At 37.3% G+C, this 70,744-nt stretch overlaps 2 protein-coding genes across 4 annotated transcripts; both read right to left on the bottom strand.

The window, feature by feature from the left end:
- Positions 1 to 39,682: 39,682 nt before the first annotated feature.
- On the bottom strand, positions 39,683 to 47,115 carry LOC112189458 (asparagine--tRNA ligase, chloroplastic/mitochondrial). 3 transcript variants are annotated; one of them, XM_024328799.2, is made up of 15 exons: positions 46,659 to 47,115; positions 46,502 to 46,570; positions 46,175 to 46,285; positions 45,471 to 45,575; positions 45,115 to 45,252; positions 44,165 to 44,245; positions 43,624 to 43,701; positions 43,449 to 43,517; positions 43,273 to 43,347; positions 43,052 to 43,135; positions 42,793 to 42,879; positions 41,990 to 42,085; positions 41,788 to 41,862; positions 40,873 to 40,999; positions 39,683 to 40,192 (listed from the first exon to the last, which is right to left on the bottom strand). In XM_024328799.2, exons 1-15 carry the CDS (start codon positions 47,040 to 47,042, stop codon positions 40,077 to 40,079), a joined length of 1,695 nt encoding a protein of 564 aa, XP_024184567.1. In that variant the 5' UTR covers positions 47,043 to 47,115; the 3' UTR covers positions 39,683 to 40,076. The 3 variants fall into 3 exon arrangements, with proteins under 3 accessions (XP_024184567.1, XP_040371025.1, XP_024184569.1); XM_040515091.1 differs by lacking the exon at positions 43,624 to 43,701; XM_024328801.2 differs by lacking the exons at positions 39,683 to 40,192; positions 40,873 to 40,999 and having other exon boundaries at positions 41,786 to 41,910.
- Positions 47,116 to 57,333: 10,218 nt separating this feature from the next.
- LOC112188550 lies at positions 57,334 to 59,429 on the bottom strand. The gene is made up of 3 exons (XM_024327688.2): positions 59,151 to 59,429; positions 58,216 to 58,444; positions 57,334 to 57,906 (listed from the first exon to the last, which is right to left on the bottom strand). Exons 1-3 carry the CDS (start codon positions 59,307 to 59,309, stop codon positions 57,485 to 57,487), a joined length of 810 nt encoding a protein of 269 aa, XP_024183456.1. The 5' UTR covers positions 59,310 to 59,429; the 3' UTR covers positions 57,334 to 57,484.
- Between the last annotated feature and the right edge of the window lie 11,315 nt (positions 59,430 to 70,744).

Here is a 70,744-nt window from a genome sequence, read left to right as displayed (position 1 = left end):
GATGAGGCCATGTATAGAAATTAATTATCTTTACTTAATTGTTTTAGGTAAATTATAAAGTTATATAGGTAATATAATGAATTTCAAAAAAAAAAATTGAATGTTATATTAATAGGAAAGGTAAAAAATTGAATGTTATATTAATAGGAAAGGTAAGAAGAGTTCTCTCTTTGTCTTTATTTGTCTTTTCATATGAGTTGACAAAATCTATTGATAATTAAAAAAAGATGGAGGTCCAAAGATCAAATTTAGAGGTCCAACTAGAACCTCCATTATCAATTGATTCAATATCATTATAGCAAAAAAGACAGGATCTATTAATAATTTCATAAGTGTAGATTTGATCTCTAATGCACAATCTACTATAAATAAGTTGTCAACTAAAAATCTTAATCTCGGGAGAAATAGATATGTTCCATATTTTCTCTATCAACTTAGATCTTGAGTGAGCTAAAGATTTTTTATCTAAAAAATAAATAAATAAAAGCTGACTTAATTCAGAACTTACCATTGCCTGAAGGGTTCCAAACAAATTCATCCACTCTGTTCCGGAAAGGAAGAGGAATTGCCATTATTTTTTTAACTACCTCAACTAGGTGAACATTCAATAGTTCCTCATGATTAGAGTTTTTTTTTTTTTGGAAATGATCATTTACCCAATTTTGGAGTTAATTAACCTCACTTGCCCAAACACTCTAAGAGATTATTTGGTTCACGGAAATGAGGGCTTGTGAAAGGAAATGTATTCCTTTCCTATATTTGGTGTGCACAAGGAAATGAACAACTTTCCTATGAGAAGAGAAAATATGGGGGAAAATGAATACTCTTATCCTCCAAATGATTCATTTTCCTTCACACTTTCCCAGCATTAAATGTGCATTAATTACATGATCAAAATATATTTATATCATTGTTAAAAATTATTATTGACAATTTTATTTGAAAAGTTTATGATTTATATTTTAATATATAGGGATATAAATGGAATTTTAGTATAATTTAGTTCCCTTTCCTTACACAAACCAAACATTAAAATGGAAACAAACATATTTTAACCCGTTACTTTCCCAATGTTTCCAAACAGCGGAAAGGAAAGCTAGTAGGAAATCTGTTTTCCTTTCCCATGAGATTTCCTAAGGAATTGATTTCCTTTCAGTAAATGATAGGAGCATTTTAATGTGATATTTTAATAGTTAATTCCTCACATTTTGCTTAGTTAATTCCTTAACGAATCGATTTTTAACTTAATTTCTATTTTTAGGTACATTGGAGTAGATGAAGAAGAAATGAGTGTTACGTCCATAATTACCTAGAAATGATGGAGAAGAATGAAAATGCACTAAAAAGTCAACCTTGAATATTTTCTTACTCCGGCTAGGAGAATCAGAGCCAAGCAAGGAAGAAGGAGCGGCCACCTGACCAAATGAATTTGAAATGAGCTGAAACTCTCCAGATCCATTCTAGACACCCAAAGGATCATTTCTTATGAAGAGTGCCAGAGAAAAATATGAGTGGAAGGCCTTCAAACAATCAGCCCAATTTTCTACAGAAGCAAAACCGGAAAACTGGACCTGTAAGAGGTCCAGCAGCATTTCCGGCCCAACCACATGGAATAAAGCTCTGAAAATTTGTGAGGATGATATACACTCATAGTGGAACATTTTTTATGAAGAAGTCGAAGGCTCATTCTGAAGTTTTGATGGAGAAATAATTGAAGGAATAAAGGGGAAGAAACTGATCTGAAAACAGCTCAACACCACATATTCATGTTTCCCACCCATATGAAGAAAGCATTTCTTTTTCCTTGGATACAATTTTTCTACCCTAAAAGATCATCATCACTTCCACATTTCTTCACCTTCATGCTTTGCTTTCATCATTACCTCATCTTTTACATATTTTACAAACCACTCTCATACTCCACTTTCATTATTTTTCTTCATCTCATCATTTCACTCTTCTTTTTCTTCCCTATTTAAACACCTTCTCCTCTCACTCTCAAACACATTCCTTCATCCATTCCATCTTCTTTGTCTCTCCATTTCCTTTCCATTTTCCTAAACATATTCCTTCATCCATTTCATCTCCTTGTCTCACCATTTCCTCTCCATTTTCCTTAGTTAAGACCAATTCCTTCATCCATTCCATCTTCTTTGTCTCTCCATTTTCTTTCCATTTTCCTAAACATATTCCTTCATCCATTTCATCTCCTTGTCTCACCATTTCCTCTCCATTTTCCTTAGTTAAGACCAATTCCTTCATCCATTCCATCTTCTTTGTCTCACCATTTCCTTTCCATTTTCCCACAAATTCCTTCATCCATTTCATCTCCTTGTCTCACCATTTCCTTTCCATTTTCCCAAACATTCCTTCATCCATTCCATCTCCTTGTCTCACCATTTCCTCTCCATTTTCCTTAGTCACCAATTCCTTCATCCATTTCATCTTCTTTGTCTCTCCATTTCCTTTCCATTTTCCTTCTCCATTCTCTAGTTGCAAAGTTCTGCGTTTTCAAGCAAGGAGAGGAAGAAGAAAAAGGAGCCGTGAAGATCATATCCTCCATCATCCACCTTGAAGGCTTGCTTCCAAGATTCAAGATCCAACCATCTAGCTCTCCATCTCCATCTCCACTCACGGTGTAATTCGTTCCTTTTCCTTGTAACCTTTTTGGTTTCCTTGTTTGATTTCGTATGAACTTGTTTCTAGTTAACAATAATGTTTAGGGCAAAGTTTGAGCCCAATTTCTATGTTTAAATAAAGTTTTCGAATTCTATAATTGTGATTCTACGTTGCTTATGTGAGTTTGTTCGATTAAATTTGCTTTACAGAAAACTTTTATATGTTTATCTTATTTGGGTCGACACTTATAGGATTTGCATATAATTGGTGCTAGGTTTAAGAACATGAAATCGACTTTTCGTTTTGTGTAAACTTGAATCAAAGTAGTAAAGGTTTTGTGCAAAGACCGAATTTAATTAAAGAGGATTGCAATTAGGTGGACTTTTCCATACTAAGTTGTACACTTGAGTTGATAGCCTTTCTCTATGTGTAATGCGTTAAACATGACATGATTGACTAGCTTTCTAGGGTTTGATTGCATGTTTGATAGGATTAATCTAGGTGCTTTCGCTTAGGTTAATTAGCATTGAAAAGTAAAAAATGGGAATTCATTTGCTTTCGAATGTTTCACATGATCAACTCCTCTCTCATGACTTGGAAGAACAATTATAGGGTTTGAATCGAATTTGATTACATGGAATTGATTTTGATCTTTGTTCCTTGCGTTCCACCCTTGTATATATGTTTTTACATTTTCTTTATTTTATTTATTTTAATTTTAATTTTAAGAATCCTAATCCCCCCCTTATTTGTGTTTACTTGTATATATTTATTCTTTATTTTATTTTTGTAAATAATACTTTTCTTTATTTGTTTCACAATTACAAGTGTACCCTCAATCCCCGGATAGAACGATCCCTATTTGCTTATACTACTAACGATATTTTCAGGGTTAAATTATGCGCTTCCCAAAAGCGACATCAATTTTTGGCGCCGTTGCCGGGGATTGAAAAATCACTTGCTAAATTGTGTCATTTATTGTATATATTTGTTGTATATAAATTGTTTAAAACTTAGTTTAAATTTTTATTTATATTATTGAACACGAATTTTAATTGTAGGTTGTAAATTGAGAGGAATAGGTGAAGTCTCTTTTGTTAATATTGGCCTAAACCCCTTATTGGTACCTAGCTCAGGTCCCTTAAGGTTGAGGGCGGCCTTTATTAACACTTGTTGAACTGTCTTCACACTTATGAACTTTTTCATCTTAGTAAGAAAGCCTCTGTGAAATGGTGTCTAGGAAGGGGACAACGTTCATGACGGGTTTTTGAATCCAGAAGTGCTTGCAAATGGGCCTAAACCACTATGTGGGAGTAGCTCATGCCAAAATGGATTTTTCCTCTCGTGTTCGTCCTCCCCCACCTGGCCATTTCAGTAAGGTTGCCCAAACGATTTGAAAGGGAGTTTGTGTCTAGGCGACTATACTTGGGCCGCACGTCCACTTGATTTACCGCTTGGAATTTGATTCGATATCAATAATGTTTATAATAAAAGAAATACTTGTGAATACTCTATACGTGTAAATTATTTTGTTGTTTCACACTTTAAACTTGTAAAAATACTTTTCACGTTTTATACTCACTTGAGTACTTAACTTGTGTCTTATGTACAATATACTTGTTAATTATACTTGTAGTTTGTAATTAATAGTTATACTTTTTTTTATTTTGTATTTCTTTGTTAATTATAGTTACTAACTTTATTTAATGTAGGTACCGTCTGGCTGCAAGACGTAAAATACAAGCGCTACTTGGGAGGCAACCCAATTCAGAATATAATCAGATTTGCTTTCTCTTTCCCTATTTCTTTTTATTTTTCAATTTTTCTCTATTGTTTTTATTTTAGGATTTGTTTTCGTAAATGTCTTCTATCTATGCTTACTTATTTCATTGCATGCTTTTAATTGATTACATTGAAGATAATGCAATATTTAAGTGTGGGGGAAGGGATTTATATTTTTGTCTTTCATTTTGAGTCCAATATATATTTATATTTGTCTTTTATTTTTGAGTCCTTTATATAAAAAAAAAAATATAAAAAAAAAACTGCATTCATTCAGTCTTATTAAATTCAACTATTTACAAAAAAAAAAAAAAAAAAAAATTCATACACTATACTAAGCCATGTCTGCATCTCCGTAGGAGTTGAGGCTGAGCTCAAGGGAAATGCGAGAGTCACCGCCATAGCCGCTACCTCCCTCGGAAGTAGTCTTCATGTTGCCAAAGATGTCCTCACCATGCATGGGGAACAGTGGAAGGGTTTCAATCTCCTGGTGATATTCTCCTCGTTGTTCCATGATCGATCCATCAACACCATAGCCGACACGTGAGCCAAAGTTTAGATCAATGGATCTACCATCATCAGTAGAACTAGTGGATCCAAAATTGAGATTGAGAGATCCACCAACCGGAACGTTCCGAAATTCCTTCAACTTCTGCCTCTCACGAGCCTTGAGGTTCTGGAACCAAAAGAAGACGTTCTTGTCCTCGATCTGCCCATACTGTTTCAGATGAAGGCAGATCTCTTGAATCTGCTCTGGAGTTGGGTACTTAAAACCCTTATCATAGTAAAGGCCCTTGAGGATTCTTAGTTGAGGCGGTGTGGGAGCCCACCGGTTACTACTCCCGGCTGCTTGGATGCTTCCTCCCTCCTCGGTTGGTTGCTGGGCTTGTAATTCCATTTGTTGCTGGGTTTGTAACTCCATTAGTTGCAGAGTTCGTGGTTCCATGTTGATGAAGAAAGGATTTGAGTTTCGAAAGAAAGGCTGAAGGGTTGAGAGAGAAAGGCTGGAACTCGGAAGAATTTTCTTTTGGAGTGAACAGTCGCTCAGAATGCACCTATTTATAGAACGAGTGAGCATATCTCCACCGTTGGATGGACGATCTCTGAAATTAAATCTACGCGTTGGATTAAAGTCACCCGAAAACACGGAAAAGCTGTTGACGCGTGGAGGACACGAGGAGCTGTGACAGACAAGTTATAGCCGAAAGCATGCCATAAATCCAGGAAAAGAAAGGACACGTGGGGGAACCAAACGAATCTCGAGGAGCTGTGACAGACAAGCTACAGCCGAAAGCAGGTCTAATTGCCATAAATCCAGGAAAAGAAAGGAATATTTACGCGTGGGGGAGTTTTTCATGTGCATACGTGTTTCTTGGGCCGTGAACTGTCATAACTCTTCTCCTTCCCGGAGAAGCTTTGTTAAAATCGTGTGCCTGTTGAGATTTCTACCCTATTTTGTACTTTACATATACATCCTTTTTTGTCTCCTCCAGATTTTACTAAGGTTTGTCTAAGCGTGCAGTTTCAAATTCCTTCTACTTCCTCATGGCTCGAACCAAGGTAACCCCTCGCAGGGGCGTCAATCAACGCCGTGTTCTCTCTTTGGAGGAAGAAGGTCGTCAAGCGGCCACTAGAGCTGGACTTACTCGTCCATGGGACCATCGTCCTATCCGTGAGCGTACCCGCAGTCCCCCTCCTCTGCCTCGTCGCTCTCCCGGACTGCATCCCGGAGAGTCTTCTTCCTCACCAGCTGCTCGTGCTCCTCGGCCTATGGCCACCCTGGAAAGCTTGTCGGATTCGATTGATGATTTGCGTTCCTCTCTCCGCGATGGTATTATGGTGACAGATTGGAGAGTCAATTGCATGATCGATTACATCTCTGAGATGAACTGCTCTTTGATCCGCTGTCACACTGCAATAAACAAGCTTGCTCAGGAAGTCAATAACTTGCAGAGTTATCCTCCTGGGTTTCCTCGCAAGGACGCTACTGCATCACAACATGAGGACCCGCCTCCGAAGGCTGAAACCAGCAAGAGGGCTGCCACTCGCCCGCATACCGCTCCTCCAAAGGAGTAAATGGAGGTACAAGTCTAGGCTGAAAGACTTTAAACATTAAGCGCTGCATGGGAGGCAACCCATTTCAACCGTATCTGTGGAGGAGACTTCAAACGCAGATTTGCTTTCTTGAACTCTTCCTTCTATTTTATTTTCATGAATTTTAAGTTGTTTTAAGTTTCGTTGTGTTAACTTTCTCTTCTATGCTTGATTTATGCTTTGCATGATTTATATTTGTTTATACATTGAGGACAATGCATGAATTAAGTATGGGGGAAGAATTATTGCTTTATTGTGTTTTTAGTAGTTAGTATATAAAAAAAAAAAAATTGAAAAATAGTTGATGTTGGATTGTGTTTTTATTGTGTTTTTAGTTGATGTTGTGATACACTAAGGTATATTGGATTAAACATCGTCTTGAAAAAGGGTAGCTGTTTCAGTCCCATTGCACATCGAGACTCCCTGTTCCCGTACCTAAGTGTTGAAATTAAATGAATTTAAAAAAAAAAAAATTTGTTGGTTTTAGAGTGTTTTTGTTTGTTTGAGTCTTAGGATGCTCCTACCGTCTAGGATGAACATGTCTCCGAATTCATGGCTGAAGGTTTTTACAATCAAAATAGGACTTAATTGAATTTTGTGGTTAATCGACATTGTGATGCTTGTATGAAGATTTGAGATAGGATTGTAACTTGGTTCATTAAGCATGCTAGGATTAAGTCTGATTCATTTGACCCAAGTGAGCTGTTGAGCTAAAATACTTTCTTTTTGAGTGCATACTGATAATTCTAGAATTTCGTGGCTGTATTTGCAAAACCTCATCTTTCTTTGAAAATCCAATGATCATGTGCCATAGATTTTAATGGACTAGAGAGTACTAGAACTCGGCTGTTGTGACTGTCAAAACTTGTATGCCATAATATGCACTGATCCTGGATAGGATAGAAGGCATTAGGGTAACCACCAAAGCCAAACAAGCATGTGTCCCCAATTGTGCCCGTCGTGGGACTCCTTAGAATGAACCCCTTTGAGCCTACGTTGAAAACCTTTGTTTCATCACCCTCACTACCCTACCATGAGCTCAGTACAGGATATCTCTACCCTTGTCTTAAGGACTTAGTAGAGCATGACATAGTATGTAGGGGTGACGATGAAAGACAAGTATGGGGTGGGAAAAATCCAAGAAAAAAAAAATTTTGCCTTGAAAAAAAAAAAAAAAAGAAAGAAAGAAAGAAAAGCGGCAAAAGAGAAGAAAAATTGAAAAGAAAACTCTTGGGAAAATGTTGAAGTGTGGTTTTGGACTTGCAAATTTGTAGAAGGCTCAAAGTTGAAAATTATGCCTTTGTCCATTCCCATGTTGGTTAGAGTGAAGGTTTGGCACAAAACAATGATATTTGGTCTACAAAAATGATGACATAAGGTGGTCCTTATATGCTCTGCTAGGTCCTTAGGATTTTTTGTATCCTTAATCTTCATTTCAAAAACCCTAGCTTAGCCCCATTACAACCTGTTTTAAGTGCTGACTTGATCCTTGAGATGGGCAGTCTTTGGTTAGTGGAGTCAGTTACGCAGTCGAGCTTATGGTTTTGGTCCATTTGTGCACTCAGTCATTTCATGAGGTCTTTAAAAATTCTTCACAAAATGTGTTTATTGATGAAATATGCAAGCTGTTTGTTGCCTTACAATTTGTTCTCTTGCATATACTTGAGTGTGAAGCTTTTAAGCATAGCCATTTCATCTTTCCCTTTTACTCTATACTAAGCCATGTCTGCATCTCCGTAGGACTTTGCTTCAAGGACAACAGAACCATACCAAGGACATTGCAGAGCTCAAGAAGCAAATGGTACAAGTGGTGGACTTCATGACCAAGTTTGATGAGAGTGGTAGGCTTCCAAGCAATACAATTCCAAACCCAAAGGGAGGCTTTGAAGGTTCCACCAACTGAGGACAAGAGGAAACCACGTCTAGGCTGAGAAGACGTTAAAACTAAGCGCTACTTGGGAGGCAACCCATGCAAATCAGATTTGCTTTCTTTATCCTTATTTTTTATTTTCGTTTTTACTTATTTGTACTTAGTATTATTTTCGTAAATTTCATCCCTATATGCTTAAGTGTTTCATTGCATGCTTATTCTTGAATACATTGAGGACAATGCAATATTTAAGTGTGGGGGAAGGGATTTACACTTTTATCTTGAGTCATATATATTGAAAATACAAAAAAATCGAAAAATGTCAAAATTTTAAAAAAAAATTTGGTTACTTTTGTTTTTGTTTTTGAGTCTTAGGATGCTCCTAACGTCTAGGATGAACATGTCTCCGAATTCATGGCTGAAGGTTTTCACAATCAAAATAGAACTTAATTGAATTCTGTGGTTAATCGACATTGTGATGTTTGTATGAAGATTTGAGATAGGATTGTAACTTGGTTCATTAAGCATGCTAGGATTAAGTCTGATTCATTTGACCCAAGTGAGCTGTTGAGCTAAAATACTTTCTTTTTGAGTGCTTACTGATAATTTCAGAATTTCATGGCTATATTTGCAAAACCTCATCTTTCTTTGAAAATCCAATGATCATGTGCCATAGATTTTAATGGACTAGAGAGTACTAGAACTCGGCTGTTGTGACTGTCAAAACTTGTATGCCATAATATGCACTGATCCTGGATAGGATAGAAGGCATTAGGGTAACCACCAAAGCCAAACAAGCATGTGTCCCCAATTGTGCCCGTCGTGGGACTCCTTAGAATGAACCCCTTTGAGCCTACGTTGAAAACCTTTGTTTCATCACCCTCACTACCCTACCATGAGCTTAGTACAGGATATCTCTACCCTTGTCTTAAGGACTTAGTAGAGCATGACATAGTATGTAGGGGTGACGATGAAAGACAAGTGTGGGGTGGGGAAAATCCAAAAAAAAAAAAAATTTTGCCTTGAAAAAAAAAAAGAAAGAAAGAAAGAAAGAAAAGCGGCAAAAGAGAAGAAAAATTGAAAAGAAAACTCTTGGGAAAATGTTGAAGTGTGGTTTTGGACTTGCAAATTTGTAGAAGGCTCAAAATTGAAAATTATGCCTTTGTCCATTCCCATGTTGGTTAGAGTGAAGGTTTGGCCCAAAACAATGATTTTGGTCTACAAAAATGATGACATAAGGTGATCCTTATATGCTCTGCTAGGTCCTTAGGATTTTTTGTATCCTTAATCTTCATTTCGAAAACCCTAGCTTAGCCCCATTACAACCTGTTTTAAGTGCTGACTTGATCCTTGAGATGGGCAGTCTTTGGTTAGTGGAGTCAGTTACGCAGTCGAGCTTATGGTTTAGGTCCATTTGTGCACTTAGTCATTTCATGAGGTCTTTAAAAATTCTTCACAAAATGTGTTTATTGATGAAATATGCAAGCTGTTTGTTGCCTTACAATTTGTTCTCTTGCATATACTTGAGTGTGAAGCTTTTAAGCATAGCCATTTCTGAGAGAAAAATCGAGAGTATGCCCTGTGAGTTTGGATTGGACTTGTTCGAAACATGCTATCATTCACTGTATAACTTCAGTTCTCCATATCTTGCTTAGTCATATGAATGTCACAGGTTTATTAACCATGAAATTATCTTTGTGATTTTGATTAAGTGTTTAACGTGAAAGCCATGAGTTTGGAGTCTCTGAGACAACAGTTAGGAGCAATAGAGTCATTTACTTGCTTTTTGTCAAGTCTTTGTTCTGTTTTGGATTTTTTTGTTTTGTTTTGCTAAGGGACTAGCAAAAGCTAAGTGTGGGGGAATTTGATAGGAGCATTTTAATGCGGTATTTTAATAGTTAATTTCTCACATTTTGCTTAGTTAATTCCTTAACTGAATCGATTTTTAATTCAATTTCTATTTTTAGGTACATTGGAGTAAATGAAGGTGAAATGAGCGTTAGGTCCATAATTACCTGGAAATGATGGAGAAAAATGGAAATGTATTAAAAGATCAATTTTACACATATTCCTACTCCGGCTAGGAGAAATCAGAGCCAAGCAAGGAAGAAGGAGCGGCCACCTGACCAAATGAACTCGAAATGAGCTGAAACTCTCCAGATCCATTCTAGACACCCAAATGATCATTTCTTATGAAGAGTATCAGAGAAAAATATGAGTGGAAGGCCTTCAAACAATCAGCCCAATTTTCTACAGAAGCAAAACCGGAAAACTGGACCTGTAAGAGGTCCAGCAGCATTTCCGGCCCAACCACATGGAATAAAGCTCTGAAAATTTGTGAGGATGATCTACACTCATAGTGGAACATTTTTTATGAAGAAGTCGAAGGCTCATTCTGAAGTTTTGATGGAGAAATAATTGAAGGAATAAAGGGGAAGAAACTGACCTGAAAACAGCTCAACACCACATATTCATGTTTCCCACCCATATGAAGAAAGCATTTCTTTTTCCTTGGATACAATTTTTCTACCCTAAAAGATCATCATCACTTCCACATTTCTTCACCTTCATGCTTTGCTTTCATCATTACCTCATCTTTTACATATTTTACAAACCACTCTCATACTCCACTTTCATTATTTTTCTTCATCTCATCATTTCACTCTTCTTTTTCTTCCCTATTTAAACACCTTCTCCTCTCACTCTCAATCACCAATTCCTTCATCCATTCCATCTTCTTTGTCTCTCCATTTCCTTTCCATTTTCTCTCTACATTCCTTCATCCATTCCATCTCCTTGTCTCTCCATTTCCTCTCCATATTTCTTTTCCATTCTCTAGTTTTCTTGTTCTTCATTTTCAAGCCAAGAGAAAGAGAAGCCATGCAATACATCAATTTCCCAACCGCCATCCACCCTTGTGTCGTCCCTAGAAGATTGCTTGCTTTCAAGGATCTTCAAGTTCTTCGTCTCAAGGCTTTATCATTCATCTTTCAAAGTGTATTATATCCTTTCTCTTGTTTTCTTTGTTTGATTTTGTAAAACTATGAATTCTAGTTAACAAATAATGTTAAGGGCAAAGTTTAAAGCCCGTTTATATGTTTTGAGATAAAGTTGTGATTTCTATATGTTGATTTTTATGTTGCTTATGTGGGTTTGTTTAATTAAATTTGCATGATAGAAAACTTTTGTATTTTAATCTTATGTGGTTGCAAACACTTAGGGTTTTGATATAATTGGTGCTAGGTTTAAGAACATGAAATCGACTTTTCGTTTTGTGTAAACTTGAATCAAAGTAGTAAAGGTTTTGTGCAAAGACCGAATTTAATTAAAGAGGATTGCAATTAGGTGGACTTTTCCATACTAAGTTGTACACTTGAGTTGATAGCCTTTCTCTATGTCTAATGCGTTGAACATGTCATGATTGACTAGCTTTCTAGGGCTTGATTGCATGTTTGATAGGATTAATCTAGGTGCTTTCGCTTAGGTTAATTAGCATTGAAAAGTAAAATATGGGAAATCATTTGCTTTCGAATGTTTCACATGATCAACTCCTCTCTCATGACATTTAAAATCAACTATATGAATTGTAATTGGATTTCTTGCATATGGATGTGGTTTTGATCCACCCTTGTATATATGTTTTTACGTTTTCTTTATTTTATTTATTTTAATTTTAATTTTAAGAATCCTAATCCCCCCCTTATTTGTGTTTACTTGTATATATTTATTCTTTATTTTATTTTTGTGAATAATACTTTATTATTTTAATTCTTTATTTGTTTATACAATTGTATATATTTATATTCTTTATTTTATTTCTGTAAATAATACTTTTCTTTATTTGTTTCACAATGACAGGTGTACCCTCAATCCCCGGAATAGAACGATCCCTATTTGCTTATACTACTAACGATATTTCAGGGTTAAATTGTGCGCTTCCCAAAAGCGACATCAATTTTTGTATATAGGGAAAGATGAAATGGCTATGCTCCTATCATTATAGTATAGCGAAAGATGATAGGAGCATTTTAATGTGATATTTTAATAGTTAATTCCTCACATTTTGCTTAGTTAATTCCTTAACTGAATCGATTTTAATTCAATTTCTATTTTTAGGTACATTGGAGTAAATGAAGGTGAAATGAGTGTTAGGTCCATAATTACCTAGAAATGATGGAGAAGAATGAAAATGCACTAAAAAGTCAACCTTGAATATTTTCTTACTCCGGCTAGGAGAATCAGAGCCAAGCAAGGAAGAAGGAGCGGCCGCCTGACCAAATGAACTTCAAATGAGCTGAAACCTTCCAGATCCATTCTAGACACCCAAAGGATCATTTCTTATGAAGAGTGCCAGAGAAAAATATGAGTGGAAGGCCTTCAAACAATCAGCCCAATTTTCTACAGAAGCAAAACCGGAAAACTGGACCTGTAAGAGGTCCAGCAGCATTTCCGGCCCAACCACATGGATTGAAGCTCTGAAAATTTGTCAGGATGATCTACACTCATAGTGGAACATTTCATATGAAGAAGTCAAAGGCATATAATGAAGTCTTGTTGGAGAAATAATTGAAGGAATAAAGGGGAAGAAACTGACCTGAAAACAGCTCAACACCACATATTCATGTTTCCCACCCACATGAAGAAAGCTAGATGCTTTTCTCTTTTTCCTTGGATATATTTTTTCTACAATCTCTTTAATAGATCATCATCACTTCCATGTTGCTGCACCTTCATGCTTTGCTTTCATTTCATCATTTCTCTTTCTTTTCCATATTTTACAAATCACTTTCATACTCCACTTTCATTATTTTTCTTCCACTCATCATTTCACTCTTCTTTTTCTTCCCTATATAAACACCTTCTCCTCTCATTCTAAAACCAATTCCTTCATCCATTCCATCTTCTTTGTCTCTCCATTTCCTCTCCATATTTCTTTTCCATTCTCTAGTTTTCTTGTTCTTCATTTTCAAGCCAAGAGAAAGAGAAGCCATGCAATACATCAATTTCCCAACCGCCATCCACCCTTGTGTCGTCCCTAGAAGATTGCTTGCTTTCAAGGATCTTCAAGTTCTTCGTCTCAAGGCTTTATCATTCATCTTTCAAGGTGTATTATATCCTTTCTCTTGTTTTCTTTGTTTGATTTTGTAAAACTATGAATTCTAGTTAACAAATAATGTTAAGGGCAAAGTTTAAAGCCCGTTTATATGTTTTGAGATAAAGTTGTGATTTCTATATGTTGATTTTTATGTTGCTTATGTGGGTTTGTTTAATTAAATTTGCATGATAGAAAACTTTTGTATTTTAATCTTATGTGGTTGCAAACACTTAGGGTTTTGATATAATTGGTGCTAGGTTTAAGAACATGAAATCGACTTTTCGTTTTGTGTAAACTTGAATCAAAGTAGTAAAGGTTTTGTGCAAAGACCGAATTTAATTAAAGAGGATTGCAATTGGGTGGTCTTTTCCATACTAAGTTGTACACTTGAGTTGATAGCCTTTCTCTATGTCTAATGCGTTGAACATGTCATGATTGACTAGCTTTCTAGGGCTTGATTGCATGTTTGATAGGATTAATCTAGGGTCGACACTTATTACACTTATTAAGAACATGTTCAATGCTAGGTTTACCACTATAAAGAATAGAAATATATACAAGTAACAAAATAAAAGGGGGGGGGTTTAAGAATTATAGAATTGAAAATTAAGATAAATAAAATAAAGAAAATGTAAAAACATATATACAAGGGTGGAACGCAAGGAACAAAGATCAAAATCAATTCCATGTAATCAAATTCGATTCAAACCATATAATTGTTCTTCCAAGTCATGAGAGAGGAGTTGATCATGTGAAACATTCGAAAGCAAATGATTTCCCATATTTTACTTTTCAATGCTAATTAACCTAAGCGAAAGCACCTAGATTAATCCTATCAAACATGCAATCAAACCCTAGAAAGCTAGTCAATCATGTCATGTTTAACGCATTACACATAGAGAAAGGCTATCAACTCAAGTGTACAACTTAGTATGAATAAGTTCACCTAATTGCAATCCTCTTCAATTGAATTCGATTTTTGTCCAAAACCTTTACTACTTTGATTCAAGTTTACACAAAACGAAAAGTCGATTTCATGTTCTTAAACCTAGCACCAATTACATGCAAATCCTATAAGTGTCGACCCAAATAAGATAAACATATAAAAGTTTTCTATCAACCAAATTCAATCGAACAAACTCACATAAGCAACTTAGAATCACAATTATGGAATTCGAAAACTTTATTTAAACATAGAAATTGGGCTTAAACTTTGCCCTAAACATTATTGTTAAGTAGAAACAAGTTCATACGAAATCAAACAAGGAAACCAAAAGATTATTACAAGGAAAAAGATAGAATTACACCGTGAGTGGAGATGGAGATGGAGAGCTAGATGGTTGGATCTTGAATCTTGGAAGCAAGCCTTCAAGGTGGATGATGGAGGATATGATCTTCACGGCTCCTTCTTCTTCTTCCTCTCCTTGCTTGAAAACGCAGAACTTTGCAACTAGAGAATGTGTGGGAAAATGGAAAGGAAATGGAGAGACAAAGAAGATGAAATGGATGAAGGAATGTAGAGAGAAAATGGAAAGGAAATGGAGAGACAAAGAAGATGGAATGGATGAAGGAATTGGTGATTGAGAGTGAGAGGAGAAGGTGTTTAAATAGGGAAGAAAAAGAAGAGTGAAATGATGAGATGAAGAAAAATAATGAAAGTGGAGTATGAGAGTGGTTTGTAAAATATGTAAAAGATGAGGTAATGATGAAAGCAAAGCATGAAGGTGAAGAAATGTGGAAGTGATGATGATCTTTTAGGGTAGAAAAATTGTATCCAAGGAAAAAGAAATGCTTTCTTCATATGGGTGGGAAACATGAATATGTGGTGTTGAGCTGTTTTCAGGTCAGTTTCTTCCCCTTTATTCCTTCAATTATTTCTCCATCAAAACTTCAGAATGAGCCTTCGACTTCTTCATAAAAAATGTTCCACTATGAGTGTAGATCATCCTCACAAATTTTCAGAGCTTTATTCCATGTGGTTGGGCCGGAAATGCTGCTGGACCTCTTACAGGTCCAGTTTTCCGGTTTTGCTTCTGTAGAAAATTGGGCTGATTGTTTGAAGGCCTTCCACTCATATTTTCTCTGATACTCTTCATAAGAAATGATCATTTGGGTGTCTAGAATGGATCTGGAGAGTTTCAGCTCATTTCGAGTTCATTTGGTCAGGTGGCCGCTCCTTCTTCCTTGCTTGGCTCTGATTTCTCCTAGCCGGAGTAGGAATATGTGTAAAATTGATCTTTTAATACATTTCCATTTTTCTCCATCATTTCCAGGTAATTATGGACCTAACGCTCATTTCACCTTCATTTACTCCAATGTACCTAAAAATAGAAATTGAATTAAAAATCGATTCAGTTAAGGAATTAACTAAGCAAAATGTGAGAAATTAACTATTAAAATACCGCATTAAAATGCTCCTATCAAATTCCCCCACACTTAGCTTTTGCTAGTCCCTTAGCAAAACAAAACAAAAAAAATCCAAAACAGAACAAAGACTTGACAAAAAGCAAGTAAATGACTCTATTGCTCCTAACTGTTGTCTCAGAGACTCCAAACTCATGGCTTTCACGTTAAACACTTAATCAAAATCACAAAGATAATTTCATGGTTAATAAACCTGTGACATTCATATGACTAAGCAAGATATGGAGAACTGAAGTTATACAGTGAATGATAGCATGTTTCGAACAAGTCCAATCCAAACTCACAGGGCATACTCTCGATTTTTCTCTCAGAAATGGCTATGCTTAAAAGCTTCACACTCAAGTATATGCAAGAGAACAAATTGTAAGGCAACAAACAGCTTGCATATTTCATCAATAAACACATTTTGTGAAGAATTTTTAAAGACCTCATGAAATGACTAAGTGCACAAATGGACCTAAACCATAAGCTCGACTGCGTAACTGACTCCACTAACCAAAGACTGCCCATCTCAAGGATCAAGTCAGCACTTAAAACAGGTTGTAATGGGGCTAAGCTAGGGTTTTCGAAATGAAGATTAAGGATACAAAAATCCTAAGGACCTAGCAGAGCATATAAGGATCACCTTATGTCATCATTTTTGTAGACCAAAATCATTGTTTTGGGCCAAACCTTCACTCTAACCAACATGGGAATGGACAAAGGCATAATTTTCAATTTTGAGCCTTCTACAAATTTGCAAGTCCAAAACCACACTTCAACATTTTCCCAAGAGTTTTCTTTTCAATTTTTCTTCTCTTTTGCCGCTTTTCTTTCTTTCTTTCTTTCTTTTTTTTTTTCAAGGCAAAATTTTTTTTTTTTTGGATTTTCCCCACCCCACACTTGTCTTTCATCGTCACCCCTACATACTATGTCATGCTCTACTAAGTCCTTAAGACAAGGGTAGAGATATCCTGTACTAAGCTCATGGTAGGGTAGTGAGGGTGATGAAACAAAGGTTTTCAACGTAGGCTCAAAGGGGTTCATTCTAAGGAGTCCCACGACGGGCACAATTGGGGACACATGCTTGTTTGGCTTTGGTGGTTACCCTAATGCCTTCTATCCTATCCAGGATCAGTGCATATTATGGCATACAAGTTTTGACAGTCACAACAGCCGAGTTCTAGTACTCTCTAGTCCATTAAAATCTATGGCACATGATCATTGGATTTTCAAAGAAAGATGAGGTTTTGCAAATATAGCCATGAAATTCTGAAATTATCAGTAAGCACTCAAAAGAAAGTATTTTAGCTCAACAGCTCACTTGGGTCAAATGAATCAGACTTAATCCTAGCATGCTTAATGAACCAAGTTACAATCCTATCTCAAATCTTCATACAAACATCACAATGTCGATTAACCACAGAATTCAATTAAGTTCTATTTTGATTGTGAAAACCTTCAGCCATGAATTCGGAGACATGTTCATCCTAGACGTTAGGAGCATCCTAAGACTCAAAAACAAAAACAAAAGTAACCAAATTTTTTTTTAAAATTTTGACATTTTTCGATTTTTTTTGTATTTTTCAATATATATGACTCAAGATAAAAGTGTAAATCCCTTCCCCCACACTTAAATATTGCATTGTCCTCAATGTATTCAAGAATAAGCATGCAATGAAACACTTAAGCATATAGGGATGAAATTTACGAAAATAATACTAAGTACAAATAAGTAAAAACGAAAAATAAAAAATAAGGATAAAGAAAGCAAATCTGATTTGCATGGGTTGCCTCCCAAGTAGCGCTTAGTTTTAACGTCTTCTCAGCCTAGACGTGGTTTCCTCTTGTCCTCAGTTGGTGGAACCTTCAAAGCCTCCCTTTGGGTTTGGAATTGTATTGCTTGGAAGCCTACCACTCTCATCAAACTTGGTCATGAAGTCCACCACTTGTACCATTTGCTTCTTGAGCTCTGCAATGTCCTTGGTATGGTTCTGTTGTCCTTGAAGCAAAGTCCTACGGAGATGCAGACATGGCTTAGTATAGAGTAAAAGGGAAAGATGAAATGGCTATGCTTAAAAGCTTCACACTCAAGTATATGCAAGAGAACAAATTGTAAGGCAACAAACAGCTTGCATATTTCATCAATAAACACATTTTGTGAAGAATTTTTAAAGACCTCATGAAATGACTGAGTGCACAAATGGACCAAAACCATAAGCTCGACTGCGTAACTGACTCCACTAACCAAAGACTGCCCATCTCAAGGATCAAGTCAGCACTTAAAACAGGTTGTAATGGGGCTAAGCTAGGGTTTTTGAAATGAAGATTAAGGATACAAAAAAATCCTAAGGACCTAGCAGAGCATATAAGGACCACCTTATGTCATCATTTTTGTAGACCAAATATCATTGTTTTGTGCCAAACCTTCACTCTAACCAACATGGGAATGGACAAAGGCATAATTTTCAACTTTGAGCCTTCTACAAATTTGCAAGTCCAAAACCACACTTCAACATTTTCCCAAGAGTTTTCTTTTCAATTTTTCTTCTCTTTTGCCGCTTTTCTTTCTTTCTTTCTTTTTTTTTTTTTTTTCAAGGCAAAATTTTTTTTTTCTTGGATTTTTCCCACCCCATACTTGTCTTTCATCGTCACCCCTACATACTATGTCATGCTCTACTAAGTCCTTAAGACAAGGGTAGAGATATCCTGTACTGAGCTCATGGTAGGGTAGTGAGGGTGATGAAACAAAGGTTTTCAACGTAGGCTCAAAGGGGTTCATTCTAAGGAGTCCCACGACGGGCACAATTGGGGACACATGCTTGTTTGGCTTTGGTGGTTACCCTAATGCCTTCTATCCTATCCAGGATCAGTGCATATTATGGCATACAAGTTTTGACAGTCACAACAGCCGAGTTCTAGTACTCTCTAGTCCATTAAAATCTATGGCACATGATCATTGGATTTTCAAAGAAAGATGAGGTTTTGCAAATACAGCCACGAAATTCTAGAATTATCAGTATGCACTCAAAAAGAAAGTATTTTAGCTCAACAGCTCACTTGGGTCAAATGAATCAGACTTAATCCTAGCATGCTTAATGAACCAAGTTACAATCCTATCTCAAATCTTCATACAAGCATCACAATGTCGATTAACCACAAAATTCAATTAAGTCCTATTTTGATTGTAAAAACCTTCAGCCATGAATTCGGAGACATGTTCATCCTAGACGGTAGGAGCATCCTAAGACTCAAACAAACAAAAACACTCTAAAACCAACAAATTTTTTTTTTTTAAATTCATTTAATTTCAACACTTAGGTACGGGAACAGGGAGTCTCGATGTGCAATGGGACTGAAACAGCTACCCTTTTTCAAGACTATGTTTAATCCAATATACCTTAGTGTATCACAACATCAACTAAAAACACAATAAAAACACAATCCAACATCAACTATTTTTCAATTTTTTTTTTTTTATATACTAACTACTAAAAACACAATAAAGCAATAATTCTTCCCCCATACTTAATTCATGCATTGTCCTCAATGTATAAACAAATATAAATCATGCAAAGCATAAATCAAGCATAGAAGAGAAAGTTAACACAACGAAACTTAAAACAACTTAAAATTCATGAAAATAAAATAGAAGGAAGAGTTCAAGAAAGCAAATCTGCGTTTGAAGTCTCCTCCACAGATACAGTTGAAATGGGTTGCCTCCCATGCAGCGCTTAATGTTTAAAGTCTTTCAGCCTAGACTTGTACCTCCATTTACTCCTTTGGAGGAGCGGTATGCGGGCGAGTGGCAGCCCTCTTGCTGGTTTCAGCCTTCGGAGGCGGGTCCTCATGTTGTGATGCAGTAGCGTCCTTGCGAGGAAACCCAGGAGGATAACTCTGCAAGTTATTGACTTCCTGAGCAAGCTTGTTTATTGCAGTGTGACAGCGGATCAAAGAGCAGTTCATCTCAGAGATGTAATCGATCATGCAATTGACTCTCCAATCTGTCACCATAATACCATCGCGGAGAGAGGAACGCAAATCATCAATCGAATCCGACAAGCTTTCCAGGGTGGCCATAGGCCGAGGAGCACGAGCAGCTGGTGAGGAAGAAGACTCTCCGGGATGCAGTCTGGGAGAGCGACGAGGCAGAGGAGGGGGACTGCGGGTACGCTCACGGATAGGACGATGGTCCCATGGACGAGTAAGTCCAGCTCTAGTGGCCGCTTGACGACCTTCTTCCTCCAAAGAGAGAACACGGCGTTGATTGACGCCCCTGCGAGGGGTTACCTTGGTTCGAGCCATGAGGAAGTAGAAGGAATTTGAAACTGCACGCTTAGACAAACCTTAGTAAAATCTGGAGGAGACAAAAAAGGATGTATATGTAAAGTACAAAATAGGGTAGAAATCTCAACAGGCACACGATTTTAACAAAGCTTCTCCGGGAAGGAGAAGAGTTATGACAGTTCACGGCCCAAGAAACACGTATGCACATGAAAAACTCCCCCACGCGTAAATATTCCTTTCTTTTCCTGGATTTATGGCAATTAGACCTGCTTTCGGCTGTAGCTTGTCTGTCACAGCTCCTCGAGATTCGTTTGGTTCCCCCACGTGTCCTTTCTTTTCCTGGATTTATGGCATGCTTTCGGCTATAACTTGTCTGTCACAGCTCCTCGTGTCCTCCACGCGTCAACAGCTTTTCCGTGTTTTCGGGTGACTTTAATCCAACGCGTAGATTTAATTTCAGAGATCGTCCATCCAACGGTGGAGATATGCTCACTCGTTCTATAAATAGGTGCATTCTGAGCGACTGTTCACTCCAAAAGAAAATTCTTCCGAGTTCCAGCCTTTCTCTCTCAACCCTTCAGCCTTTCTTTCGAAACTCAAATCCTTTCTTCATCAACATGGAACCACGAACTCTGCAACTAATGGAGTTACAAACCCAGCAACAAATGGAATTACAAGCCCAGCAACCAACCGAGGAGGGAGGAAGCATCCAAGCAGCCGGGAGTAGTAACCGGTGGGCTCCCACACCGCCTCAACTAAGAATCCTCAAGGGCCTTTACTATGATAAGGGTTTTAAGTACCCAACTCCAGAGCAGATTCAAGAGATCTGCCTTCATCTGAAACAGTATGGGCAGATCGAGGACAAGAACGTCTTCTTTTGGTTCCAGAACCTCAAGGCTCGTGAGAGGCAGAAGTTGAAGGAATTTCGGAACGTTCCGGTTGGTGGATCTCTCAATCTCAATTTTGGATCCACTAGTTCTACTGATGATGGTAGATCCATTGATCTAAACTTTGGCTCACGTGTCGGCTATGGTGTTGATGGATCGATCATGGAACAACGAGGAGAATATCACCAGGAGATTGAAACCCTTCCACTGTTCCCCATGCATGGTGAGGACATCTTTGGCAACATGAAGACTACTTCCGAGGGAGGTAGCGGCTATGGCGGTGACTCTCGCATTTCCCTTGAGCTCAGCCTCAACTCCTACGGAGATGCAGACATGGCTTAGTATAGTGTATGAATTTTTTTTTTTTTTTTTTTTTTTGTAAATAGTTGAATTTAATAAGACTGAATGAATGCAGTTTTTTTTTTTATATTTTTTTTTTTATATAAAGGACTCAAAAATAAAAGACAAATATAAATATATATTGGACTCAAAATGAAAGACAAAAATATAAATCCCTTCCCCCACACTTAAATATTGCATTATCTTCAATGTAATCAATTAAAAGCATGCAATGAAATAAGTAAGCATAGATAGAAGACATTTACGAAAACAAATCCTAAAATAAAAACAATAGAGAAAAATTGAAAAATAAAAAGAAATAGGGAAAGAGAAAGCAAATCTGATTATATTCTGAATTGGGTTGCCTCCCAAGTAGCGCTTGTATTTTACGTCTTGCAGCCAGACGGTACCTACATTAAATAAAGTTAGTAACTATAATTAACAAAGAAATACAAAATAAAAAAAGTATAACTATTAATTACAAACTACAAGTATAATTAACAAGTATATTGTACATAAGACACAAGTTAAGTACTCAAGTGAGTATAAAACGTGAAAAGTATTTTTACAAGTTTAAAGTGTGAAACAACAAAATAATTTACACGTATAGAGTATTCACAAGTATTTCTTTTATTATAAACATTATTGATATCGAATCAAATTCCAAGCGGTAAATCAAGTGGACGTGCGGCCCAAGTATAGTCGCCTAGACACAAACTCCCTTTCAAATCGTTTGGGCAACCTTACTGAAATGGCCAGGTGGGGGAGGACGAACACGAGAGGAAAAATCCATTTTGGCATGAGCTACTCCCACATAGTGGTTTAGGCCCATTTGCAAGCACTTCTGGATTCAAAAACCCGTCATGAACGTTGTCCCCTTCCTAGACACCATTTCACAGAGGCTTTCTTACTAAGATGAAAAAGTTCATAAGTGTGAAGACAGTTCAACAAGTGTTAATAAAGGCCGCCCTCAACCTTAAGGGACCTGAGCTAGGTACCAATAAGGGGTTTAGGCCAATATTAACAAAAGAGACTTCACCTATTCCTCTCAATTTACAACCTACAATTAAAATTCGTGTTCAATAATATAAATAAAAATTTAAACTAAGTTTTAAACAATTTATATACAACAAATATATACAATAAATGACACAATTTAGCAAGTGATTTTTCAATCCCCGGCAACGGCGCCAAAAATTGATGTCGCTTTTGGGAAGCGCATAATTTAACCCTGAAAATATCGTTAGTAGTATAAGCAAATAGGGATCGTTCTATCCGGGGATTGAGGGTACACTTGTAATTGTGAAACAAATAAAGAAAAGTATTATTTACAAAAATAAAATAAAGAATAAATATATACAAGTAAACACAAATAAGGGGGGGATTAGGATTCTTAAAATTAAAATTAAAATAAATAAAATAAAGAAAATGTAAAAACATATATACAAGGGTGGAACGCAAGGAACAAAGATCAAAATCAATTCCATGTAATCAAATTCGATTCAAACCCTATAATTGTTCTTCCAAGTCATGAGAGAGGAGTTGATCATGTGAAACATTCGAAAGCAAATGAATTCCCATTTTTTACTTTTCAATGCTAATTAACCTAAGCGAAAGCACCTAGATTAATCCTATCAAACATGCAATCAAACCCTAGAAAGCTAGTCAATCATGTCATGTTTAACGCATTACACATAGAGAAAGGCTATCAACTCAAGTGTACAACTTAGTATGGAAAAGTCCACCTAATTGCAATCCTCTTTAATTAAATTCGGTCTTTGCACAAAACCTTTACTACTTTGATTCAAGTTTACACAAAACGAAAAGTCGATTTCATGTTCTTAAACCTAGCACCAATTATATGCAAATCCTATAAGTGTCGACCCAAATAAGATAAACATATAAAAGTTTTCTGTAAAGCAAATTTAATCGAACAAACTCACATAAGCAACGTAGAATCACAATTATAGAATTCGAAAACTTTATTTAAACATAGAAATTGGGCTCAAACTTTGCCCTAAACATTATTGTTAACTAGAAACAAGTTCATACGAAATCAAACAAGGAAACCAAAAAGGTTACAAGGAAAAGGAACGAATTACACCGTGAGTGGAGATGGAGATGGAGAGCTAGATGGTTGGATCTTGAATCTTGGAAGCAAGCCTTCAAGGTGGATGATGGAGGATATGATCTTCACGGCTCCTTTTTCTTCTTCCTCTCCTTGCTTGAAAACGCAGAACTTTGCAACTAGAGAATGGAGAAGGAAAATGGAAAGGAAATGGAGAGACAAAGAAGATGAAATGGATGAAGGAATTGGTGACTAAGGAAAATGGAGAGGAAATGGTGAGACAAGGAGATGGAATGGATGAAGGAATGTTTGGGAAAATGGAAAGGAAATGGTGAGACAAGGAGATGAAATGGATGAAGGAATTTGTGGGAAAATGGAAAGGAAATGGTGAGACAAAGAAGATGGAATGGATGAAGGAATTGGTCTTAACTAAGGAAAATGGAGAGGAAATGGTGAGACAATGAGATGAAATGGATGAAGGAATATGTTTAGGAAAATGGAAAGAAAATGGAGAGACAAAGAAGATGGAATGGATGAAGGAATTGGTCTTAACTAAGGAAAATGGAGAGGAAATGGTGAGACAAGGAGATGAAATGGATGAAGGAATATGTTTAGGAAAATGGAAAGGAAATGGAGAGACAAAGAAGATGGAATGGATGAAGGAATGTGTTTGAGAGTGAGAGGAGAAGGTGTTTAAATAGGGAAGAAAAAGAAGAGTGAAATGATGAGATGAAGAAAAATAATGAAAGTGGAGTATGAGAGTGGTTTGTAAAATATGTAAAAGATGAGGTAATGATGAAAGCAAAGCATGAAGGTGAAGAAATGTGGAAGTGATGATGATCTTTTAGGGTAGAAAAATTGTATCCAAGGAAAAAGAAATGCTTTCTTCATATGGGTGGGAAACATGAATATGTGGTGTTGAGCTGTTTTCAGATCAGTTTCTTCCCCTTTATTCCTTCAATTATTTCTCCATCAAAACTTCAGAATGAGCCTTCGACTTCTTCATAAAAAATGTTCCACTATGAGTGTATATCATCCTCACAAATTTTCAGAGCTTTATTCCATGTGGTTGGGCCGGAAATGCTGCTGGACCTCTTACAGGTCCAGTTTTCCGGTTTTGCTTCTGTAGAAAATTGGGCTGATTGTTTGAAGGCCTTCCACTCATATTTTTCTCTGGCACTCTTCATAAGAAATGATCCTTTGGGTGTCTAGAATGGATCTGGAGAGTTTCAGCTCATTTCAAATTCATTTGGTCAGGTGGCCGCTCCTTCTTCCTTGCTTGGCTCTGATTCTCCTAGCCGGAGTAAGAAAATATTCAAGGTTGACTTTTTAGTGCATTTTCATTCTTCTCCATCATTTCTAGGTAATTATGGACGTAACACTCATTTCTTCTTCATCTACTCCAATGTACCTAAAAATAGAAATTAAGTTAAAAATCGATTCGTTAAGGAATTAACTAAGCAAAATGTGAGGAATTAACTATTAAAATATCACATTAAAATGCTCCTATCAAATTCCCCCACACTTAGCTTTTGCTAGTCCCTTAGCAAAACAAAACAAAAAAAATCCAAAACAGAACAAAGACTTGACAAAAGGCAAGTAAATGACTCTATTGCTCCTAACTGTTGTCTCAGAGACTCCAAACTCATGGCTTTCACGTTAAACACTTAATCAAAATCACAAAGATAATTCCATGGTTAATAAACCTGTGACATTCATATGACTAAGCAAGATATGGAGAACTTAAGTTATACAGTGAATGATAGCATGTTTCGAACAAGTCCAATCCAAACTCACAGGGCATACTCTCGATTTTTCTCTCAGAAATGGCTATGCTTAAAAGCTTCACACTCAAGTATATGCAAGAGAACAAATTGTAAGGCAACAAACAGCTTGCATATTTCATCAATAAACACATTTTGTGAAGAATTTTTAAAGACCTCATGAAATGACTAAGTGCACAAATGGACCTAAACCATAAGCTCGACTGCGTAACTGACTCCACTAACCAAAGACTGCCCATCTCAAGGATCAAGTCAGCACTTAAAACAGGTTGTAATGGGGCTAAGCTAGGGTTTTCGAAATGAAGATGAAGGATACAAAAAAAATCCTAAGGACCTAGCAGAGCATATAAGGACCACCTTATGTCATCATTTTTGTAGACCAAATATCATTGTTTTGGGCCAAACCTTCACTCTAACCAACATGGGAATGGACAAAGGCATAATTTTCAACTTTGAGCCTTCTACAAATTTGCAAGTCCAAAACCACACTTCAACATTTTCCCAAGAGTTTTCTTTTCAATTTTTCTTCTCTTTTGCCGCTTTTTTTTTTTTTCAAGGCAAAATTTTTTCTTTTTTCTTTTTTCTTCTTGGATTTTCCCCACCCCACACTTGTCTTTCATCGTCACCCCTACATACTATGTCATGCTCTACTAAGTCCTTAAGATAAGGGTAGAGATATCCTGTACTAAGCTCATGGTAGGGTAGTGAGGGTGATGAAACAAAGGTTTTCAACGTAGGCTCAAAGGGGTTCATTCTAAGGAGTCCCACGACGGGCACAATTGGGGACACATGCTTGTTTGGCTTTGGTGGTTACCCTAATGCCTTCTATCCTATCCAGGATCAGTGCATATTATGGCATACAAGTTTTGACAGTCACAACAGTCGAGTTCTAGTATTCTCTAGTCCATTAAAATCTATGGCACATGATCATTGGATTTTCAAAGAATGATGAGGTTTTGCAAACACAGCCACGAAATTCTGGAATTATCAATTAAGCACTCGAAAAGAAAGTATTTTAGCTCAATAGCTCACTTCGGGTCAAATGAATTAGACTTAATCCTAGCATGCTTAATGAACCAAGTTACAATCCTATCTCAAATCTTCATACAAGCATCACAATGTCGATTAACCACAGAATTCAATTAAGTTCTATTTTGATTGTGAAAACCTTCAGCCATGAATTCAGAGACATGTTCATCCTAGACGTTAGGAGCATCCTAAGACTCAAACAAACAAAATCACTCTAAAACCAACATTTTTTTTTTTTTTACAATTTAATTTAATTTCAACACTTAGGTACGGGAACAGGGAGTCTCGATGTGCAATGGGACTGAAACAGCTACCCTTTTTCAAGACTATGTTTAATCCAATATACCTTAGTGTATCACAACATTTTCTTTTGTTAAACACATTTTTTTTTTCTTTATATACTAACTACTAAAAACACAACAAAGCAATAATCCGTCCCCCATACTTAATTCATGCATTGTCCTCAATGTATAAACAAATATAAATCATGCAAAGCATAAATCAAGCATAGAAGAGAAAATGAACACAACGAAACCTAAAACAACTTAAAATTCATGAAAATAAAATAGAAGGAAGAGTTCAAGAAAGCAAATCTGCGTTTGATGGCTCCTCCACAGATACGGTTGAAATGGGTTGCCTCCCATGCAGCGCTTAATGTTTAAAGTCTTTCAGCCTAGACTTGTACCTCCATTTACTCCTTTGGAGGAGCGGTATGCGGGCGAGTGGCAGCCCTCTTGCTGGTTTCAGCCTTCGGAGGCGGGTCCTCATGTTGTGATGCAGTAGCGTCCTTGCGAGGAAACCCAGGAGGATAACTCTGCAAGTTATTGACTTCCTGAGCAAGCTTGTTTATTGCAGTGTGACAGCGGATCAAAGAGCAGTTCATCTCAGAAATGTAATCGATCATGCAATTGACTCTCCAATCTGTCACCATAATACCATCGCGGAGAGAGGAACGCAAATCATCAATCGAATCCGACAAGCTTTCCAGGGTGGCCACAGGCCGAGGAGCACGAGCAGCTGGTGAGGAAGAAGACTCTCCGGGATGCAGTCTGGGAGAGCGACGAGGCAGAGGAGGGGGACTGCGGGTACGCTCACGGATAGGACGATGGTCCCATGGACGAGTAAGTCCAGCTCTAGTGGCCGCTTGACGACCTTCTTCTTCCAAAGAGAGAACACGGCGTTGATTGACGCCCCTGCGAGGGATAACCTTGGTTCGAGCCATGAGGAAGTAGAAGAAATTTGAAACTGCACGCTTTAGACAAACCTTAGTAAAATCTGGAGGAGACAGAAAAAAGATGTATATATGAAGCACAAAATAGGGTAGAAATCTCAACAAGCACAGGGTTTTAACAAAGCTTCTCTGGGAAGGAGAAGAGTTATGACAGTTCACGGCCCAAGAAACTCCCCCACGTGTAAATATTCCTTTCTTTTCCTGGATTTATGGCATGCTTTCGGCTATAGCTTGTCTGTCACGGATCCTCGAGATTCGTTTGATTCCCTCACGCGTCCTTTCTTTTCCTTAATTTACGGCAATCATACCTGCTTTCGGCTGTAGCTTATCTGTCACAGCTCCTCGAGATCAGTTTGGTTCCCCCACGTGTCCTCCACGCGGCAACAGCTTTTCCGTGTTTGCGGGTGACTTTAATCCAACGCGTAGATTTAATCTCAGAGGTCGTCCATCCAACGGTGGAGATCTGCTCACTCGTTCTATAATTAGGTGCATTCTGAGGGAGCGACTATTCACTCCAAAAGAAAATTCTTCCGAGTTCCATCCTTTCTCTCTCAACCCTTCAGCCTTTCTTTCGAAACTCCAATCCTTTCTTCATCAACATGGAACCACGAACTCTGCAACTAATGGAGTTACAAACCCAGCAACAAATGGAATTACAAGCCCAACAACCAACCGAGGAGGGAGGAAGCATCCAAGCAGCCGGGAGTAGTAACCGGTGGGCTCCCACACCGCCTCAACTAAGAATCCTCAAGGGCCTTTACTATGATAAGGGTTTTAAGTACCCAACTCCAGAGCAGATTCAAGAGATCTGCCTTCATCTGAAACAGTATGGGCAGATTGAGGACAAAAACGTCTTCTTTTGGTTCCAGAACCTCAAGGCTCGTGAGAGGCAGAAGTTGAAGGAATTTCAGAACGTTCCGGTTGGTGGATCTCTCGATCTCAATTTTGGATCCACTAGTTCTACTAGTACTGACAGATCCATTGATCTAAACTTTGGGTCACGTGTCGGCTATGGTGCTGATGGATCGATCATGGAACAACGAGGAGAATATCACCAGGAGATTGAAACCCTTCCACTATTCCCCATGCATGGTGAGGACATCTTTGGCAACATGAAGACTACTTCCGAGGGAGGTAGCGGTTATGGCGGTGGCTCTCGCATTTCTCTTGAGCTCAGCCTCAACTCCTACGGAGATGCAGACATGGCTTAGTATAGTGTATAAAGTTTTTTTTTTTTGTTTTTAGCTGAATTTAATAAGACAGAATGAATGCAGTTTTTTTTTTTTTTTTTTTTAATATATAGGACTCAAAAATAAAAGACAAAAATATAAATCTTCCCCCACACTTAAATATTGCATTATCTTCAATGTAATTAATTAAAAGCATGCAATGAAATAAGTAAGCATAGATAGAAGACATTTACGAAAACAAATCCTAAAATAAAAACAATAGAGAAAAATTGAAAAATAAAAAGAAATAGGGAAAGAGAAAGCAAATCTGATTATATTCTGAATTGGGTTGCCTCCCAAGTAGCGCTTGTATTTTACGTCTTGCAGCCAGACGGTACCTACATTAAATAAAGTTAGTAACTATAATTAACAAAGAAATACAAAATAAAAACAAGTATAACTATTAATTACAACCTACAAGTAAAATTAACAAGTATATTGTACATAAGACACAAGTTAAATACTCAAGTGAGTATAAAACGTGAAAAGTATTTTTACAAGTTTAAAGTGTGAAACAACAAAATAATTTACACGTATAGAGTATTCACAAGTATTTCTTTTGTTATAAACATTATTGATATCGAATCAAATTCCAAGCGGTAAATCAAGTGAACGTGCGGCCCAAGTATAGTCGCCTAGACACAAACTCCCTTTCAAATCGTTTGGGCAACCTTACTGAAATGGCCAGGTGGGGGAGGGCGAACACGAGAGGAAAAATCCATTTTGGCATGAGCTACTCCCACATTGTGGTTTATGCCCATTTGCAAGCACTTGTGGATTCAAAAACCCATCATGAACGTTGTCCCCTTCCTAGACACCATTCCACATAGGCTATACTTACTAAGATGAAAAAGTTCATAAGTGTGAAGACAGTTCAACAAGTGTTAATAAAGGCCGCCCTCAACCTTAAGGGACCTGAGCTAGGTACCAATAAGGGATTTAGGCCAATATTAACAAAAGAGACTTCACCTATTCCTCTCAATTTACAACCTACAATTAAAATTCGTGTTCAATAATATAAATAAAAATTTAAACTAAGTTTTAAACAATTTATATACAACAAATATATACAATAAATGACACAATTTAGCAAGTGATTTTTCAATCCCCGGCAACGGCGCCAAAAATTGATGTCGCTTTTGGGAAGCGCATAATTTAACCCTGAAAATATCGTTAGTAGTATAAGCAAATAGGGATCGTTCTATTCCGGGGATTGAGGGTACACTTGTAATTGTGAAACAAATAAAGAAAAGTATTATTTACAAAAATAAAATAAAGAATATAAATATATACAATTGTATAAACAAATAAAGAATTAAAATAATAAAGTATTATTTACAAAAATAAAATAAAGAATAAATATATACAAGTAAACACAAATAAGGGGGGGATTAGGATTCTTAAAATTAAAATTAAAATAAATAAAATAAAGAAAATGTAAAAACATATATACAAGGGTGGAACGCAAGGAACAAAGATCAAAATCAATTCCATGTAATCAAATTCGATTCAAACCCTATAATTGTTCTTCCAAGTCATGAGAGAGGAGTTGATCATGTGAAACATTCGAAAGCAAATGAATTCCCATTTTTTACTTTTCAATGCTAATTAACCTAAGCGAAAGCACCTAGATTAATCCTATCAAACATGCAATCAAACCCTAGAAAGCTAGTCAATCATGTCATGTTTAACGCATTACACATAGAGAAAGGCTATCAACTCAAGTGTACAACTTAGTATGGAAAAGTCCACCTAATTGCAATCCTCTTTAATTAAATTCGGTCTTTGCACAAAACCTTTACTACTTTGATTCAAGTTTACACAAAACGAAAAGTCGATTTCATGTTCTTAAACCTAGCACCAATTATATGCAAATCCTATAAGTGTCGACCCAAATAAGATAAACATATAAAAGTTTTCTGTAAAGCAAATTTAATCGAACAGTAAACCAAACGAGGCCTAAGAGATTGCCCACTTACCCAAACACTCTACGAGATTATTTCCCTAATACCCAATTAATTATTTTTTATTTATTTTTGGGACTTTTTTGCCCTCTCCTTCTTTCTCACTTAGAGAGAGAAGTCATCAGAGACCTTGCCGGACTATGGTGACCAGTGGCCGGCCGCCAACTCCGGCGACTGGTGACCAGAATCCGCCCAACCGTTCACTGGAATCTCGAATCCTGCTACCGGACTAGTGATCGGATTCAGGCATCTGAATTTATTGCCCTCCTAATAAGGCCCAGTAATCATATTATTGCTCCCCAATAAACATATTATTGCCCCACAATGAACATTTTTTTTTTTGAAATAGAAGTTGAATTGTCATGCCCCGAATTTTGAATAACAAATTTAAATCCGAAACATGAATAACAACCAACACAAATAACGTCCTGAATTTTTTTCTTAACCAGTGTCTCACAAAACAAAACAAAAACAAACCTCCCAGCAAACTATCTCTCGAGTCAAATATTACAAAACCACCATAAATAAAAGTTACGCTGAAAATAGTCTATAAAACACACCAAAATAGACCAAGTGCTGATGTCAACCCCGCTGCCCTACTCAGCTCGCTCTCGATCCTGATTATCCTGACCTGCAAGATTATCCGCTACACCGTTTGAATAGTGTACCGGGATTGCAACAACACAAAACCCGGTAAGCTTTTTGCAAAGCTCGTGAGTAAATAAGAAATGAACGGTTGATTTAGAAAATCACAATTCTTTTAATTCAAGTAAAACAATCCAACAATCCGAACACACACAACAACCCTAACAATTTAATCACCAACCCAACTCACGTGGCACAAAGTACTCACAATGCAATAACCTAGTTACCACTATGACCGTACTCCCACAATAGACTAGAGCTCTATCTTAATCGTTACTTGTCACCTTGGCCCATATGCAAGCATTAGATATACTTCGGTTAATACTATAACCGTCGAACTTTGGGTATTTCTACCCGCAGAACAAAATACTTCGTTTATCACAATGATAACCGTCGAACTTTGGACATTGCTGTCCTCAGAACAAAACACTTTGTTTATTATAACCATCGAACTTTGGACATTTCAGTCCGCAGAACAAAATATAAATAGAAACCCACCCGTTTCACAATATTACGTCTCCACCCAAATCATACTCACAACAATACCAATTATCATAATAATCATGGCAAATAAATCCTTCATTCAAGTATAAAAACGAAATAATAAAAAAAAACACATATTTCAATGTCACACCATTCCATATAAAATCACGTAAATATATATATATATATATATATACACACACATGTAATCATCCACTTAGGAATGACCATTAATACTAACTATAGTTCACACGTAGTAAAACCAAGAAATTCATTTTCTTATATACTTTAAATTTCATTTTCTTAAAACCATTTTCTCACACATAACAAATAATTGTGCAATAAGGAAATTCGGTTCGTAAATGAACCATGTGAGATTTACTCATCTCTAAACTCCCGCTGCGTCTTCTTACAGCTCAAAATACGATTCACAATCGTCTGCTAACAAATCCGTCAAACACCTAATCAAAACGATATTTAACTAATGCATAATTCAAGAAATGCACTTATACGAAGATCCAACGGTCAGATCTTCACCCGTGACCACCCAAAGTCATCGGAACAGTCCTACGATTAACATAGCAAAACTACAAGTTGATCGGATGGCCTGATCCTCACGGATCACAAACCGAATGATTGAAATCGTAAAATTCATAACTAAATCATACGATATCCAAAATTTAAGTGTTGTATATTGAAAAGATCGTATCGACATGTAGAACACAAAAATGGGCAGAAATTGCCCTTGAGGTGGCTGGAAGTGGCCGGAAATGGTCACCGGAATTAGAGGCAGAGCCGCCGCCAACCATCGCCAACGGCGTCAGGGGCAGGCTACTCCTCTTCATTTGATCGATCTGAGAAACTTTCATAACTAGCACGAAGTCAGAAAATGAGTGGAAGTGGTCAAAAATTACCAAAACAGTCGTGTGTGGCCGGAATTTCTGCAGTTCTCCGGAATAACTGAGAAACGATTGCTTCGGGTCCGGTCCTTCTTGTTGTATGTTCTACTCCTTGATACGAGTTCAACAAGCTAAATAACTTGGGTTTTGGTGGCCGGAGCTAGGAGAAAACTCGGTTTGGTAGGAAAATTTGTAGAAAACGGCGAAGCCCCCGACGATAGTGAAATCGATCACTTCAGGTACTTTCCTTCTTGGTTCTTGTCAAGCAACTCAAGGTGAGTTCAACTGGCCAAGAAACTCGAGTTTTGGTGGTCGGAGCTTGGAGAAATCGCAGCTGGTTCGTTTTCGGGCTCGGATTGGTTTCGAGCTCCACCGCCGCGTAGCCGCCCCGAGAGAGGAAACGGTGACCACCAGTCGACTCACAGGAAGGAGGCGAGTAGATCTGGGCTTTGTTTCGCTTCAAATGATGGCCGGAGCTGTGAGAAAATGGCCGACAAAGTTTGCTCTGTTTCGGGCTCGGGTTCGGGAGGGAGAGCGAGAGAAAACTGTGCGGCTACCAAAAATAGAAACCCTAGCTATTTTTAGAAATTTCTAAAAATAGCTAGGTATATATACCCAAAATGGAAACTTTTCCAAATGCGATAACTTCTTCATACGAACTCCGATTCTTGCGTTCCACATATGTACGAACTCGTATCGACGGGCTCTACAACTTTTGTGAAGGAAGTTTCCTCAAATTTCATACGTAGAAAAAGTCGATTTTAGTGACCCCCCCTAAAATGTGCATTTCAATTAATTATTCGCCCGAAACACTTCCGCTCCATCCACTAACCACGAAACCATCCAATAATCACTAAATTAAATTCCAGAAAATCCTCGGAAAATAGTCACAAATTTCTGGGGCATCACATGAATGCATTAAATCAACAGCCAAAGGTTAAAGTCTACAAAGTTTACATAAGCCATCAGGCAAGAAAATCCGAACTACCTATCTAAACCAAAGCAAACTCTTAAGAATATTTGGGACGTTCACATTTAAGCGAGCCTATACAAGAAAAAGACAAACCTCGCCTTCTACAGAAAGGAAATCATTCAACTAGCCCTAGCTTGCCAATCAAGCAATTGTGGTACAAACTAAAAACTAGAAACGTCATAGAAGACTCATATAAGCTTGTCCCATCTCACACAGGCTAATACCCAACTGAAATAAAATTAGTAAATAACTAGCTCCTTCCCTTTTGAGTTAGAGCTCATACCAGCAGATGTAGTCTTCACATTATTCATCTTGGGAGCCTTCTGCACTTGCCCAGCCTCATTTGCTACACCTTTCTTTTTCTCCCCATATGGCAACTTATTCCTACTACCAACCGGACGACCTCACTTCCTCTTTCCACTACTAGAATTGCCCTCCTCCGGCAAAGAGACCAAACCTAGGTTTTTCGGCTCCAAATTCAGATTACGCTTGCCTACAGCCAAGCTAAGCTTTAACTTCTTTGGGGAGATAGTCACTCCCTCCTCAAATCGACCTCTACGCTTACCAGTAACTCTATTCGGTGTCAAAACAGTTTCCTGGAGCTTTCTAATCACCACTTGTCGCCGAGGTTTGTTCAAGAAAGAGCTCAGAGGAGGTTCCACAACCGGCTGAGGGATAGGGGTCTTAAACACTAGGGTTTTGCCATGAATCAAAACCCTAGCATTCAAAATTGAGCTGTTGCCTCCCTACGTCCCCGAACTCGAAGCTGAAGCTCCCGACTGCATCTACATACCTCCAGTCAAAGTCACTGGCGGTGCAGGTGCAGTTTGAGATCCCAACACCGTCCTTTCAGCCTCGTCATCATCCTCTTTCGACGCCGGCCCCGAGCAAGGCAAGCCTACATGTGTCACCAAACCACAGATGGAGCACTGGCCAAACAGTTTGTCATACTTGAATTTGCAGAGGAATTCAACCTCGTCTTCCACCCAATACCATCATTTAAAGGCTAGCGGCTTGTTCAGCGGGATTTCCACCCGAATGCAAAGCTTTCTGACCTTCTTCCCCGTCTTGTAACCAATCATAGCCATCACTCTTTCAGACCGAAACGCAGGGGGAATACCTTGCAGTGTTATCTAGCATGAGGCCATGGTCAGAGGAACCTTTTCCACGGGCGTCACACCATCATAACATGCCAGCGCCACCGGTGCATGATTGTACCCCCACAGAGCACCCTTCCAGATACGAACTCAATTCGAAGGATCCGACAAAGTGAACATAACCCTCAGACCGTCTGTCTCCTCCACACGCATGTATCCATTGATCTACCATGCATTGCGGAACATCCCAAGGAAGGATTGGATCTTATAATCCTGGGCAGTTGACGCGCTAAAAAGCAAGCGCGCAATTTAACCCTGAAAATATCGTTAGTAGTATAAGCAAATAGGGATCGTTCTATCCGGGGATTGAGGGTACACTTGTAATTGTGAAACAAATAAAGAAAAGTATTATTTACAAAAATAAAATAAAGAATATAAATATATACAATTGTATAAACAAATAAAGAATTAAAATAATAAAGTATTATTTACAAAAATAAAATAAAGAATAGAAATATATACAAGTAACAAAATAAAAAGGGAGGGGGTTTAAGAATTATAGAAATGAAAATTAAGATAAATAAAATAAAGAAAATGTAAAAACATATATACAAGGGTGGATCGCAAGGAACAAAGATCAAAACCACATCCATATGCAAGAAATCCAATTACAATTCCTATAGTTGATTTTAAATGTCATGAGAGAGGAGTTGATCATGTGAAACATTCGAAAGCAAATGATTTCCCATATTTTACTTTTCAATGCTAATTAACCTAAGCGAAAGCACCTAGATTAATCCTATCAAACATGCAATCAAGCCCTAGAAAGCTAGTCAATCATGACATGTTCAACGCATTAGACATAGAGAAAGGCTATCAACTCAAGTGTACAACTTAGTATGGAAAAGTCCACCTAATTGCAATCCTCTTTAATTAAATTCGGTCTTTGCACAAAACCTTTACTACTGTGATTCAAGTTTACACAAAACGAAAAGTCGATTTCATGTTCTTAAACCTAGCACCAATTATATCAAAACCCTAAGTGTTTGCAACCACATAAGATTAAAATACAAAAGTTTTCTATCATGCAAATTTAATTAAACAAACCCACATAAGCAACATAAAAATCAACATATAGAAATCACAACTTTATCTCAAAACATATAAACGGGCTTTAAACTTTGCCCTTAACATTATTTGTTAACTAGAATTCATAGTTTTACAAAATCAAACAAAGAAAACAAGAGAAAGGATATAATACACCTTGAAAGATGAATGATAAAGCCTTGAGACGAAGAACTTGAAGATCCTTGAAAGCAAGCAATCTTCTAGGGACGACACAAGGGTGGATGGCGGTTGGGAAATTGATGTATTGCATGGCTTCTCTTTCTCTTGGCTTGAAAATGAAGAACAAGAAAACTAGAGAATGGAAAAGAAATATGGAGAGGAAATGGAGAGACAAGGAGATGGAATGGATGAAGGAATGTGTGACTAAGGAAAATGGAGAGGAAATGGTGAGACAAGAAGATGAAATGGATGAAAGAATATGTGACTAAGGAAAATGGAGAGGAAATGGTGAGACAAGAAGATGAAATGGATGAAGGAATATGTGATTGAGAGTGAGAAGAGAATGTGTTTAAATAGGGAAGAAAAAGAAGAGTGAAATGATGAGATGAAGAAAAATAATGAAAGTGGAGTATGAAAGTGGTTTGTAAAATATGTAAAAGATGAGGTAATGATGAAAGCAAAGCATGAAGGTGAAGAAATGTGGAAGTGATGATGATGTTTTAGAGTAGAAAAAATGTATCCAAGGAAAAAGAAATGCTTTCTTCATATGGGTGGGAAACATGAATATGTGGTGTTGAGCTGTTTTCAGGTCAGTTTCTTCCCCTTTATTCCTTCAATTACTTCTCCATCAAAACTTCAGAATGAGCCTTCGACTTCTTCATAAAAAATGTTCCACTATGAGTGTAGATTATCCTGACAAATTTTCAGAGCTTTATTCCATGTGGTTGGGCCGGAAATGCTGCTGGACCTCTTACAGGTCCAGTTTTCCGGTTTTACTTCTGTAGAAAATTGGGCTGATTGTTTGAAGGCCTTCCACTCATATTTTTCTCTGGAACTCTTCATAAGAAATGATCATTTGGGTGTCTAGAATGGATCTGGAGAGTTTCAGCTCATTTCGAGTTCATTTGGTCAGGTGGCCGCTCCTTCTTCCTTGCTTGGCTCTGATTCTCCTAGCCGGAGTAAGAAAATATTCAAGGTTGACTTTTTAGTGCATTTTCATTCTTCTCCATCATTTCTAGGTAATTATGGACGTAACACTCATTTCTTCTTCATCTACTCCAATGTAACTAAAATTAGAAATTAAGTTAAAAATCGATTCGTTAAGGAATAACTAAGCAAAATGTGAGGAATTAACATTTAAAATATCACATTAAAATGCGCCTATCAGCAGTGAGCAACTTCCCCACCATGAAAACCTCCGACTGACGCAAACTCTGACCTTGCTTAGGACGGAGGTCAATCTGTTTCTTTCCTTCAACAATCGCGAGAGATGAAGCTAGCCTTGCGGCCATGGCATCAACGGAACTCATGGTTATGTTGAAAGAGAGAAGCAAAGAACCCTAACCCTAACCCTAGCAGAGCCAATGAACATATTATTGCCCTCAAGTAACAAGTTTATTAGGGATCAATAATTAATAAAAAATGAAGATGTTTATAATTTTGAAAGTTTTTGTAAGTTTATTCAAATAAATAATCTTATTATTGCCCCAATAACCTTATTATTGACCTCTAATAATCGTATTATTGACCCACAATAGACATGTATAACTCCTCAATAAAACCTTTTTTTTCATTCTTCTTTCTTCTTTCCTTCCTGACATGTATAACTTTAGCCGGCTTCAACACGCCATCCTCCCTATCAACAAATTGCTCGGCTTCAAATCTAGATGTACGATGTCATCAAAAAAAAAAAAATCCAGATGCATGATCATATTCCAATGACATGCGTCGATGCCAGACAACATCTGCAGCATCCACCTCTTGACCTCGCCGCAACCCATCCCGCCCTCCTTTGCCGCTCTGATCAGTGGCCAGAAACTCGAGCACGAGCACGGCATCCTCGTCCTCGCACCAAAAGTACTCGTAAACTATAGCAAATCTGTCATATAAATGTAGGGAAAAAGTCCATCTTAAGTGGTTGCATGATCCTAAGCAATGCGATGTTGTTTCAACTTTCAACTGAAAAGCAGTGAGAAAGGGCAAACAGGATTGGAGTGATGATGATAAACTGGTCAAGCTCCATCCAGATAGCTACCAAGCCAGACACACAGAGGAAGAAAAACACTAACTACAACAAGTTTCTTGACCACAATTCCACTTTTTGCTTTGACCCTTGGCTAGTAGCTGCAATGCCTTGCACCATATCAAAGCACCAGTTGTGATTGAGCCAGATTCTACCTATCAACACATCCACAGCTTTTAGTAAAACCAAGATGATATGCCAGGATTCCATGAAATTATCAGATATAGGTAACATATAACCGACCTCCTTCATACTCTAGCGCAAAAGAACCAATACGATACACACATGCTATTGCAGATACCAATCATTCAAATCAAATGCAGACATAAATCCACAATGGAACTACGAGTTTCTACTAAAAAATCTGGCTCTACAAGTGAATAGTAAACACACTACCTGATCATAACCTTCAGCATCTGAACCCAATACACATTGCATATTTGAGAGACAGAACCCATCAATAACCTAAAGGATGGAAATTCAACCCAAATTAGATAATTAAACCAAAGGAAACAAACATTAGGAATTAATGAGTTGGATTTAGAGTGACCACAATGAAGGTGACACTGCTCCAAACCCAGCCTGTAACCACCAAAGTCTGGCCCAACTGGTCGAGCCCTTCATCAGGGCCGCCCTTGATATCAACGACCTTGAGCTTCTTTCTTATCTACCCAACATGAACTGCCAAAACTAGACCTTACTGTCACCAAACTGGCTCAACAGGATGGATTGCTAAACCACGGAAAAACCTTGGGGGTTTTAGAACGCTCTTCCTCTGTATCCCTACTATTTTGCAATTTGATTGACCCAAAAAATGCATTTTCATGCTGTGTAAAACGCAGTATATCATCACTTTATTTATTTATTTTTAATAAAAAAGTAATCTAGGATATCTTTAGGCAGCAATAAATTTCTACAAGTAACTCAAAAGATAATGATCCTCTTGACTTGATGAGGGCTTTCTAGATCCAGGGCAATACCTGACCACCATTCTAATGGTATGTTAGCTTATTAAGGGCCTCCAAGATCAACTTGGCCTGAAATTTTCTAAGCTCAGCCCTCTCTCATAAGCTCAGAATGCTCCAATTCAGCAACATGCAGCTTGTTCCATTTCTTCTCCAGCTCAGCTCGCTTTGATGCAGCAATCAACTCCAGGCCCTCCTTGGTCATAAAAGTCTTGGACAAGCCCTGCTCTTTGAAATCCCAGCTATCTGATCCACGCGGCTAGCTCCTTTGAAATCTCAGGGGACGCCGGCAGCTGAGCCTTCTTGGAATCTTGACCACCTCCCCACAACTTCTTGGACAACTCAAAAGCCTTCAAGTCTTGAGGCTTAGGTCGGGTCTTCTTTGTGGGAGTCGCATGCGAAATGTTTATTAATTATTATACTCATGCGGTTCAATGTTTATTTTGTAGGTTATTAATTTTGTCGAAATATATATATGATCAATTCGCAACAACGACTTAATTACGACCATTATATTCTCAGTGCCATTGATCATTGTATTACCTTGTGCTTCATTTTTGTATGAATTTGCATATAATGCAAAGACCAACAATGGATCAAAAGTTTTTATCAATAATGAAGATTACTTCAACTAAAAATTGTTCCTCTTGTAACTTTTCCTCAGTTATATCAATATTACACACCTGTTTAACACCCAGGCGACCACCCACCTAGGTAGATGGACGAAGCTCCAACAAAAGAAACAAGCAATTTGTATCAATAAATTGTATTAGTTCTTCTTAAAGTTCTCTACTCAAGTACTATATAATACAGAAGAGCATGATTAAAGGCCAATCAAGAACTATAGACGATTACTTGAAACATCTTATAGTTCTTACATGAGAATAGTGGCCTTCACTTTCAGACCTAAAAGAATGAATGCTAACTTGTGGATCAAATTATTCTTGTACAAAACAAGTCGAGAGAACTGTAATACACTGGGGGCAGAAACTGTTTGGGAGCCAAAGAATGTAAACGACCTCATTAAAATTCTGATGATCCAGGTGTCCGAGGGAAAGGAATCACATCTCTGATATTCTCTATCCCAGTGGCAAATTGTACAAGCCTTTCGAAACCAAGACCAAAGCCCGCATGAGGAACTGGGAAAACAAGAAGAATGGAGATGAAACATCAAAAATGTAAATCACTTGCAAGTTCCGACATACTATCATGTTTAGACCTCTTCCAAACGACTTTATATTATGTTATTATATCAAAATGTCAATCTTCAATGAAACAGTCCCCATATTGGAGTGCAGGATCACATTGTAACCCTCCCAACAGTTGCAAACTCTGCATTAACTTTAAGTTCAGATTTTGGTGGCTTTGGAGTTATGACTGGTAATTTAGAGCTAGGAACTGATGGAAATAAGCTTATAAAAGCAACGGCAGCACTTCAATAGATAAAAAATGCAGGAAATTGATAAAAGGTTCTACATTCCATGCTCAAAAGCAAGACATAGGAAATTTAAATACATGGATGGAAGTAGGATTCGTCTTGACAGGCTACCCCTACTCAATCTAAGATTGACCACTGGCACTTCATGCCTTACATCTGCTAATATAAAGGACAACGCTCAAAACTAACCCAGATATACTGCTACTGTAATATGGTAAAGTAATTAAATGTCAAGCAATAGTGTCTAGCTGGTGAAGGTTGCCTTAGATTTTCACTTCACCAAAAGAATTAATTATAGATTTTCAAGAGAGCATATTTTCAGCAGCTAGCAAATCAATATTTTTTTTTTTTTTTTGAACTTCAAACAATACAACACCTTACCTGACCCATAACGACGCAAATCAAGATACCACCAGTATGCCTCCTTATTCAGCTTTAATTCATCCAACCGATCTTCTAAATATTCAAGCCTCTCTTCTCTCTGGCTTCCACCGATAAGCTCTCCAACCTGACAAAAGCACAACCACAACATATAGTGAGAATAAAGGTATACAACAGTATCAATAAGCATGAGACTCGTCTAAAGCTCATTCACGAACTTTCCCATTATACATAGAGGACACACAACACAATGTCAAGTATATCCATGGGACAATATATAGATCATGCTGGACCTAACATGGGAACTGATATAATGCCACAACATGACATGAAATTAGCTTGAAAGTGGCATGATATACTGAACTTCTGTCCAAATATTTACAGATAATGTCATGTCATGCTCATATAGATTTTCAACACGGAATTAAAATGACATGAATTGGCAAATTGATACAACGCACAAGATTTTGAAGGAAGAGACTTAAATGAATCACAAAGTAACCCTCACCCATCTCAAAAACATACCATGTTTCTTAAGTTATGTCTTGTCAGATTCATTCTTATTTGTAATCTTAGACAAGGCTTGAAGGAAAAACACGAACTGCCAAACCTAGACTTTACTGTCAACAGAATTGATTGCTAAACCACAGACAACCTTGGTGTTTTAGAACGCTCTTCCTCTGTATCCCTACTATTTTGCAATTTGATTGACCCAAAACATACATTTTCATGCTGTGTAAAATGCAGTATAACATCATAATTTAAAAAAATAAAATAAAAAATAAAAAATGTAATGTGGGACTGAAAAGTATTTGAGACACATCCAACAACAGTAGTTTATCCTCCAGAATAACTTTAGGCAGCAGTAAATTTCTACAAGAAACTATTCAGAGGACACATGAAATCATTTCTTACCCGAGGAACCAACATATCCATAGCTGCCACAGTCTTTCCATCATCATTTTGCCGCATATAGAATGCTTTTATCTCCTGGAAATAGTAACGTGTATTAAGAGCTTCAGAACACTAGTTTCAGAACTGGAATTAAACGTCAAAATTAGTTTTCCCCTTCTACTGTAATTCCATAAAATGGGAAAAGAGAGAGGAGAGTTCATGCCTTCGGATAGTCCCTGACAATTACTGGGCATCCACTAAATGCCTCTTCAGTTAAATAACGCTCATGCTCACTCTGCAAATCACATCCCCACTTCACCTAAAAAGAAACAATGACTACCTTGTCAATACTGAGAAAGAACAATAGTACTACCTTGTTAAATAATGACTACCAGTGTACAACAATGGAAGTAATTGCTATCTTTCATAACCAAAAGACAACTGAATACTGGGTCACAAGACTCACATGTCTCAAAACTGAAAATGCTAAAAACAACTGATGGGTAACTTCTGACTCAGTGACTTAATCAACTACATTTCTTTTATATCTCAAAGTATGCTTGAAGAGGAATCATATATATCTTGAAACAGCAGCCCACCATCATTCACATGCAAAAAGCAGTATAATTTCAAAAGATCAGAAAGTGGCAATCAAGAAAAGGATAACTATTACTGCACACATTGACAAAACTATTGCCGGTGGTATGGTTACGAGAAATTTTAAATATTAGTCAAACTTTGACCATAATCAGAGGCTCATGGTTATGATGAGATCATGTTGCAACATTACACAACTATTCCGCAGAAAAAGAACAAAGACTATCCTTACACTTATGCCTACTAGTGAATGTTAGTTTGATGAGGATAAAGATGAGAAGATAATATATTTTCGAGCAATGGAGATTTCAAATAATCAGCTTAATTCAATCACAAGAGCACCAAAGAAATTAAACAAAACAAATAAAATACAAACAACGCAGTGCATTTAATGGCAACAAATTTTTTAAAAGCTTTCAGTTTACATACTGGGAATTCAAATTTCTTCTTTGTTTTAAGAAGAAGTTCAACTGCATCAGTATACGTCAACTGCACAAAGTCTTTCTCAGCTACATCCTGTTGATTGGACCCACAAAAAGAAAGGATATATAATCAGGGCAACGCAGTAAATTTTGGAATGCAAAGCATATAGCTCCATCACTACATAAATAATCTATTCAAAAATATATGATAATGACTTAATTCCTAACATAAGCAACAAAGGACAATTTAGAAGAAGAGTTCATACAGTCAATCGATCGATGATTCCTTTCTCAATCCAAGTATTAAAAAAATCCATGTCTTCTTTGCAATTATCGAGGACATGTCTCACCTACATGAATGGAAGAATACATTACTCTAAAATCCAAAATAAAATGTCACTTGACCAAGTTAGCACGGTTTTGGTAAATCCGTATGATTATTGTTTGATAATAGTGTTGATGAAAATAGTTTTGAAAGGTAACATACTACATACTGGAGATAGGCAGTTGCACAGGCCATGTCATCATTCAGATCAGCAAATGCAAGCTCAGGCTCAATCATCTTTACCAAGGCAGGAAAAGGAAAGAAGTTAAAAAAGGAAAAGTTAAATGAAAAAGCCCAACAAAAGGTGTATTTAAGTAAGAAATAATACTACAACTTACCCAGAATTCAGCAAGGTGCCTTGATGTGTTTGAATTTTCGGCCCTAAATGTGGGACCAAATGTATAAACCTGTAAAACAATGCATCATTTTATCTTTATAAGATGTTACAGTGATTGTAATGCCCATTTGTTACCAAATTGAGGATAGGCAAGGTGAAGAAGAAAGAAAATATACATCAGAAAGAGCAGTTGCATATGTTTCAGCATTGAGTTGGCCAGAGACAGTTAAGAATGCTGGTTTCCCAAAGAAATCCTGACATCAACAACTGAAATCAAAACTCAGAAATGGGAGTAAAAACAATGGCAATATCAAGTGGACCAAACCATTTCAAAATTGTATTAAATCCAATCTTAGAAATGGGAGCAACCGATGTAAGGTAATCTAACCCAGAACAAAAAAAAAGGTCATCATGGTCAATTACGTTTGGATATAATATCACCACACAACATCTAGGCGTGACATATAGGAATAACTATAACGATTCTCTCAAACCTAGAGACCAAACTTTTGGTAGAGAACACGGTGTTTGCTATATTGGATCATTTTAAAATAAAAGATTCAATGATTCATTGATATATGTCTGACATACTTTACTCATTCCTTTTCTATTGCAGAATGAACCAAGGGAAGAGTGATAATATTAATAAGTCACTTGGCGAGTAGTTGCACTTGCTTTGTTATAACTTAAAAAGATTTGAAGCTCCAACAAACTTACTTGTGACCAATCAACTCGGCCATCCTCCTTTTTTGGTATACCATCGATAGGAGAATCAGATACTTCATTGGAGCTTGGAATCTGTTTATTAAATCATTAAACAAGTTAGAGTTTACATATGTATAAAGAAACATACAGCATATCTAACAAGTATGAAATGCAGTACTAGTTCTAAATGGCCTCTAATACAATCTAACATCAACAAAACAGAAAAAAATTCCATAGAACACACAAACCCTTGCGGAAATCAAAACTATAGCAGCTGTCTAGTCTTGAATAATTGAGAGAAGGTGTAGTTTTCTAGCATAATGTGACATTGACCTTCACAATGCATGATCTTCAGAATGGTGACTGCCTATGTATCTTAGATATAGGTCTCCAAGGAGGCAGTAAGGGACAAGGAATCAATCAAGCAACCAGCGTTATTCAGTCCAAAATACAAAATTGTCCCCTTGAAAAGCATATGTGTAGTATTCACAGATGTATCTTACATATAAAGAAAACTCCCCCATAGAATGGTAAAAAAAAAAAATTAGCTTCTGGCCGTGGCTTATTAAATTGCAGAAGAGAAGCATTTTATGAATGGTGAACAGGAAAAACAGCATATAGCCATAAAAAAAAATGGGAGACTACCCACTATCTCCTTCACTCTTTTTTATTAGAAAATCTTTTTTTTTTTTTTTTTTGGTTCATTTTATATTACATTTTTTTATTTATTATTACACATTTTCTAAAGAAAAACTCGCCAGCAGCAGTGCATCTCAAGAGGCTAGTATATATTTATACAAACAAAGTTTGTACAAAATGGCAAATAAAAAAAGATTGAACAAACGTAATACACTTGCAAAAGGCATGTTAGTATAAACATGCAACCTAATAGTTGATATCAGAAGTTTAGAAACAGCAATGCTTTGAAGAAAAAAATAGAATTTATAAGCTGCAGTGCTCACCAGAGTAGTTACACAGAATTGTTCACCTGCTCCTTCACAATCTGAACCAGTAATAATGGGACTTGAGACCCACACAAATCCATTTTCTTGGAAAAAGTTGTGAGTAGCATAAGCCAAAGCATTTCTCACTCTTGCAACCTTCATAGAGAAATGAAAGGTATTCAAAGAAGACATCGTAGCTCCAAAGAGAAATTACCTAAAAGATGCACATACAATTGTATGCCATGCTAAACTTTTGACATATTCAATTATGTACAAGCAAATATGCTTAATCTAGTGGACGTAAAGATCTGTTTACATGATTCTGCCTTGTGGAATCATAGAAAATGAGTAGCAACCAGAAAACAGAACCATACCGCACCAAAAGTATTTGTTCTTGGCCGAAGATGAGCTTTCGTTCTCAGAAATTCTCTGCTGACCCTTTTCTTTTGGATAGGATAAGAAGGATCACTCTTTCCAATCTACAACACAAAAAAGACACAGTTCATACAATTTATTAGTTAAAAACTAGCAGCTAGAAGCTCGTGATTCACAGTGAATGAAGGTCAGTGTTCTGTATAGAAAAAGGGCTCAAAGTTCCTAGGCGATGTGGGAATATACTAAAATTATAAACAGCAAGAACTAAGCACTCTGGTTACATCATGAGGCTTCGCCTTCGGAAATGAATCTATTAAGTTCACCAGGATCAGACATGGGTCTCAAAAACAGAAGAGCAGTCTCTAAATCATATTACAGACCCCTTTACCTATAGTTGTGTGAGTCAAAGTTCTGACATTTTCCCCTCACAAATACATGCCTATTTTTAAGCCACAACCACTACCCCCAAGCAGCGCATGCACGATCAACAGTGACCAGTAAACTATAGCAAATCTGTCATATAAATGTAGACAAAAGAGTCCATCTTTAAGTGGTTAACATGCTCCTAAGCAATGCGATGTTGTTTCAACTTTCAACTGAAAAACAGTGAGACAGAGCAAACAGTATTGGAGCAATAATAAGCTGTTCAAGCTCCATCCAGATAGCTACCAAGCTAGATACATAGAGGAAGTAAAACACTAACCATAACAATTTTCTTGACCTTCAATTCCACTTTTTGTTTTGATCCTTGGCTAGTAGCTACAACGCCTTGCACCCATACCGAAGCACCAGTTGTGATTGAGCCAGATTCTACCTATCAACAACATTCACAGCTTTTAGTAAAACCAAGATGATATGATATGCCAGAATTATCAGAGATATGTAACATACAATCGGCCTCCTTCATACTCCACCGCAAAAGAACCAATACGATAAACACATGTTATTGCCGATACCGATCATTCAAATCCAATGCAAACATGAGTTCTACTAACCAATGTGGCTCTACAAGTGAACAGTAACACAATACCTGATCATAGCCTTCAGCATCTGAACCCATTACACATTGCATATTCGAGAGGCATGACCCATCGTTAACCTAAAGAATGGAAATTCAACCCAGAATTGAACAATTAAACCAAAACGAAACAAACATTAGGAATTACAGTATTGGAGTTAAGAGTGACCTCGATGAAGGTGACACTGCTTTGGACGCGAAGAGTCCGAACCCAGCCGGTGACCACCAGAGTCTGGCCCAGCCGGTCGAGCCCTTCATCAGGGCCGCCCTTGATATCAGCGACCTTGAGCTTCTTCCTGAACTCGCCAACTCTGTCCTTCCACTTTTCCGAGATTTCCGGCTTGGTCCTCTCGGCGGCGCCGCCGGAGTGGAGAGCTGCGGCGACGACGGTGCAGAAGGAGCGGCGCGGAGGGGCGGAGGGCGGGAAGGGCCGGGGAAGAAATGGCGGGAAAATAGGAGGTTTGGAGTGGGGGAGAATTGGTCTGATGGGGTAGAAGGAGAGGAAGCGGAGGCGGAGAGAAGAAGAGGGTGGCGCAAAGGCGGCGGCGGCCATTGGTAGTTCAGTATTGGCGGGTTGTGTGGTGGATGGAGAGAATATGAGCTGCTGGGGGTGTAGTGGACGATGGGGGTTAAGGAAAACTGTGGGGTTTATATATATTTTTATTTTATTTTTTTACGAAACGGTGACAAAATGTGATACTGCTCTAATTTGAATAAAACTCTCTTCAGTAGTTGTTTTTTTACGAGCGAATGATTGAATGCTAAACTTCTTTGAATATTCAGTTCACATTCGTCTAACTAGATTTTCGCTAGATCAAACTCCTTAGATTTTTAATTTTTCTTTTTCTTTGGATATATAGAGTTTTATTTAATTTTTATTGAAGGGTGAAAATGATTTCTTTTTCGAGTTAATTAGTTATAAGTCCAAAAACCATGACCTGTTTTGATTGTAATCCGGATGACAAATTTTGTTAATTGCGGTCCAGTGACTAAGCATCCACATCAGCTTACTTTTCTATATTAGCATGATGAGTCAACTTCTAATTTTTCACATACTAAATTTACCCATAACAATATTACTCAAAACAATCAATAATTTATGCATCAATAAATTGAGAGTTAATATTGTTTTTCAATCAATTTGGTATTCATAAAAACCATATCAATTATAATATGTCATCAGCACAACAAAACCCTTAATTGACGCATCGTCATTAAAAAAAATTATAACTTATATAAAATGATTATACCTTATCATCATTTTTCTACACCCAATATCTTGTCTCTCTTCTCCTCCTTTATTCTGATCACTTTCTTCTTATTTCTACACCTGTATTATAGAATTGTCAAGTTGTTCAACTTCATTATCCAATCAAATAGATATTCTAGATGGGTATTCATAAGAAGGTTTTGATCCATCTAAAGAGGTAATATTCTACATTGTATCTCTATACCTTTGCATCTTAGAATAAATCGTACAAAGGAAAGGGATTCTAGACAGGGAGATACATTTTTCATATCTTAAGGGAAAGGCAAGTTGCTATGGTTCTTTTCTTTCCGTACCTTTAGATTAGGAACAATGTCAAAAACTAAGTTGCTCTTTTTTAATTACCTTGTGCATAGATATGTTTGCAATTTTGATACCCAGTACAAAGGTAATTTCTTAAGGGGAAAGGCAAGCTGCAATGATGCTTCTTCTTCTTCTTTTTTTTTTTTCCTACCTTTTTATTAGGAACCATGTTTAAACTACCTTAGTCTTTTTTCATTACCTTGTGCATAAAAATTTACACTTTTCATATCTATTACAAAGGTAGAGTAGTGTTGGTTTCTTTTTCTCTACTTATTAAATAGGAATAATATTAGAACTCGATCATGGACTAGTCTATTACTATATCTCTAAGTATTATTGTGTTAATAAAGCTACTTAGTTTGTTTCATTTTTTCTTTTTTGACTCTGATATAGATACACTACATTGTTTAAGAATTTATTGACTTTTCATTTAGGTACACATGATATGTTTACATAAATTTAAATGCCATATTATTTATTATAATTACACATGATATTATTTATTATTTATTATAATTTGAATATTTAAATTGAAAAATAAAGTCCCCAAATTATGAGATTTTGAAGGGCAAAACGGACAACGAAAAAAGTGGTTGGACTGCAATTAAAAATAAAAAAGTGGCCGGACTGCAAAGAAAATTGATGTAGCAAATTGGACCTTGATTTAAATACCTCTTTTTTTTTTCCTCTTATTTTTAATCAAAAGAAAAATAAAGGGTTTTTGTCCATTTATCCTATTTTTAGAGATTTTTTTCCCACTTACCCCATTAAGTTTTTTTAATTCCCTCTTACCCAAAATACTCTAAGGAGGTATTCCCTAATATCCCATTAAGATTTAAAAAAAAAAAATTTAATACCATTTTACCCTCACCCCTTTGTACTTAGAGAGAGAGAGAGAGAGAGAGAGAGAGAGAGAGAGAAAGAGAGAGAGAGAGAATGGAAGAGAGACAAACCATGGGAGACTTCGCCGGAGGCCTGGTCACCGGCCGCCGGAATCCGATCAACTTTGGCCAGATTCTGGTCACTAGCTGCTGCCCACCGGAATTTGCTGAAAATCTCGACTGAAATTTTTTTTTGCCCCAATAGACATCTATTGCCTCCTAATAGAGGGGTAATAGATGTCTATTGCCCACCAAGAGACGTCTATTGTCCCCTAATAGACGTTTATTGCCCCCCAATAGACGACTATTAGCCATGTATTGTCCCCCAATAGACGTCTATTGCCCCCCAATAGGAATTTCAGTTGCCAGAATGAGAACTAATTAATCTCCCAAAATTTAGACAAATAAAACTTTGATTACAGAAAAAAAAAAAAAAAAGATTACATCAATTCAAAATGTCTATTGCCCTCCAATAGAGGGGTAATAGACGTCTATTAGGGGGCAATAGACATTCAAAACTTTTTTTTTCTTTCCTTCTGTCCTGTTACTTAAAAAAAAAGAAGCTAGAAATTGATTTGGGCACCCAGAGAAAAGTTCTGGGCACCTAATCACCTCTCTCCTCTGCCACAACCTGGGTCGAGCACCGGCATCGTCCAGGAGGCCATCGGTGATGCCAAAGAGACGGCGAGGTGTCCAAGAGGCCATCGGTGACTCCAAAGAGACGGCGAGGTGTCCAGGAGGCCATCGAAGACGTCGTGTGGTCGTCCTTGTCAGCGCCGGCCGAGCTTGGGCGAGCTGCGGCAGAATCAAGGCAAAAGTTGACCCTCACCGGCGAGGCTGTTGGACGCGGTCGAGCTCACTGGTGAGTTGCACGGAATCTGGGCGTTGCAATGACAACAACAGCGGTTGGACGCGGTCTAGCTCACCTGCGAGTTGCAGCGGAACCTGGGCGAGAGGTCGAACCTCGTCGGAGTTGGAGATCGGGGAGCGATGAGAGAGAGCAGATTGGAGAGCGATGAGAGAGAGAGAGAGAGAGAGAGAGAGAGAGAGAGAGAGAGAGAGGCAGATGTAATTAATTAATTAAGTGAAGGACAAAACTGTCATTTTGCTTTAAACAGGGTAAGTGGGAATAAAAATTTGTTGCTAGGGGTAAATAAGATAACTTTGCCTCATTTTGGTACTTTTGGTTAAGAACCCAAAACTAAATTACAAATTATTACTGGACAACCTAAACCGAAATGATAAAAGATTTAAAAAAAAAGGAAAAAAAAAAAAAAAAAAGGAGAGACCAGTAGACTCTTGGACCAAATTTGAACTTCCGGCCTGATAGGAGCATTTTAATGCGGTATTTTAATAGTTAATTTCTCACATTTTGCTTAGTTAATTCCTTAACTGAATCGATTTTTAATTCAATTTCTATTTTTAGGTACATTGGAGTAAATGAAGGTGAAATGAGCATTAGGTCCATAATTACCTGGAAATGATGGAGAAAAATGGAAATGTATTAAAAGATCAATTTTACACATATTCCTACTCCGGCTAGGAGAAATCAGAGCCAAGCAAGGAAGAAGGAGCGGCCACCTGACCAAATGAACTCGAAATGAGCTGAAACTCTCCAGATCCATTCTAGACACCCAAAGGATCATTTCTTATGAAGAGTACCAGAGAAAAATATGAGTGGAAGACCTTCAAACAATCAGCCCAATTTTCTACAGAAGCAAAACCGGAAAACTGGACCTGTAAGAGGTCCAGCAGCATTTCCGGCCCAACCACATGGAATAAAGCTCTGAAAATTTGTGAGGATGATCTACACTCATAGTGGAACATTTTTTATGAAGAAGTCGAAGGCTCATTCTGAAGTTTTGATGGAGAAATAATTGAAGGAATAAAGGGGAAGAAACTGACCTGAAAACAGCTCAACACCACATATTCATGTTTCCCACCCATATGAAGAAAGCATTTCTTTTTCCTTGGATACAATTTTTCTACCCTAAAAGATCATCATCACTTCCACATTTCTTCACCTTCATGCTTTGCTTTCATCATTACCTCATCTTTTACATATTTTACAAACCACTCTCATACTCCACTTTCATTATTTTTCTTCATCTCATCATTTCACTCTTCTTTTTCTTCCCTATTTAAACACCTTCTCCTCTCACTCTCAATCACCAATTCCTTCATCCATCTCATCTTCTTTGTCTCTCCATTTCCTTTCCATTTTTCTCTCCATCCTCTAGTGCATTCAACGTTTCAAGCAAGGGAGAAGAAGAAGAAGAAGGAGCCGTGAGCATCATCATCCATCCTCCACCTTGAAGCTTGCTTTCGAGATTCAAGAATCCATAACGTTTCATCCTTCATCCCCATCTCCATCTCACGGTGTAATTCAACCTCTTTCTTTGTAATCTTGCTTAGTTTCGTGAGAATTGTTTTTAGTTAACATTTATGTTTGAACAAAGTTTATATTCTGAAATTTTATGATTGAATAAAGAATTTCGATTCTTATGTTGTGATTCCAAAGTTGCTTATGTGTGATTGTTCGATTGAATTTGCTTGATAGAAAACTTTTATATGTTTATCTTATTTGGGTCGACACTTATAGGATTTGCATGTAATTGGTGCTAGGTTTAAGAACATGAAATCGACTTTTCGTTTTGTGTAAACTTGAATCAAAGTAGTAAAGGTTTTGGACAAAAATCGAATTCAATTGAAGAGGATTGCAATTAGGTGAACTTATTCATACTAAGTTGTACACTTGAGTTGATAGCCTTTCTCTATGTGTAATGCATTAAACATGACATGATTGACTAGCTTTCTAGGGTTTGATTGCATGTTTAATAGGATTAATCTAGGTGCTTTCGCTTAGATTAATTAGCATTGAAAAGTAAAATATGGGAAATCGTTTGCTTTCGAATGTTTCACATGATCAACTCCTTTCACATGACTTGGAAGAACAATGTAGGGTTAATTCGAATTCAATGATAAACTTGGGTTTAATCTTTGTTTCTTATGTTTCATTCTTGTATATATTTTTTACGTTTTCTTTATTTTATTTATTTTAATTTTAATTTTAAGAATCCTAATCCCCCCTTATTTGTGTTTACTTGTATATATTTATTCTTTATTTTTGTAAATAATACTTTATTATTTTAATTCTTTATTTGTTTATACAATTGTATATATTTATATTCTTTATTTTATTTTTGTAAATAATACTTTTCTTTATTTGTTTCACAATTACAAGTGTACCCTCAATCCCCGGAATAGAACGATCCCTATTTGCTTATACTACTAACGATATTTTAGGGTAAAATTGGTGCGCTTGCTTTGAGCGCATCACGGCCCATTATGTCTTAGAAGAAACAATAACTTTATTTTGTGAAAATTAACGTCTCGTGAGATGTGAAGGCATTCTTCACAATATTGCTTACCATATTAGAATCACCCTCAACTTTGGACAAACTTCGGATTTTATTGCAATGTATAAAGAAGACCATCTTATAAGGCACGACCCTCATGGGTATCAGCTGCAAATTAAGGGGAACCAAACTCATCTTTGATGACAAAGTCACCAACAATGCCGCGTCGTGACACCCCCCCCCCCCCCACCCTCATGGGTATCAGCTGCAAATTAAGGGGAACCAAACTCATCTTTGATGACAAAGTCACCAACAATGCCGCGTCGTGACACCCCCCCACCCCATGATTCCAATTAGATAGCTAAAGCTAGTATGAAATAAACAAAGAAACTAGTAATGAATCCCCTTAAACATTTATGAGCTCACTTACTGGTTACTATGAAGGAAACCTACAATTAACCACAATGAATAAACTTAACAAATAACAATAACAACAAACTTAATAAATAATAAACTCTTGGTTGGTTATTTTTCACTTATTTTTTCAAATTATAGTGTACCTACTCAGTCAATATAAAGTTTTTATGTGTGGACGAATAATTTGTCTATAATACTATATATTGTTCTCAAGATTTTTCAAAATAATAATAGTATCTTGCATTAAAATAAAAATAGTATAAAAAATTACTGGCATATACTACTAGCAAAACGGGCAACTCACACAGATTTAAATCTGTGTGAGATACTACCATTTCACACGGATGTCAGTGTGTAAAAGGCTTTACCTACGGTGCAAGCACGGAATTATTTTCGGTTGCCTTCGGAGGGGGCGCTAATGCTCTATTCACACGGTTTTGGAAGTCCGTGTGAAATTTTAAGTGGGTCCCACTTGTCTTCCAGCATGCATAGTAGAATTTTATGTAATCCGTGTGAGATAAAAATAATATTTTAATATCTTGTTCAGTGTGAAATACCTTCTTAACACACAGATATCTGTGTGAAATAGCTTCTTAACTCACACAGATATCTGTGTGAAAATATGAATACCATTTAAAAAAAAAACTGTTAATTAACAAATACAAATATATACAATTGCATTTAATTTTTCCCAACAAAAATAAACTCATCCACAGTAACTCACAATAAAGTAAACTTTACATTCCCAACCGGTCATCATTGTTTTAAGCTATATATCATTGAGAAAGTGACCAATATATACAAACTAGCCATGCCAGCAAGATCTTGTTTTTACATTTCTTGGCATACAAAAAGGACATATACTTCATACCTTAAACAAATTCTTGGCGTACAAAAAACAAGGATGTTTTCTAGAATACAGTGTTGTTCAAGGGGAACATGACTAAGATTTCCCCCCTTTTAACAACAAAATCCTTGGCCAAGAATATAGTTTTGATGGAGCTTTGAGGATTAACTCAAAGTAGACAAAAACAAAACCATCAAAGTCAGGAAATAACATCTACATAAGGTAAAACTAACTAGCTTACTTCTGCTGCGATATACACTATCAGTGATGGCTGGGGTTGGGATCACGGGTCTACTACCTCCATAATGTCTCAAGAGTGTCACTCATCACGCATGAGTAAGTTGTCATCTAGGAACACAACTTGTGAGATTAATACATTAATTTCTTGAGCAACAACAATAAAACTTCCAAGACACCAAATTAACAAGTCTACAACTATTTCAATAATAAAAACAAAACCGTGCCATGAACTACAAAATGACATACCAGTTTCTCTCTTCAATAAGCTCACCAAAGTTAAACTATGTGTGTGTGCACACCCACGCACGTGTGTGTCTATGTCTCTGTGTTTGAGCGATTTTATGTTTGAAATCTTGCACTTTCACAGTTCAACAGAAAATTAAGAATAAGACATCTATAGAAATTTCTCACAATCTACACTCGCAAAAGACTACTGGTTTATGTCAGAGCATAGTCTTTATATGAAAAATACAGTAGAAGGGCAAAATTGCTATTTTAGGTGCACACTTATCATGAACTTAAACCATCAAAGATTGCTTGATTAACAAATCTGACTATATATTCAAGAAAAATGAAAAGAAAATCTTAATGACAACCGCATCAACTCTAGTGCTACAACTTTAAACACAAAAAATGCCCCAAAAAAGTGCCCAAGTACATACAAACAACTATGACTATAAGTCAGTTAAACACAAGGGAGAAGTAGCACACCAGTCTCAGAAGAAAAGGGTCTGATCCACATTTGCCTGATACGCTCTGGCTGAATAAAGCTTCCAACATCCCTGCACAGCAAAGCCATGAGAACTTAACAAGATAAACGGTAAAGAATCACATTAATTTACTCATCTTTCACTAAAAATGGTTTCATGTAAATCGATTCAATTTGATTCAGACCAAGGTTAAAATAAAAAATAAAAAATGAAGGAGGCAGATTGTTGCATACATATATAGGTGGGAGAACCTAATACGGAATCAAATAGTTCAATCCTCACTCGGTGAAGAAAGTGATCGAAACTCTGGTTCATAACAAATGCACTAGAAATTTCTAACAGATGCAGCAGAAATCAAGTCACTAACCTTGTGGATAATTCACAATTCAGATTCAACTAAAATACACCATTCTAAATCACCATAACTTGGAAAAACAAACTGGTATTCTATACATCCACACATCTCACTTCATCAAATTAAAATGCAATCAAACCAAAACAAAAAATACAAACTTGCGGACCCAGAATATTCAAGTAATAAAAACACTTACTTCCATTATAGTGGTGAACTCTAACCTTGGCAAGCATCGCGTAGTACTCGATCCCCGACTTTCTCAGAGGAGGGCCATTGTTCGAGATTATAATCAGCTTCCCTGCAATTCACCCGCAAAAAAAAAAAATCAAATCCCACATCGAAGATTCAAAACCCAAATCACATAAATGACAAAGATTGAAAATTTGGGTCAAAGAATCAGAGAGAGATGCTATCTTTGGAGCTACGAAGAGTGTCGATGACGATCTTGTAACCCAGAGTGTACTTGCCACTCTTCATGACAAGAGCGAGCCTGTTGTTGATAGACTCATGGGTCTTCTTGGTTTTCTTCACAGCCACCATGGTTGAATCTAGATCTCTGTTTTCTTCTTCTTCCTGTGCCGCTGAGACCTAGAAACAAGCTTTTGGAGGCACCTGACTGGGTTTTGGTATTAATATAAGAGCGTGAACGGGTTAGGTTTTAGGGTATGGCGGACAGAAAATCAAACACTGGTGCGGTCAAGTGCCGGCCGGAGAAGGAGGCGGCTGCCTATCGGAGGCGAAGAAGGAAGAGGAGGTCGGGTGCTGGTCAGGTGAAAGGGTTGTTGCAGAGGAGAGAGAGAGAGAGAGAGAGAGGACATACGCTGACGGCGGTCAGAGAAAAAGCTCGTGGTTAGGTCGGAGAATGAGCTCCAGGCGGCTCTCCGAGCTGAGGTCGAGGGCGCGGGTCAGGCTGGAGAACAAGCTGAGGTCGGGAACGCGAAGGAGGCGGTTAAAAGAACTTAATGTGGGAGTTTATCAATTAGCTAGGGTTTGAATATTGTCATTCTAATTTTCACACGGAATTCCGTATGAAAATTATATTCTCACACAGATATCAGTATGTTCATTATACACTGATATATGTGTGATGCTCATTTCACACGGACATCTGTATGAAATTGTATTAGTTACTGAAGACCGTCGTTGTATAATACATATAAGAATATAAAAAATTCATGTTTAAATAATGAAATACCTGATTCACACTGAAGTCTGTGTGAACTGATTTCCCCACGGACAACCGTGTGAAAGTATCTTAGCTTTCACACCGATATCTGTGTGAATTGTTATTTCACACGGATGTCTGTTGCTATTGGTATGATAGAAACTCATGCGGGTCCAACTCAACTAATTTCATACGGATATCTGTATGTAATTATCTTTCACACGGATATCCGTAGCTATAGAATATCTGTGTGATTAAAATCTGTGTGAGTTGCCCGTTTTGCTAGTAGTATATATGCTCAAACTTAGCTTATATCCCGACACCCCCCCCCCCCCCCCCCCCAAGTTATAAATTCTAGTTTCGCCACTGTAGATCATGATGTGCAATTTTGCTCCTTAATATACCATCTTGCCACTAAAAAATAAATATAAAAAAAGATTGAAAAGTAAGATACAATCTTGAATCTTCCATCAACAGCTCCAAAATTAATTCCAGTGGTTTGGCAACCTCGCCTCCAAGTTGGTTCTTTCACGACCCTTCTAAAACGAGTTCTTTTAGTAAGGTATTGCTAGAGACCATGATGGTATCCTCATGGGTGTTTTTGCTTCCAATGCTAATATATCTATTGCCATTAACGCTGAAATACTAGCACTTACTGAGACTCTCCTGGTGGCTGCCCTGTACGTGTTCATTGATTGACACATACAGTTTTTAGCTTAAATCGGATTCGGTGATGGTGGCATATACAAGTGATTTTCAGTCCTCTTCCTTAATCCCTTGGAGGTATAAAGTTCAATGGTGAAAGTATTCATTTTGCTAATAGTATTACCTTCAAACCGTGCCTTACCCCTTCCATAATTTACTCCAAATATATGTATCATAGCGTACTTGATAATGAAAAAATTTGCATGAATTGTTTGCACCTCCATTATCATGGGCAACCAAAGCTAAATCACGACCCTAAAAAGAAGCAATGAAACGTGGCAACGACCTCAACCAAATAACACCTCAATTGAAACACCATATTTAACTAAGGAATCAGCAATTGTGTAACCCCCGATCGATAAATATAAGAATTATTTTGAGGGTAAGGCTATGGTACGTTAACATTTCTCATACATCAACTATTTTTTATCATTTTGATAACTCATTTTACCACTTTAATAACTCATTTTACCACTTGAGGACTCATGTGGTAACTAAATTTTTTTATCACTTTAAGCCCTCATGTTAGCACTTTGGGGACTAATATTACTATTTTAAGGACTCATTTTACCACTTTAAGGTAATTGTATGCATGTCATACGTTAACACATTCTAGAATTTCTATTATGGAAGATATTTAATTCATGAAGTACATTCACATATAGCTATATTATTGATTACATCAACCTCAACCATGATAGAGAGTTAAAACTAAAGAAAACACTTACCATGAGTAGTAACAAAATTTACGTGACTACTACAGTTGGAGCTGCAAAGTATCTATAAGATGATGCATGCGCTCTCTCTGATGAAAGTAATGATTGCACGTTATATCTATTTGATGTTGATACCGATTCAACAGAAGCCAACCTCTCAATGGAAGCCGACCATTTCATTAGCATGAAGCCTCTCTTTCGCCACGGACCCATATGCATTCTGCTTTCCTTCATTGATCGCTTGGCTGCATCGCATACAATTCGAACAATGGCCTTGAGGTAGTCAGCTTTTCCTACATAAGTTTGTGGTAACATCCTTACGAGATTTCGGTACTCATTGCATGCTTTTGCAATCTCGAATTGATCACCAAATTCCAGTTCAACTACATAGAAAAGTTGCTTTGTTCGGCTTGTGGACGTGTTTCCAGTGACTTCGATGTACTCATGAGTCCCTGATAAATAAGGATGTGCCACATGAGGGAAAGAGGAAATAACGCTACTACTATTCAATACAGGCTCCCCCTTACTGATCTATACCATAAGAGGTTTCCTTTACATACATCAGTTTTGCTCGAATTGAATTATCAGTAAACCAACTTTATATAGTGGTAGGTCACTCAAAGCTATTCTTATACTTCGATCTCTACCATTTCATGGAGTTGATTTATCACTACTTGGACCTAGATGAGCTAATGCACAGTAGAATTTTCTGTATCTATTAATGAGTAGTGGAGATAAGGTTTTAGTAAATTGATTATTACCTCCTGGAATTTTTTTGGTTTCGGACCATTTTGATATGCATAGAGAGGCTTTAAATCCTTTATCGCAAAGCGAGTTGACGATTCCATGTCGCAAGCAGTTGTTGCATGCATCAACATTAGGTTTGTGGCATCGACACAAATCTCTTTGCTCTGATCTCGCTTTCTCTGTGATTTCGCGAACCTCTTGCCGCAACTTTGATCCGGTTAATCTGCTTCGTTCTAAAATCTCCTGTTACAAAATAAGCAGTAAGGGGAAGAGTACTTTTGAGTACTGGAGTTGTTATAGAGAGAGGTTCTAAATGGCATAATTAAGCATGCATGTGCGTTAACTACATGCTTTTCTTTCTTGTTTTAACTAAATTCTTTTGGCAAATTTGTCTTCACTAATTAGAACAGTAAATGTGAAAGGAAAAGGGGGAAAAATAAATATATAAAAACTAAAAGCCAAAACTAGGGTTCCTTCATGATCCTGCACTTCACTACAACCACACACATGCATGTCCTAAATGTAAGCGTTGGACCATTTAAAAATATTCCTTTTAAGTTTTGGACACACGTACAAATGATTGTGAACCTTACATTTGTTTGACATACCCGAAAATCGGAAGAAAGTCTACATCAGCAAGAGCAGACTAGTAATTACTAACCAATTTGACCAAAAAGGTAAGAAATTAGAAATTAACAAACTAGTAATTACTACATGATCCTTACAATTATTTCTTCTGAAATACAGACATTCATTGTTAATTTCTAATTTCATTTTGTTTTTGATTGGAATGTTAATTTCTAATTTCTGTTTTGTTAATGGCATCATGAATCAAAGTTTATAATAAATAGAGAAAATTACAATAAAACTAAAAGGGGAAAGGTTAATTAGATATGTGCATGAATTCATGAAAGAAGATACATATAGCATTAGTTCGGCTAGCTTGTACCTGAAGCAAAGCTTGTTGTGATTCCCAGTACAAGATCCTCTGTCGTTTGGCATCAGAATCGCCAGCGTCATCATCGAATTCATAATCGGAGGAATTATGATCATATTCATCGGAATTTTCATGGTAAAACACAGAAACTCTCTCTTCAAGGCTGTCCATGATGATGATGATGATGATATTGTCCCTCCAAGAGCCTTCCCTAGATGTGTCGTTGCTGAGAAGGGAAGAGTAAGAAAGGGGGTGAAGGCTCTTGAAGAAAAATGATAGATGAGCCAGATGATGGATGCATGGGAATGTATATATGGTATGCCACGTGGAGATATTATTGTTGCAGAAATTCCAAAATTTCGGTTGGTTTGTAACTAAAAGATGGTAGACACCAGAAATAATAAAGATATTTAAGAGAAGTCCTATTTTTTCAGAAGAAAAAGAAATATTTGTTGGAAGTGAGTTACAATCATCGAGGAAAGCATGACCAAAATAGGGTCTAGATATTCAACAGTAAACTAATAACGATCAGAGCGAGTCCTGCTGACTTTTTAAAATCCTAAAGCATACAATTATGAAAAGGTGGTTTCACATGAAACTAACAACTATCATTTAGACCGTTGTTTTTCAAATAACTACATTCAAAATTCATTAGGAGGTTGGAAATAATGAGAATAAAAAGTGTCAAATACCAACAGATCAAAGAAGAAGATCGAAGAAGAAGAAAACAGTTTAAAAAGTCAACTCCTATTCTTTTTACATTATTATTATTTTCAGCCTTGAAGAGATTTATGGATATAAAATAAAATTAGAAAAAATTGGTTTTGTTGTTTTAAGGATAATTAGAAGTTCTTGAAAATAACAAACAAACGAAGAAAACCGATTATAGGGTCTAGATATTCAACAGCAAACTAATAACGATCAGAGTCGGTCTTGACTTTTTAAAGACTTGAAGCGTACGATGAAAACGTGACTTCACATGAAACTAATAAAACTATCATATAGACTTTTCTTTTTCAAATAACTACATATAAAATTCATTAGAAGGTTGGAAATAATGAGAATAAAAGTGTCAAATACACAAAAGAAAAAAAGAAAAAAGATTAAAAAGTCCACTACTATTCCTTTTACATTAATTATTATTATTTTCAGCCTTGAAGAGATAATAAGACATAAAATTGAAGTATAAAACATTGGTTTTGTTGTTTTGAAGGATGAATAGAAGTCCTCAAAAATAACAAATAGACGAAGAAAACCGAATTTGTTCTTTCATTTTGGTTATATTTATAGATCAACAAGTAGCAATCTAATTACAAAATAATAATAGTATTGTAAAAGGAAGAATAAAAGGTGTCAAATACCAAAAGAAAGAGAAGAAAACAGGTCAGAATCCAAAACACACTAGGCTGAATCGAGCTTGGGAATTTTGAGAGGCCAAAACGCACGTTGACCACTACACCGATATTGCTATCATGCCGTATGAGTAGCAGAAACTCTATAGAAGGGTTTTCAAAGTTGAAAAGAAAAAAGGTCAGTTTATCGATCAGAGGTCCTTAGGCTGCAACGCTCAAGGTTGGCCCTTATAATGACCAACTCGTATTATATATAAGGTGTGCATGCACATCAAGCCAATAGTTGTCTTTTTCTTTTCTTTTTTCGATAAAAGGGAGGTCAGAACTTTATTGAAATAGAGAGAATTACACAGTGCTCAAATCAGCTGCAATGGCAGCAGATAAGAAGGAAGGAGTAGGAAAAAAAAAAAAACCAAAAAATCCTGACCAACAGTTCTTGCAGCATGCATGAGCTAATATGAGATGCGCAACATTATTGGCACCTTGTTTCACATGGACAACCTTAACAGCCTGACCTTCAGCAAGAAACAAAGCAATTAAGATCATCATACTGCAGTCTGCCTAAAACAGAAAAATTTGATTAATCAGATCCAATGAGCTGACGTTGTTCCGCCAGTGCATCAGTTTCCATAATCATAGGATATATAGCAAGAATTTTCCTCAATATAGTTAAGGCATTTTCCTCAATATATATATGCTAACACTTCAGCATGTTCTGGCGAAAGCAGGTAAGCAACTGGACGTCCATCTCCAGCCAACAACCTTCCTTCAAAGCCTCGGACCAAAAATCCAATTCCACTCTTCTTAGTGCTCAGAGCCTCAGATTGAAAGAGTCATCAAAATTGATTTTAAGAAAACCAATGGGAGGGCACTTCCATTTCTGAATCCTAACACTACGTACAATTACCCCCCAGTCTTAGCATTTTACTTGAAAACGAAAGTCAGATAACCTAGACATGGAGTTAATTATCACATCTCCTGTATGACTTCTTTTGTTCTCCCAAACACGATTGTTTCTCTCTTTCCACACACCCCAAAGCAAATAGAAAAGCTCTTCCAAACTTTCAGTAGTTAGATTTGTCATGCAGAAATACAACCAGCTAGCAACATCAAGTGAGATAGCAGCTTGTGAAAAGCATACCTGATTGAACGCTACATTAGGTGTGTGTGTGTGTTGGTGGGGTGATAAGGCTCTGAACTCTCATTTGGGAGGTCAGGAGTTCGAGCCCCATCATGGGTGGGGAGGGGTGGGGATTAAAAAAAAAAAAAAAAAAAAAAAAAACGCTACATTAGGCTATAGCACTTGTTTAGTAAAAGAACAATCCCTGCACAGGTGCCATTAATAGTTGTCTTTTGATTGAGATCACACGGTTTCTCAAAGACTTCCTAGGTCCAGAGATTAATCCGTGCCGGGAGATCATTTCAAAACGCTTCCTTCTCCTGGCATGGCCACAAAGAATAGATTGGGATTTAAAGGTGCATGGCCAATAGTTGTCTTATTTACCTTCAACAGTTTAATTAAAAACAAGGCTATGAAGTTTACATAAATTTTCAATTTTTCCTCAATAAGTTTATTAATTCCTAATTTCCTTTTTGTGTCAATTTTATAATTTTATCGAACTCTAGACTTGCACCTCGAACATGCAACAAGGTTGCACATAGACTAGCTAACTTAGCTTTTGAATCCCAGCAATGTAACAGTTGGGTGAATCACACACCTGATTGCATCACAGACCTTGTACAAAAGGAGTTTTTCCCTCCTACTTGATTTAATATAGCTCAGTATGTAAACGCCTTCAAAATTTTTATCGAACTCTATTGCATACAGTGGCCACAATTCAACTGCTCAACTCTGAAGAAACTCTGATCCCCTTAAACTCTTGTATTAGAGGGTTATCCTTGTAATTTCTTTCTTTAATTGGAAAAATAAAAAATCGGACTCTATTGAACACGTAGATTATCAAAGGAATACTTCTACTTGAGTGGTCATATAGACCATGAGTACGTGTTGACCTGTGTGCACATTTTGATTTATACTCAAGTCCTCTTCATTGTAGAACTGTTTTTTTTTTTTTTTTGGTAACCATGTCGATACATAATTTTTAAATGGAATAGAACTGTTCTGCTAATTATTTTGTCGTATGAAATGTAATTTGTCTATCCTCGGTAGGTAGTAGGCCATTTTTGAGTCTTCGTTGGTACAGATACCTCTCAGGCACAGACTCATTAGCCACTTAAAATAATGCTAATAAAGCTTAGACATGATGCCGATATCATATACTTGTGGTATCGGGTGGACCACAGCTAGTGCCACAATGTAAACAAATGGATGACAAGCTCTACACTATAAATACATGTCTCTCCACTCATTCAAGATAAGTTACCATTCTCCACTAACTCCTACCTGGTCTACATTCTCACATGTATCTAACTTAGGCATCGGAGAGTCGAAGGCCGGCTAGCCTGGTTTTCCCTCTTACCTCTGTTCATGGTTGGCAGGTACAGAATCCGGAGATGGAAGCTCTCATGATAACCCGTTCTAACACAGAAACATTTAGCGCTAGAAGGAGGGGTCTCCCAAGTGGAAAACACCCTCATAGCTCACCACGAGCAATTACACTATTTCACTGCGATTTTTTTTCCGGCAACCAATTTTCTCTCTCCTCTTGGATCACCCTATGCTAATGCACCAAAAAGCTCATATCTTTTTGAGTTTTCATCTCCCTCACACCAAAATCAAGTTTTTAGCTTCTGGGTTCCTGTTCACAGTGAGTTTTGAGGAGAGAGAAAGTGGATATGGAATTTTCTCTCTCCTCCATGACTGATCTCTTGTACCATTATGGCACTCACCTCCTTCATACAATCTCAATCCAACGTCAAAGGGTCCTGAGTTTTGAAAAATCAAACACATTTGAGCTCCTGGGTTTCAACTGCACAAAGAATTTTGAGGAGAGATAAACTGGATCTAGGTTTCTCTCTCTCTCCTCTATCAATGGATCTCTAGGCAGCCTCATGCCTCACATTGGTGGAGATTAGAATTACCAACCTCGGATGAGTCATGACCCGACCTCCAAAAAACTGGCTCACGCACCGGCACACAATTGATTTGGACACCCATATCTAGGCACCTGAGCTTTCTCCCCTTCATCTATCCAAGTTCTGCATACAACATTAGCAGAAGCTCTTCTCTTCTCAATCTCTAGGTGGCAATCACTCACTTCCCGTCACTGTCAAGTTCTTCAATCTACTAGGTTAACATCCTGGGTTCATGTTCGAGGAGAGAGAAACAGGATCTCAATTTTTCTCTCTCTTTGGTCGAGAAACTCTGATCACTTCTACGGCTCACTACTGCCTCCATTGTGCCCACTGGCTCCTAACGAGCAAAACTCATTCTCCATATTGTCCGATGATGACCAAAAGTGAACTCAGGCACCGGTAAACCAATATACATAATTGATTTGGACATCCTCGTCTGACGCAATACCATCAAGAGTTTTTCCCCTCCATTAATCACAGTTGCAAACCTCCTGACTTGGTTCATAAACTCTTCGCAAGCGTACGAATCGTTGTCAAGTAAGGGAAATATTTGGACCTTAGTTTATCGTACCTCGGGGATTAGGTGTTGGACCTAACCAAGATAATTGGCGGTAGGATACTAAAAGCACACACGAAAAATAAAAAGTAAAATAAAAAGTATAAACAATCAAAGCACCAAGCCTTGGCAATGCTCGGCTTAGCTCACACCAAGCCTATTCAAAGCCACTAACTTGTAGCCTCAAGATGGGTATACACAAATGAGTCGATGGATTTAATATTTGAGAGTTGATTTGAACTAAACAAAAAGTAATGAAATGTAAAGCAACTAATAAAAATGCAAGGAAATTAAACTAGAAAAGTGTGAACAATATAATGAGAATGTCGGGTGCTAGGGAGGTTCCTTCACCCAAATCTCATGTGTCGGAAGCTAATCTAATGTAGATGCAAATTTCCTACTTTGGCGGTAGTCGTATCCAAGGCGGTTCAAGGCTCAAGGACCTAAATTCCCTTTCATTGTATTCCTACTCCGGTTCAAGGGTCGTAGGAACTCACTTGACATAAATTAGAGCCGGTTCAAGGGTCTCTAATTCACATCAAGAGGCCTAAAGATCGAGGAATTAGACTACTAAGCGACCCGCCCGCGCATTCACGCAACGGGTGTAAATCACCATGCTTATAAACCCTCGAATACGAAATTGAAGGTTTCTAGCTTAGGAATTAGAGGGGGTCAAGCCTCTAACTCCATCCTAGACATGCTCAAAATACACACCCTAGAGTTGACTAGGCTCCTAGACATGCATTTTAACCCAACAAAAATTGATATAAGCATCCAACAAATTAAATTGCATCATGACATTAAAATAGGCATCCTTTACATAAAATTTGGACTATGGCACACAACCCTAGCCCCCAACAACAAATCTACTCACTACCCATCATTAAACAAACATCAATATACAAAATTTAAAGAGGAACAAAGTGAAGAGAAGTAGGAGTAACAAGAACAAGCCACAAATTGCTATAAAGCAATTATGGCTAGCCTTGATTTATGGCTCCCCACTTTTACCCAAATTTAATGGAGATGAATTTCTTGATGTTTGGGCTCCCTCTTTGAAATTTATGGAATTGATGAGAAGATTGAATCTTAGTGAGGTAGATCTTGGTGAGGAGAATTTTGGTGAGGAGAAAAGAAAATCTTGGTGAGGTGGGATGAAAAAAAGATGAGAAGGAAGAAATGGAGAGAGAGAGAGTTGGAGGTGGGTTGGTTTCGGTGGGAGAAGAAAAGAGGAATGGGTGCGGCGCTATGAGAGGTAGGTTATGTCTGATGGGATTTTTTTTCAGCTTGCGGCTACTGTTGTTCTCCTGCTCCCGTTGCAAAGAGAAAGGGGTATATATATATATATGGCCTAGGTTAATTAACCTCTGTGTGTGTGGCTGTCAGCAAAGAGAAAAGAAGAATGCACGTGGGAGCGTGAAAGAAAGAAAAGAAATGTGATCTGCCACGTGTCAAAACCTGATTGGTTTCTAACCAATCAAACAAATCACGTTGCATGGCTGCCTCCCTTCTTTGGTTGATTAGGCTTAATTAATCAAGTGATTAATTAAGCAATTAATCACTTAATTAATTAAGATGCAATTCTTTAGTAAACTTCTCAATTCTCTCTGTTTCTTCTCACTCTTCTCCATGCACTTCCGCATGTATTATCGGAGGCAATTAGATCCCGCGCTCATGGTGGCATTGACTACGGTTTACCGTGTCGACAATTTCGTCCTTTTGTCGGAAACTCCATTTTGCTCAAATTTCGCATAATTTCTTCCATAATCCACAACTCCGCTTATTTACTACAAAATAAATAAAAAGGGATTAATTACATTATAATTGACTTGAGAATTAGCTTATATAAAGTGTTGTAGATATAATTACACACATATAAATGAGTATAATCACACCCCCACACTTGAACTTTGCTTGTCCTCAAGCAACTAAATGAAATATAATATGAAAATCTAAACTCACAAACATAAAGATAGTGTAGTATTAGCCTTTCCAACCATAACCCTCGGAGAACTAATTATGTATATGACCATGAAGTAGATGTGAGCACAACATAAGATTTTTGAATTTGTGAGGCAATTAAGAAGCACATGTGAAAAATGCTCGAGTATATGCATGTGTTGACCATGTGTCAAATCAATCCACCACAATCAAATAGGCACATAGAAGACCCGATATAACCCGCTAAACTCACATAGGTTCACTACATATTACCGCTCAAGTGTTTAGGGGCTATAAATGTTTCACTCAAAAGTAATTTCACAACACCCGCCGCCATATGCTTGCTCTTCGATCTCATCTCCGCTAGGTAGCTCACAACTTTCAAGATTAAGAGGTCTTTTATTTGGTTGTAATGGGGTTAAGGGTAAGTGGTTAATAGAAATGAAGGATAAGGAAATACAAAGTCCATAGAAATCGATGAAGCAACTCTCTCTTGTAGAGATCTAAGACATTTGATTTCGAGTGCTAAGTCACTTACTCTAAACCCAATGTACAACCCACTATACTACGTACTATGTAATACTTTTTTTTTTCCCTACTTTTCTTTTCCTTGAACTTTTTTTTTTTTTTTTTTTTTTTTTTTTTTTAGAACTTTCTTTTCTATACAAATCACTTACCCCCACACTTATTCTTTTATAACCTCACACATTTGACTTTTCTTTTCTTTGGAAGCACTTAAACATAAAGTCATTCTCTCGAATCGCTTCACCAACTACCATGGAAGGGTAGGATAAAAGTGTATAGGCTATGTAGGAATTTGTGGTGGTAATGAACAAAAAGGCTAAATTATATAAATAGGCTCAAAGTGGCAATCTAGTGGTAAATATTTTTGGGCACATGCTTCTTTGGCCATGGTGGTATATAGTCCTAATGCCTCCATCCTTTCTATCATGTCGCAAGCTAAAAGTAGCCTCGAGAGGTCTCAAGCAAGTTCTAGATACGCAATGTCATGAAATTATACACACATGAAAGAATAAGTGAATGAACGATGCATACACTATAGATATAGGCACAAAAGCTCACAAATAAGGGTATGCAAGTCAATCAAATCATCTATATATGCTTCTCTAATTATGATGAACCAACCTAACCTTAGGCTATGTGCACACATATAGTCAAGCATAGATCACATATACACTTAATCGCAAAACAAATTCAAAGTCCTAGATCATGCTTAGTCTATTCACAATCACAACAAGTTAAGTTCATGGCTCGTCATTGGAGTTGGAAAAGGCATTAACCACTAAAATATAATTACATAAAGCTAATCTATTTTTTTTTTTTTTTTCGATAGGGCCACCCGAGCCCTCACCCCCACACTTATTCTTTTATAACCTCACACTTTTGACTTTTCTTTTCTTTGGAAGCACTCAAACATAAAGTCGTTCTCTCGAATCGCTTCACCAACTACCATGGAAGGGTAGGATAAAAGTGTATAGGCTAGGTAGGAATTTGTGGTGGTAATGAACAAAAAGGCTAAATTATATAAATAGGCTCAAAGTGGCAATCTAGTGGTAAATATTTTTGGGCACATGCTTCTTTGGCCATGGTGGTATATAGTCCTAATGCCTCCATCCTTTCTATCATGTCACAAGCTAAAAGTAGCCTCGAGAGGTCTCAAGCAAGTTCTAGATACACATTGTCATGGAATTGTACACACATGAAAGAATAAGTGAATGAACGATGCATACACTATAGATATAGGCACAAAAGCTCACAAATAAGGGCATGCAAGTTAATCAAATCATCTATATGCTTCTCTAATTATGATGAACCAACCTAACCTTAGGCTATGTGCACACATATAGTCAAGCATAGATCACATATACACTTAATCACAAAACAAATTCAAAGTCCTAGATCATGCTTAGTCTATTCACAATCACAACAAGTTAAGTCCATGGCTCGTCATTGGGGTTGGAAAAGGCATTAACCACTAAAATATAATTACATAAAGCTAATCTAAATTTAATTTAATTTTTTTTTCATAGGGCACCCGAGCCCTCACTTAATTAAGCAATTAATCACTTAATTAATTAAGATGCAATTCCCCGGCAACGGCGCCATTGACTTGGTTCATAAACTCTTCGCAAGCGTACGAATCGTTGTCAAGTAAGGGAAATATTTGGACCTTAGTTTATCGTACCTCGGGGATTAGGTGTTGGACCTAACCAAGATAATTGGCGGTAGGATACTAAAAGCACACACGAAAAATAAAAAGTAAAATAAAAAGTATAAACAATCAAAGCACCAAGCCTTGGCAATGCTCGGCTTAGCTCACACCAAGCCTATTCAAAGCCACTAACTTGTAGCCTCAAGATGGGTATACACAAATGAGTCGATGGATTTAATATTTGAGAGTTGATTTGAACTAAACAAAAAGTAACAAAAAGTAATGAAATGTAAAGCAACTAATAAAAATGCAAGGAAATTAAACTAGAAAAGTGTGAACAATATAATGAGAATGTCGGGTGCTAGGGAGGTTCCTTCACCCAAATCTCATGTGTCGGAAGCTAATCTAATGTAGATGCAAATTTCCTACTTTGGCGGTAGTCGTATCCAAGGCGGTTCAAGGCTCAAGGACCTAAATTCCCTTTCATTGTATTCCTACTCCGGTTCAAGGGTCGTAGGAACTCACTTGACATAAATTAGAGCCGGTTCAAGGGTCTCTAATTCACATCAAGAGGCCTAAAGATCGAGGAATTAGACTACTAAGCGACCCGCCCGCGCATTCACGCAACGGGTGTAAATCACCATGCTTATAAACCCTCGAATACGAAATTGAAGGTTTCTAGCTTAGGAATTAGAGGGGGTCAAGCCTCTAACTCCATCCTAGACATGCTCAAAATACACACCCTAGAGTTGACTAGGCTCCTAGACATGCATTTTAACCCAACAAAAATTGATATAAGCATCCAACAAATTAAATTGCATCATGACATTAAAATAGGCATCCTTTACATAAAATTTGGACTATGGCACACAACCCTAGCCCCCAACAACAAAATTACTCACAACCCATAAATATGAACATCAAAGATATAAAATTCAAAGAGAAAAGATTATAGAAGTGTAGGAGAACACAAAGGTAGCCACAATTAGCTAGGGAGCTAATATGACTTCCCTTGAATTACAACTCCCACAAATACCTAAAGCTTGAATCTTGTAGCTCTTGATGAATCCTTGAAGCTTGTGTGAGAAATTCTATGAATACCCAAAAGAAAACTAAAACTATTATGAAAAATGGAGGAGAAGGAGGAGATGAGAGGAGAGAGAGCAGCCCAAAGGGGCTGCCTCTGTTTTATTTTGGTGCTGCGCTGCTTCTGTTGGTCTAGGGTTCGGGATAGATGAGGTATGAGAGTATATATATGTCTGGCCTCCAAGAATCCAAGGAAAGAGAAGATAGGATGAGGTCTGCAGTTCACCAAGAAATGGGCACGTGCTACCGAACTGGCGTGCGTGGGGAAAAAGAAAAAGAAAGAAACGCTGCAGCCCATCCTCGCATAATTAACCCACAATGTATAATTGTATTGCTGCCACTTGTCATCTTCTGAGTGGCTCAACTTGATTAAACAAATAATTGTTTAATTGTTGCATGCTTCTACACGTGATGGGATGATGCTCTGATGATTAAGTTTCTATTAATTAATCATTATTCAATGATTAATTAATGAAAAGAATAATTAATTAACAGAAATTCTTCTTTTCTTCATCTCTTCATTGTTTGCTCTGATTTCGCGCTACTTTCTTCCGATTTCCGTAACTCCGCTTACTTTCTACGAAATAAATAAAAATATATTAATTACATAATAATTAGTTTGAGGATTAGCTTAATTCTAGTGTTTTAGATATAATTATACACATATAAATGCGTATAATCACCTCCCAGTTGTGGATTCATGTATGAGAGATACAAGAAAGAGAAACAAAATCTCAGCTTCTCCCCTCGATCAACAAAATTCTGATCCACTCGGTGACTAACCACTCCCAAAATTGTGTTCTCGGGTCTCTGATGTGTTGGCTCCAGTGCAATTACATTGAATTCACAGTTGCTTTCCTTGCTCTCACTGCAATACACCGAGTTTGCAAACTAGTTTTTGATGATACTGTCCTCCAAGTCTGGGTTCCCAATGACGAGATTGAAAAGGCCTTTGCTTCCCAGCAACTGTCCCACAAACCAATAATAATCTCGCATCCAAGCAGCACTAAATCTGATACCTCCTCTACACCCAGTTAGCCACAAGGTAGGGCTGGGCATAGGTCGGGCCGGTTCGGTCTTAGGCCCAAACCGTTTTCGGACCGCAATAGTCGGTTAGGCCTAAATCCAAACCGAGCACCGAATAAAAAAAAAGTGGGCCGAAATTTCGGTTGGGCCGAAATTTCGGGTCGGCCCGGTTCGGTTTTTGAGTGGGCCGAACTTTCAGTTCTTGGGTCGTTTTATTTTTTAGTCACTTTTGGCCCAATATTTGTAGGCCCAAGTTTATCATTTTCACATTTTACCTGCTATTTTTTTTGGACCATTCAGCCATTCTCAAGCCCATCTACAAGGCATAGAATTCAAATATAACACCTGCTTTTACATCCTAAATGACCTAAACACCTAAACAATAAACATTTAAGCAAAAGAGCTGCAGCCATACAGAAAATCAAATGAGCTGCAA

This window comes from Rosa chinensis, chromosome 2 (assembly GCF_002994745.2).
Source record: "Rosa chinensis cultivar Old Blush chromosome 2, RchiOBHm-V2, whole genome shotgun sequence".
NCBI classification, from domain to species: domain Eukaryota; kingdom Viridiplantae; phylum Streptophyta; class Magnoliopsida; order Rosales; family Rosaceae; genus Rosa; species Rosa chinensis.
The sequence above is the reverse complement of the archived record's forward strand: the minus strand, read 5'-3'. Positions and strand labels throughout refer to the sequence as shown.

Coding starts and splice junctions, on each gene's coding strand:
- LOC112189458 (XM_024328799.2), bottom strand. CDS start 47,042: ATGGCCGCCGCCGCCTTTGCGCCACCCTCTTCTTCTCTCCGCCTCCGC. Junction 46,571..46,658: donor GCAGTGTCACCTTCATCGAG/GTCACTCTTAAC, acceptor TCCATTCTTTAG/GTTAACGATGGGTCATGCCT. Junction 43,702..44,164: donor GCCGAGTTGATTGGTCACAA/GTAAGTTTGTTG, acceptor TGTTGATGTCAG/GATTTCTTTGGGAAACCAGC.
- LOC112188550 (XM_024327688.2), bottom strand. CDS start 59,309: ATGGACAGCCTTGAAGAGAGAGTTTCTGTGTTTTACCATGAAAATTCC. Junction 58,445..59,150: donor CACAACAAGCTTTGCTTCAG/GTACAAGCTAGC, acceptor ATTTTGTAACAG/GAGATTTTAGAACGAAGCAG. Junction 57,907..58,215: donor AACCAAAAAAATTCCAGGAG/GTAATAATCAAT, acceptor CTTATTTATCAG/GGACTCATGAGTACATCGAA.